Source organism: Ictidomys tridecemlineatus, chromosome 4, assembly GCF_052094955.1.
Source record: "Ictidomys tridecemlineatus isolate mIctTri1 chromosome 4, mIctTri1.hap1, whole genome shotgun sequence".
NCBI classification, from domain to species: domain Eukaryota; kingdom Metazoa; phylum Chordata; class Mammalia; order Rodentia; family Sciuridae; genus Ictidomys; species Ictidomys tridecemlineatus.
This window is the reverse complement of record NC_135480.1, coordinates 97,335,240-97,398,017: the sequence shown is the minus strand read 5'-3', so window position 1 is coordinate 97,398,017 and position 62,778 is coordinate 97,335,240. Positions and strand designations below refer to the sequence as shown.

The following is a 62,778-nucleotide window of genomic DNA, read 5'->3' as shown; positions in this document are numbered from 1 at the left end:
CAGGAGGAGGTGAATGTGGTTGGGAGACATGAGGAAGGACAGATGTAAATCCTTGCATTCTCTCTAAGTGTTGAAATATGGATAAGTAGACAGCCTGACCAGAGCACCAGGTCCCCTGTCCTCACTAGACCTGGCAAGTTCACACACGGTGCCATGGAATTTCAAGAGGCCAAAGATGCCGTATCTGGCTGAGGCTCTGGGGACCTGGCCCGACCCTCCTTTGGTTTTGTGTTCCCCAGGGTTGTCTCAGAGATTGGAGAAAAATTGAAATAATTTAGCTCATCACTGGTGGCCAAAGGGACAGGCAGATCTAGGGTGTCAGTACTAGATATAGGGTTGGATCCTAACAGGCCAGCCAGCTAGCAGGGCCTCCCCAGAATTCTAGCCCTCAGTCCCCTGCATACACGATGGGTGGGGAGTTGTCTCCAGCCCTGGGCCAGGCAGTGCTAACTTTACATTGCAGCTAAGTGCAAATCAGCCTTTGCACCAGCTCCTTTGTATTTTCCTGTAACAATGTGTCCTAGTTGCTGGTCATGAAATGAAAACAGGTTCCTAGATACCTGGGACCTTCCCATCCTATCAGGACTCATTTTTAGACTTTGCCTTTGGCATTTTTGCCAAGCTGCCAGGGTCAGGGCTAAGTAGCAGCTTTAATACAAAGGTCTTGCAGAGCCCAGCCTGGGGTGGCCCCTTCCTTCTTGTTTAAATTGCGGCCTCTTTGCTCTCTCCCCACCCCCATGTTTAACTTTTCTGCCTTCTTTGCATGATCTTGAGGATAAAGTCAAAGTCAGGCTGACATTTTGGCCTAGTCTCCCCAAGGAACATAGATCTAAGATCTTCATTTCTGGAAAGAAAGTTTATGTGCATGTTGGTTCAGAGAGATTTTAGAAAAGAAAGAAGAACATGTACGAGTGCTGTTATAATAATAACTATAGTGGTAACAAATAATAATGATGTCTGCATTTACTGAGGACCAACTACTTAGTAACTGTGCTGAGTGATTTTTTTCATGTTTTTTCTCATTACCCCATAACAATCCTGGTAAATGGGTATGACCACTATATATTTTTTTTGTAGGGGGTGGGTACCAGGGATTGAATTTAGGGGCACTCAACCACTGAGCCACAACCCTAGCCCTATTTTGCATTTTACTTAGAGAAACGGTCTCATTGAGTTGCTTAGTGCCTCAATTGTGCTGAGGCTGGCTTTGAACTCATGATCCTTCTGTCTCAGCATCCCAAACTGCTGGGATTACAGGCGTGTGCCACCACGCACAACTGACCGCTGTATTATACGCATTTAAACCAGGGCATTTGCTATAGACTGAACATCTATGACTCTTGCAAATTCCTATGTTTGAGAGGTGGGGCCACTGGGGGGTCAGAAGGTCATGAGGATGGAGCCTTCCTGAATGGGATTAGTGACCATAAAACCACACATGGAAAAGAGCCATTACAAACCAGGAAATGGGCCCTCATCAAACCCTGAAGCTACCTACACCTTCATCTAGGATTTCTCAGCCTCTAGAGCTATGAGAAACGAATGTCATTCTTAAGTCACCTGGTTTATAATAATGTGTTAAATCAGCCCAAAAGACAGACATATTATATCTATTTCCAAATGAGAAACTTAGGTTCAGAGAGTCACACTCGTCACTGAAGGCCACACAGTAGTAAATCAGGCCAAAGACCTAGTTGGCTTTACAGGCTTTAGCTCTTACTAGCTGGTGGCTCTGAGCAAGTCACTTCTCTCTGAGGCTCAGTTATCTCCCACTTATTAAAGAAACAAGGAGAAAGTTTTACTTTATAAGATACTTAGGATGGTTACATGGGACAAGAAGTGAGAGACACTATGCAAGTCTTGGTAATGATTCTCATGGAATTGGAAACATAAGACACCAGAAATGTTTTTTTACAAACAAAGATTATGTATATATTTTCTTTTTTTTTTAAGGTTTCCAAACTGAGATTATCATCTTTTTCAATGCAGGCACTTTGGATAACCTATGGGACTTTGTGTGTTTAAAAAGATGGTTTGAATAGCTGGGCACAGTGGCACACACCTGTAATCCCAGCAGCTCGGATGGCTGAGACAGGAGGATCTCGAGTTCAAAGCCAGCCTCAGCAACAGGGAGGTGCTAAGCAACTCAGTGAGACCCTGTCTCTAAATAAAAAATACAAAAAATAAGGCTGGGGATGTGCCTCAGTGATTGACTTCCCTTAAATTCAATTCCTGGTATCTCCTCCAAAAAAAAAAATGGTTTTGTGTGGCTGGAATTGTGGCTCAGTGGTAGAGTGCTTGCCTTGCATGCGAGGGGCACTGGGTTGGATCCTCAGCATCACATAAGTAAAAAACAAAATAAAGGTATTGTGTCCATCCACAACTAAAAATAAAAAAGAAGTTAAAAAAAAAAGATGGTTTAGTTTGTGCCTCCTGCCCCTCTTGGGAATTAGGTAGGAGAGGCAGGAAAACTGCACCACAAGTGGCTGTTCAGAGGGTGCTGAAAGCAGGGTCTCCTGACATCATACTGTGGTCCTCCTACATTCCTTCATGTTTATGTTGGGGACAAGGGGGCAGGGGACAATGTTTACAGCATCTGCCCCTCATTAAACATCATTTCTATCAAGCTCTCTAAGATGAGGCTGTGGGTAACTATTTGTCATGATGTATTTTTTCATCATTTAAATAAATGTTCTTAAACTTCTCAATTATGCTATTTTCTTTTTACATTTGGAATCAATGCAATTTGTCAAGTGGCAAGCCCTTATAGACCTTTGTTGGATCAAGGTACTGTGTCCAGGATGTCTAGAAGAGCTAACAAGAGGTTTATTGACAATAGCTAAGCTATGGAACCAACCTAGGTGCCCTTCAACAGATGAATGGATAAATAAATGTGGTATGAATACACACTGTGGAATATTATTCAGTGATAAAAAAGAATTACTTTATGACTTTTGCCAGTAAATGGATAGATCTGGAGACTATCATGCTAAGTGAAATAAGCCAATCAATCCCCCAAAACCAAGGCCAAAAAACCAAATGTTCTCTCTGATATTCCGATGATAATACACGATAAGGGTGGGGAGACTAGTTCATTGGATTAGACAAAGGGGAATGAAGGGAAGAGAAGGGGGATGGGAATAGGAAAGAGAGTAGAATGGATCGGACATAACTTTCCTATATTCATATATGCATACACAACCAGTGAAACTCCACATCATGTACAACCTCAAGAATGGGAAGTTATACTCCATGTATGTATGATATGTCAAAATACACTCACTGTCACATATATCTAAAAAGAACAAATTTTTTTTAAAAAAGGCTTTATTCTCTGATTTCAAGGTGGAGCTTTGGCCAAATGGATCTGGGTTCAAATCATATCTCTAACTCTTAGTAGCTACAAGTCCTGAGCAAATTGTTTAAACTCTCTGTCTCATCTATAAAATGGAATTAGAAATAAAAATGGGTGATACTTTTCAGTGCTACCATATGTTTTAATATAATGAACATAAAGGTGTCTAGCCCAATGTCTGGAATGCAGTAAGAGCTCACTAATTGTAGCTACTTTTAAAATTTGTTTCCTCCACCTGCCCCCACCTCATGGAAATGGCTCCCTGGGCAGCCTTCTGACTGGATCTTTGTAAGAAGGGAGACTGGGCCCAAGAACTCATTAGAATCCATGTCTCTTTGGAGCAGCTGTGAAAAGGGGTTTTTGCGTGTGTGTGTGTGTTTTGTGGGTTTTTTTGGTGGATGGGGGTTACCAGGGATTGAACCCAGGGGCACTCGGCTACTGAGTTACATCCCCAGTCCTGTTTTGTATCTTATTTAGAGACAGGGTCTCACTGAGTTACTTAGTGCCTTGCCATTGCTGAGGCTGGCTTTGAACTCACTATCCTCCTGCCTCAGCCTCCAGAGCCACTGGGATTTAAGGAGTGCACCGTTGCACCCAGACAAAAAGGTTTTGATGGAGGTCAAAGCACAGCCAGGTGGGGACCAGGCTGCTGGATAACATGTAGGTTAAACCCCAGGTCCTCAGACCCCTCTGTCCACCTGCTGTCTTTCATTCTTTTCCTTCTGTGAAGGGCCAAGATGAGAAACCATATTCACAAGGGTCTCAAGTTAGTTGGGGATTTAGCACTGACACACAAGAACCTGAGTCAGATCCTCAGCATCAAAAAAAAAAAAAAGAAAAGAAAAGAAAAGAAAGAAAGAGAGAAAAAGAAAAGAAAAAAGTGAGAAAACAAAGCCCAAAAGCTGGGTGCAGTCAGGCATCGTGGCACCTATCCTATAAGCCCAGCAACTGAGGAGGCTGAGACAGGAGAATCACAAGTTCAAGGCCAGCCTCAGCAATTTAGCAAGGCCCTAAGCCACTTAGTGAGATTTTTGTCTCAAAAGAAAAAGAGAGATGCAGCTCAGTGTTTAAGTATCCCTGGAATCAATCCCCAGTATTCCCCTCCCAACACAAATAAAAGATTGGTGCAGTAGCACAAACCTGTGATTCCCGTGACTTTGGGGAGTGAAGCAGGAGGATCTCAAACGTGAGAGAGACTGTCAGAAACTTAGTGAGACATTGTCCCCATTGGGGGGGGAGGGACAGGGATTTTTACAGCAGTAAAGAAACTGTGGGTTCTATCCCCAGTCACAAAAAATATGGGGGCACACTGGGGTTGTAGCTCAGTGGTTAAGTGTCTCTGAGTTCAATCCCCCCAATACCTCACACACATACGTAAAATAACCCAAGGGCCCCAAGTTCATCTCCATGCCAAGTTCAGTGTCCTCCAATCATCCTATAGTGGAACATGGGCCCAGAATGTTTGCCCAACTGCAGCTGCTTGGATTGGGAGGGAACCATAAAATAGGAGTGAAGAGAGAAACCAAGCTGTTGAGAGGATCCAGCCCATTGGAACAGAAGAGGACCTTAATGGCCTCTGCTGAGAACAGTGAGGACAATTCACAGCACACCCTCGCAGGAGGACAAAAGGATCGCAGTCCCTGTGGCAGGATCAAACACTGGCCTGCCTCCCTGGACAAGGGCTGAAGGCAAGCCCGGACAAAAAGCCCAGCCAGGATGGCAGGAGTGGTGTCTCACTTCTTTTTTAAAATTTTAGAATCACTGGAGATACCTCTCAGAAATGCAAATTCCTGAACCCCACCCTAAGCCTACCCAGTCACTGTCCCTGGGGATAGGTGGATGGTTGAAGTTCAAGAATCTTCATTTTTTTTAATAAATTTCCCCCAAACATTTTCAGGTTAAGAATGGGAGACTTTGGGATTGATCAGAGAAGGATCTAGAAAAAAAACTCTCTGTGGGTTGATTTTAAGCATTTTGCAAGTAAGGTTCCAGACATGATTGACGGAGACTTTTTGGTTTGACAAACATTTATTGAGCATTTACTATGTGCCATGAACTTATTCTACCATGAAGCAGTCTTGTGGCTTGGAAGGGCAGATGACCTCCACAGAGAGTAACCATGATGCGCAATAGGAGCAGTGCAAAGAGCCAAGCAGGTGTCTGGGAGCTGGAGCCTAGACGGAGAAACAGGATTGAGCAGGGTGGCCTTTCCATTTTTCATTTCTGAGGTCAGATATTTTCAGTGGCAGATTAGCCTTCCTTTCATTTTTCCTTAAATTGAAATGAGGGAAAGCCTCCTTTCTCTCTGCTCTTGATATTCTTCTTGAAGATGATGAAAGAAGTTTGAACCTCTCGTCTATTTCTACTTTCTCATCTGAAATGGGCTCAGTGAGGTTGTGTGTGCCAGGTCTGCAGCCAAAGTAAAGGAACTTTCTGCTTTCCTCTTCTCCAGTGAAAACAGCAGTGAGTCAAAATAAACAACCTTTGGAATCCCAAAGCTGGCTCCTCCTATATTCACTGGGTTCCCGGTGTGCAGGCTGTATGTGCACATTAAGCCCAGACCCAGCCCGGTATGATGATGTGCCCTGTAATCCTGGCAAAAAAAAAAAAAAACTTGGGAGGCTGAGGCAGGAGGGGAAATTGAGACAGAAGGATTTCAACTTCAGCCTCAGCCACTCAATGAAACCCTGTCTCAAATTTTTCAAAAGGGCTAGGGATGTAGCTCAGCGGTAAATAGTGCCCCTGGGTTCAATTCTCAGTATTAAACACACACACACACACACACACACACACACACAAATATACCTACACAAGAAGCCAGGCAGGGACCAGATCAGAATACCCTGGTGTAGAGAGGAGGCACTTGCTGCAGAGGCCAAGGTTGTGAGGGCTTTAATCAGGGCAAGTCTCTTAAGTGAGGTTGACTTTCTGTGGCTCATAGGTCTTGATCCAGCCAGCAAGCCACCTTCGCGCCCCCTTGCGGTGGTGTTTCTCTGAGCCCAGAGACCAACAGTTCCTGACCTGCATCCTCTGGGGCCAGACAGGGAGAAGGCTGGCGGGGGTCAGCCCAGGAGAACCCAGCAGGACTCTGTTAAGGCCAACTGCAGCCCCTTCCTCCAAGCCCTGCTGACCTCTAGTGGCCAAAGGGCAGAACTGTACAAGTGGATTCCTTTCAACCAGCAGGTCTCAGCTCTGGTCCAGTTAACACCTGGGAATATGGAAAGCCACCACTGTCCAGTGCCACAGGTGTTTATTCTGAATTACGTCAGAACCTCCAGTATCAGGACCTTGGCATCAGTATCTGTTTTTAAAGCTCCCAGGGAATTCACGTGCCTCCAAGATTGAGAGCCCTTGGTCAAAAGTAGGCATTTGTTCACCTCAAAGGAGGTGGAGAGTAGGTAGCTGTGATATGGTCGTGTCCCTCTTGCATCTTATATGGTTGTGTCCCTCGTGATTAATGTGACCCTGTGTGGAGCCTCTGAACAGCAATGTGGGCTTCCTGCTCACATCCAAATGTGCTCACGTGATGCCCGTGGTGCCTGACCATGTGTGAGTCCATGTGCCTGAATCTAGGCTGCGTGGGGTGAGTGAGCTGGGGTGAACCACACACTCTTGGCCCAGACTCAGGAAACAAAGGGCCCCATTAGTATCTCTTCCATCCTTAAGTTAGAGAAGACGTTTTATAGCCCTTTCACCCATCTTTGAATGAGCACCCATAGTTTGTGCTTTTGGCTACTGGGGAGTTCTTCCTATTCTCATTTTTCTCCTCTAGGATAAGTCTAGATTGAAAAAATGAAAACAATTTACCTCTCAGCTTTGGTAGCAGCCATCAGAGTGGAAAGTCTGGCCAGGAGCTGCATTCCCAAGGCCACCTGGAACAGTGAGGTCCTCTTCAGTCTCAGATCTCCACCAGGCCCTGGATGAAATGGATTGGAAGCAAGAAGAGCCAGCGCCAGCACAATTAAATTAATCTCCAGCAGCTGCATAAAATTAAAATCACCCAGTTCTCCTCTCTGGTCTCTGTCTAATGTTCCTGAAAACCATCTCCCGATCCTCAGCTTCTCCTCCTCTTTCTTCCTCAGCTTTTAGCATATTCCCTCCTGACCACTCTACCTGTCCCAAGCAGCCCTTCCTTCCACAAGGCTTGGCTGGAGGGCCATGCCCCCAGGTGTCCCTGGCCTGGTGCACCCCTGCTGGGCAGAGACAACATCAGGGGGTAGCATGCTATGGTGCCTCAATCTCCCTGGAGGTCTCAGGGGAAGTGGAGCCTTGGCCTCCCTATAGCCCATACCTGTCAGAGGAAAGGGGTCCCCATGTTACAGTGAGTACCAGAATCCAAGAAGAGGGCTCAAATTCCTATGCTTCCATTAATCAATCATCTGCTCTCTGAGTCTTAGTTTCACTTCTGTAAAGTAGAAATGAGCAGGTTGTTGTGAAGATGGAGATAATTTATAGAAAATATACATATAGATAGAAAATACAACCTGGCTCACATATCTATGATTACTGTAATTGCTAACATTTACTGAGTGCACACAACAGGATGATGTTTTCGACTTATATATTATTGTCTAATTTAATAATCATAGTTCTGCTCTGAGGAGGATCACCTTTTTCCCCCCATTTATAAATGGGAAAAATGAGGTAGAAAGGTGTTGGTGGTAGACTGGAGAAAGTGAGCTCTGGGAATCAGATGGTAAGTCCTGTGTTATGGTCTAGATATTAGGTGTTCCCCGGAAGTTCATGTGTGAGACAATGCAGGAATATTCAGAAGTGAAATGATTGGGTTATGAGTGCCTTAACCCAGTTGAATTAATCCCTTGATGGGATTAACTGGGTGGTGACTAAAGGCAGGTAGAGTATGGCTGAAGAGGTGGGCATTGGGGGTGTACCTTTGGAGTATAGATTTTGTACCTGGTGAGTGGAGTCTTGCAATCTGCTCTCTGATCATCATGTGAGCTGCTTCCCTTCATCACACTCTTCAGCCATGATGTTCTGCTTCATCTCAAATCCCAGAAATGAAACTGGCTGTCTCTAGACTAAGCCCTCTGAAACTGTGAGCCCCAAAATAAACTTTTCCTCTTCTAAAATTGTTCTTGTCCTGTATTTTATCACAGCAGGAAAAAAAAGCTGACTAATAAAGCAAAAAAGCTGAAGAAATAAATATGTATCACTGGATTGTACACACGCTGTAGTTGCTTGTCTCTGCACATGTTGGAAACACACACACACACCTTTGTGAACCTTTGCATACTGTACCTGCGTAGCTCCAGGCCCTGCACCCTTCTTCTTAGAAGAATTTCCCCAAAGAAAACACCACTTGGGAGAATCAAGGGGAAATGGATTCATCAACTGAAACTAGTGGGAGAAAACCAACAGGAAAGGAAGCAGGTACACTTGGACAGAGTTTGGAAAGAGTCCTGAGGAGCTATCTGGGTCAAATGGTGGGGAAGCCCATCCCCACACCTTGAACTTTGAAGCAGGCTCCTGAGAACAGGAGCAGACTTTCCTGTGGTAACATCCTTGTCAGGACTCACTAGTTTCTTTCTAGGGACTCTGGGCCCAGCAGAGGCCTGGGAACAGCTCTCCTGTGTTCCTGTGCTGCTCGTCACCAGCTGGGGCTGGTGGTGAGGCAGAATGACACAGTGGGACCGTGATGGATGCAGCTGCTCACTCACGGTGGCCTGGAAGCAAAAAAAGAGAAGAATGGGACAGGGTTCCCAAAACCCCTTCAAGGGCACGCCCTTGATGACCTAACTTCCTCCCACCCAGCCCCACCTTCTAAAGGATCTACCCCTCCCAATAGCACAGAGGGCTGAGGACAAAGCGCTTGACACATGAGTCTTCACAGGACTTTCCAGAGCCAAACCAGAGCAGGGATAAAAAGAAACATCAGAGCAAAGAAAAGAGGTGATCCAACAGCACCTTTCCTACACCAGCTCCTGCTGTGTGGCACTTGATTGCGCCAGCTATTGTCCTGGGCCCCAGAGAGACCAAACTGTCTAGTCTTCCAGTGACCTTTTTAATCCCCATTTTACAGATGAAGACCCTAAGTCAGAGAAAGGTCGTCCAGCAGAGTGAATTCTAACACTAAGGTTCAAAAGCAGGGAGTCTTGCTCTAGTGTTCATGATGTTAACCATTGCTTATGTTGCTTTCTGAAGAGGGTTTCCCTCAGGCTCAAGGGATCCTTTGAGAAAAAGTAAATGACAAAGCATCTTCTGGAACATGCGTTGGAATTCCACCCAGGCACACCCTCCGTTTCAGAGGCAGGCCACAGCTGGGAAATGAAGGGAGCCCCTCACAGCTCCAGAACCTGCTTAGTAAAAAACTAGGGCAGGGAGTCCCTCCTGTTTGTTTGAGTAGCCCCAGTGCAAATGCCTGGCACATCCTCAACCAGAGATAAGGAACAAGGAGATGCTTTGTCCTCTGGGGATGGCCGTCTCAGATTGGCCCTTTGAGGTGCATCTCTCATACCCTTCTGATGGTCATCTTTTCCTGCTCTGACCTTTCCCATGTCCACCCTCCACAGTGGGCGCCCAGGCCCCAATAGAAAGTTCAACGCAGGCAACACAGACACGGGAATCACTTACCAATTTCTGCTTAAAACACTAACTGAAGATGAAGCCCTGAGATGGGGTGAGCAGAGCAGGCAGCTGGGGCGAGGTGACTACTATAATGTAGATCTCAAAGCATCCTCCAAGGTCCAAGTGTTAAAGGTTTTGTACCCAAGGTGGCACTACAGGAGGTACTAGAACCTTTGAGAGGTGGGGCCTAGTGGAAAGTCCTTAGGTCATTGGGAGGCATGTTTTCAAATAGGACTGTGAGACCTCCGTCTCTTCCTCTTTCTCTTCCTCTTTCTCTCTTTTGCTTACCAGCTGGAGTGAGTGATTTCGTTCTGTCACATGCTCCCACTGTGTTGTGCTGCCTTGACATGAACTCCAAAACAGTGAGGTCAATTGCTCCAAAGCTGTAAGCCAAAATAACCCCTTTCTCTTTATAAATTGATTATCCCAGGCATTTTGTTATAGTGATAGAAAGCTGACTAACACAGTGGATAAGCTGCAATAGACCCCAAAAGCCACCCTCACCCCATCAGCAGCTCATCCCAAGGCCTTCCTGGTGAGTTGGCCTCATGCCACAGAAGTAGAGAAGAGGAAAGGTGCAAGAGAAAACAACCCCAAAAAAGAGTGGGGAGGAAGATGAGTGAAAGTCCCAGCTGATGCAAATATTGACATAACCATTATGAGGGTAAATAAAACTCCCATTTATGTTATGCAAGCACGATATTCTCTGAATACTTCTGTCTTGAGGAAGTTTTTATTTCGCCATAGAAGAAAAATGTTTTCATATTCTCTCCCGCCGCTCAGACCCAGAACCCAGCAAGGCCTTGTGCCCCCGAGAGCCATAATATTATTTGTTAACATTTTTATGATGCCAAATGGTCTGTAGGAGAACGGGCGCCATTCTTTAGCTGGGAAACCATATGGCACGATGAGTAATAAATAAGGTATTGTGATAGTTAATGAACCTAATTGCCAGCAAAGGCTTTAATACAGAGACTCTGCTGCTGAGAATTTAGCACCGCATTAGGGATGCTGCGGAGCTCCCCTGACTTCTGAGGCTTAATTTAAGTTCTATATTGCAAACTCCAGAAAATAATTCCAAACCCTCCTGCTGGAAAAGCAACCTGCTGGTAGACTGTGATTATACCGAATTACTAAAATCGCAATCAATTTTATACACACAGTTAACCCTTGCCAGGAAGTGCTCCTGAAGAGGAGTGGGATCAAGATAGTAACCCATTCTACTTGTGGCTCGGAACTAAGGACGAGAGAGCCTGGAAGGGTGAGGTGCATAAACAGAAGCCAGATGGGGTCTTGTTAAGCCAAGAGGGCAAGTAGGGGGAGATGCCCACAGAAGATTTGATCATGGTCACAGCCTGTGGACTTCTCTGATATCTGGCAGAGTCCCCTTTGTGGCGGGACAAGAAGACAGAGGGACTTGGAAAGAAGATCTATGCTCACTCACCACTCCTAAACATCAGGAATTCCTGGCAGGAAAAGAATGGAACCATTCCTGCTATTATTCCATAAGTCAAGGTTATTAACTAGAGAAGATCAAATCACGGCAGTCAAATAACCTTGCACTGTGTAAAATGTAAATGCCGAACAGCTGCCGCTGAACTTTCAGTGGTGTCTGTAAGAGTCCCTGGGTAACAGGAGCTCACCGCAGCAAGGAGGAGAAGAGCCAGGGGAAAGTCGTTTCTACCCACCTCATTTTTGGAGCTTGCAACAGGCCTTGCTCACCTTCCAGCCCTGGCCAAAATGGAGGTGGATGGTGGGCAATATAAAGGGGGGTCTCCTGGGTCATCCAAGCAGATGTGGGGGGACAGTGTGTGTGGCTGCTGACCCCAGTACACCTCTCATCCACCAACCCATGCCCGTGACAATGACCCAGATATGTGATTGGGAAGCTCAGAAAGGTCCTCTGCAGAAAAGCATCCTGAAAGAGATGGGGGCATTCAGCAGCCCCTGAGCTAAACCTTCCTACATCCAGAGACAGGTGAGTGGGGCAGGGGTAATTTAGGAAGACCATGGAAGAAGCTCAGGCTGGGAAATCAGCAAAGCCAGAAATGTGCAGAAGAGAAGTGAGGAACATCACCGAGGCCAGGGATCAGGCAGAGGCAGGAACAGAAGAGAGGTCTGCCCATGACGTAAAATCCATAAAGGGGTGACCATGTAGTCACATGGCTCCTTCCCAAGACCTGGAACAAAGCCCATGCCCTGCTGTGGACTAGGGCATATTTGACTTTATCTAGGGGTCGAGGGACAGAGATGGACAAGAGATCTTGGATAGATTCTGAGGGCCCAGCAACAGGGTTTATGGAGGAGATGCCTCAGGAGCTTTGGCATTGAGAAGCTCGGGTACACAGCAGAGTATGAGGCTTGGGAGTGAGATGGAGGGTGAAGAGCTGCTGTTGATGATGAACTTCTTGGAGGCAGGAACCCATCCCATCTCAGCAGCCAGTCTGTATACACTCAGGTCCTTGAATACATGGACATCAGAGGAATGCCTGCCACAGGTGACCAGGAGGGGAAGCATTGCCCGTCCAACTTGTCACTTGAGTAACAGCTCGTCCAGGAAGCAGTGCTGCTCAGCTGCTGCTGTGGTCCTGAAGTGGGTGCTGTTTGCTGCCTCATCTTAAGTCCTCCCACCAGAGCCCAGTGACAAGAGAAACTGAAGCCCCGGAGGTCTTCAACCCCTGCCTAGTGGGTAGGAAGAGAGGAGGAAGGGCCATGGGACCCCCAAAGGCCCTCTCTAACCCTGGTGGAGCTTCAGAACCAATAGGGAGCTCTAGAAAACACACATGCAGGCTGAGGCAGGAGAATGATGAGTTCAAGGCCAGCCTCAGCAACTTAGCAAGGCCCTAACCAACTTAGTGAGACCCTGTCCCTAAATAAAATATTTTTAAAAGCAGGGGTGCTGCGGATGTGGCACAGTGACTAAACACCCCCAGGTTCAATCCATGGTACAAATGAACAAACAAAAATCAACAACAACAAAAATCAAACCAAAAAACCCATGCCAGGACCCAATTCCCAGAGACTCCAACCCAATAGAACCAGGATGTGCCCCTGGCCTATGCAGGGGTTTAAAGCCCACAGGTGTTCCTGATGCAGAGCAGGATGGAAAAAGGTTTCCCGGGGGATCTCTACATCTTGCCCTCACTCCAGCCTCCCCACTCAGCTCCAGGATATGGAAGGAGAAATGCCTAAACTCTCCCTGGTAAGCAACCGAGAGAGCAGATTCTCCTTAAACCAAGCAAGATGCAGAAGGCTTTGAACTCCAGGTGGTTATACCTGGTCAAGGGCACAGGCAAAGTTGCTGAATTCCCACCTCTGGTGACCTTTCCAGGTAAGACAGATGCACATCTGGAGGTAGAGGGTTGAACCAAACGATCTTTAGATCATCAACTTTTCTAACTTTGTATTTTATAGGTGAGACACGTGAAGGACAGTAAAATTCTATGACTCTCAGAAGGGCAACGTGAGAACTGACCGGAACCCAGGTATCTTGGTTCTAAGTGTGCTCTCTTTGTGCCACATTTGCATCCTATTCCTTCAAGTTGCATCAGCTGGGTTTTTAGAGGATAAAACAGGAGGGAGAAAGGTTCCAGGATTAATGTTCAGACATTGAGTGAGGGAGGCAGGGGGACTCCTGAGAAGGCTTCCTGTTCTGAATATAAAGATGTTCCAAGAGCTTATCATCTGATTGGAGATAATTTTACAAAGATAATAAACCCATATATTAAATATGCAACTAAATAGGAACATAGTGAACCTGGGATGAAGGACCTACTCAGACCGTACTTCCTGGAAAGGGACTCAAAGCAATCACTGTTCATTGTGAGCTGATTATCCAGCTCTGGGCCAAAGGCTTTGTGAAAAGCAAGGTAGAAGATATAGCTAGTGCCTGCCCATGGGGAGCTGTCAGTCTGGTTAGAAGCAATACAACATGAGAGGGCCTGACCATACTTGAGCAAACAGGTCATTGAGTCTAAGCTAGACATGGGTACTGGGGTCTCATAATGGATCCTCACTTTCTCTAGATTTTGGAAATGAAAGAAGTTGGGCTAAATTGGACTAACTCTCCCTGTGGCAAAGGGGACCTGGGGAAGAGCCCAGAGGTCCTGGAATAAAAGCTACTTTCTCAAGGTCAGAGTAGGTTGAATTGAAGCTGGTTAGGAGCTCCTGAGCTGGAAAATCTGTATCACTGGGTCCTAGGGTCAACCCAAGGGTCTCAAAGATCCCAGCTCTTCCTCTCCCAATGGGAGGAACTGGGAACTCCTCACAGGTCCCAAACCCTGTCAAATTGAGCAAGTGCTGAGATGTAGAGCCACCAAGTGTGATTTAACACTGTATATAAATACACTTTACAATCACAAAGAAGGCTTTCTACTCTGAGACCACTGGAATATTTTATAGTGATGCAGATCAAGTGAAAAGAAGGAGAATAAATAAAAGGGAAGATAATTATTTGATGGAGTTCTGTTAGGATACGCCACAGCAGGGAATACTTACAAAGAATACATATTACTAGAGAGATACGGCTATTCACGCATCAAACCCAACTATAAATTGTCAGAAGCGAGAATGAAAGGAAAGGAAATGGGAGAGATTTGGGTGCCCACCATGCCATTAGCACTGGGTTCCGCTCTCCACCTTGCTCGCAGCGGCTCTGTGCGCCAGCCACAGCACAGTCCCACAGAAGGGAGACGCCGCCTAATAAATGTCTCTGGAAAATTACGACTGTACTGCTACAGTAAAAAGATGGCGCCGTTTATCTCAGCGCCATCTGCACAGGCTCATTTGTTGCTCCGCTCCTGAGGCAGCCCATACACACCCAGCAAGTTTGCAAGTCTCCAACACTTGGAGTGTTTTCTTCACAAGGATGCAGTGGGACTTGAGATGCTAATTTCTTTTTTGGCTTCCCTGGGATCAAGCTGGAGGAAACCTGCCATTGGTCGTCCTGGTGGGAATGTGCCACCCACTGTAGCTTCAGACCTGGATTCAGGGTGAGGACCAGAAACCTGGATTCCTTCCCCTGCAGGTGAAAAGGAATAGGGACATAATTCAGGGTTCATCCATTCATTCCTTCACTTGACAAAGAGAGGGAGTAGTTGCTAAGTGTCAATCATTCTGATGGAAATGAGGGATACCTGCATAACTTCACAGCTTCCTGCAGGCTCTCAAGGTGTTATCTTCCCAAAGAGGTCTTCCCTTGGGTCCCTTCATCTAAAATTGCCACACTGCCTTTTTGTGAAGGATGCTATCCTTCTCTGCCAGTAGCCCCTTAGACCATTGGCCATGTTCATGTGTCTGGACTCTCAGCATCTGTGACTCTGTGTGGAGGATCTGGTGGGCCCTACTTTTCTGGAAGTGCTTGGGAATGCAGAAGTCAACTCCCACCCTCTCTGGGCAGAGCCCTTAACCAGTGATTGATGCTTGCTAACCCAATGATTCATTGTAATGAGTTTGGTCTTATTGAAACATAAAGGATTGAGGAGGGGGCATGCAGTTATCAAACTAGAAAAGTGTAACTGCTGTATTGCACAGGGTCTGTGGGCTTTTACAGAGTTGTGCATTGGACTCATTCCAATGGTGAGGACAGAGGTGGTATTGCTAAAGGTCAGTAGCAGGGAGATCCAATGTGCAGGTGTGGGGGATGAGACCACAGTCCCTGCTCTGACCTCCCCCTGGAAGACACAGCCCTTAGCATTTCATGTAGGTCCTGCATAGCAGCAAACAGGACTATAGTCTTCCGGCATAGCTTGAGACCCCTCCATTCTCTCTTCAGAAGTTTCCCCTGTAGAGATAAAACCCTCTCTGCCCTCCTTCTTGCCTTCCCTCCTCCCTCCTCTATACCCAGCCCTAGAACCTCAACTCTGCTAGCTTTGTTGCCTTCAGGAGGAGGGAGCACTGTTCTCTGTGTTGTGTATAGAAGCCCAGGTTAGACGTTGCTGTGGGACTAATGGGGAGGGTTGATGCTGGGGGAAACAGGGACCAGGTTGTGATGCTGCTCGCTGGGCTTTATTTGGTAAGTGACCCAGAGCCAGTGACGGTGTTCCTGGGGTGAGAGACCTCAACGGAGCTGCAGGAAGGTAGAGAATGAACCAGCTGGGCCCATGCCCAAGATGCAAGTCACAAGAGGGCAGCCCTCAACAATCTGGGTGATTGTAAAGTAGGGGCGATGATAGGACCCAGGAGCTGTGGAAATGGCACCAGAGAGGAGGGAAGAGTTGGCGACTGTTTGTGAAGTTTAATTAACAGAACTTGGTGACTGAATTGACAAAAATAATGGAGAATTCCCCCACACCACTCACCCAAATCTGGAGGGAGAGCAGAGTTTTGAAGAAAGGAGAAATGAAGGACAGAAACTTAAAAAGGGGCAAAAAAGAGGGACAAGAGATACTAAAAGGATGACAGAAAGACACAGAGAATGACAGACACCAAGAGAGATGGAGAAGAAACAGTCAGAGAGTCAATGAAACTCCCTCCAGGAGAACCTTCCTTCCTTCCTTCCTTTTTTTTTTGGGGGGGGGAGGGTACCAGGATTGAACTCAGGGGCACTCACCACTGAGTCACATTCCCAGCCCCACTTTGTATTTTATTTAGAGACAGGGTCTCACTGAGTTGCTCAGTGCTTCGATTTTGCTGAGGCTGGGTTTGAATTCGAGATCCTCCTGTCTCAGCCTCCAGACCAGCTAGGATTACAGGTGTGTGCCACTGCACCCAGCCCTTCTTTCCTTCTTTTCTTTTTCTTAAAAATTCTTATTCAGAACTAATTTTAGACTTCCAGAAACATTGGCAAAATAATAGAGAATTCTCAAACAACACTCACCCAGCTTCTCCTGATCACAGCACAGTTAACCCAAACAGGACATTCATCTTGGTTATTAAACTACACGCTTTAGTAGAACGATATGAGACAAAAGTCCTCAAGTTCCTATTCCTAGGAGAAAGTTTAGACTGTTGACATGAGTGTCTGAGGGCTCAGGAGGGCTCTGTTAGCACGGGCCATATGCCAAGTGTTAGGACAATCAAGGGAAGCAAACCTCGATCAGCAGGATTTTCTTTATTCAGTATTTAGCAGCAGAGTCAGTTGGTAGAACCCTGGAGTGGCTCATTTGGGGGCAGAAAATGGCAGACTGAATCAAGGATCTGGGTTATATAGGGTCCGTTTGGGGTGGGACAGTAGGGCAATTCCTGGGGCCCATTGTATTGGAGTCCTGCTGATCCATTAGGGTGGGACAGGAATATGAATAGGAAATTTCCTGGGGCTTATTGTATTGACAGCAGGTGACCCATTGGGGCTGGAGGTCAGGTGCCAGACAGGTGGAGTTCCTTTGCTCTGGCTGAGGTCTGGGATTTTTTTTTTTTTTATTGGTTGTTCACAACATTACAAAGCTCTTGACATATCATACTTCGAACAATAGTTTCAAGTGAGTTATGAACTCCCATTTTTACCCCAAATACAGATTGCAGAATCACATAGGTTACACATTCACATTTTTACATAATGCCATACTAGTGACTGATGTATTCTGTAGATGGGATAGAAAGAGAAGATGGGGGGGAGGGGGATAGTAGAGGATAGGAAAGGTAGCAGAGGTCTGGGATTTTAAATGCTAAAGCTTAGGAAAGGGCTGGGGTCCTAGCTCAGTGATAGAGCACTTGCCTAGCATGTGCACTAGGTTCGATTCTCAGCACTGCATATGAATAAAATAAAATAAAGGTCCATTGACAACTAAAAAATAAAAATAAAAATTTTAAAAGCTTAGGGAAAAATTCCCTGGACTTATTTTCCATATCCTTCACTAAGTGCCTCACACATGGCTGTTTAATGAATGCAGTCAACAGAGCCAGGCACAGACCAGAGTCATTACAACAAACGTCCACAAGAATCAGGCCACAGTCCTTTGCTTTTTTTGTTGTCTTTGTTGTTTTATGTTTTAGGTACTGGGGATTGAACCCAGGAGCACTTTACCACTGACCTACATCCCCGGCCTTTTTTTTTTTTTTTTTTTTTTGAGACAGAGTTTGGCTAAATTGCTGAGGCTGCCTCAAACTTACAATCCTCCTGCCTTAGCCTCCCAAGTCACTGGGATTACAGGTGTGCACCACCCTGTTTAGCCTTTTGCCTTTTTGAAGCTTCTGTAGCATTCAGGATCTACAGAAGATCTTGCTGAGAGAGCTTCATCCTCCCAAAGCAGGTTCCTCTGGTAAAGCCCCTTCCCTTCCATGCCTTCTTCCCAGCCCAATCAGGGAAACCAGATCTCAATTCTGTTTCCTTTGAGTTTACAGTTCAGGGGCCCAGGAGGCAGTTTATCACTGTTGTGCAGAAAGGAAAAGAGGCTTTTTACCCAACACCGGAGGCCGGAGGCCTGAGCAGCCTTGTCTCTTTGATTTGGGAACCAGGCAGCCTAGAGAGGATGGACTGTCAACCACCAAAAGGTTCATTAACTTCTCTGGTCATGGGCCCATCCAGCATGGCGGGAAGCCAGCCAACAGAGAGCAGGTGTGGAAAATGGCCATCCAACTGGGGCTCCCCATGTCCCCTTCTCAGCTGGACTCAAAGGCCTATAAAAGAGTCCCATGGCCCAGCCGGCCTGCTTCCACAACAGTGACATGTGTGAAGGCTCCTTTAACAAGCTCCTTTTTATAGTTGTTTCATGAAGGGAGACAAATTTGACATTTTGTCCCCTCTTGACTTTACCTCTAGTGACTGGGCAGACCCTGGAGTCTATTGAAGGCCAAAGGCAACCCTTAGGGGGTGGTGCCAGAGGAAAGAAATACAGAAACTTTGATTAGCAGCAGATGGCAGGGAATAGCTATGGCATGTCCCTAACATCAAAGGACCCATGATTCCAGGCCCATAGAGATGGCCTTGTTGGAATGCCCAGGCCATCTCCAAATAAGGTATGTGCATGAATGTGTGCATGCCTGTGTGTGCACTTATGCAGAATGGGGGAAGGCTAGGAACTGGGAGCACCCATTAGTTGAGGGATATTTATATTGATTTGGATAAAATTATTTCCCACACACCAGGAGTGTTCACAGCAGGATACCCCTCATCTGGGCTCTTGAAGACCTTCCCATGGTCCTCTGGCTATTTAGAGGTAATTGATCTTTGTCTCAACTAGTGGAAAGACAAAGAACTGCTGCAAAGAAGTAGCAACCACAGAGAGGAAACAACTTTTCTCAGGATTCTTGTGTTGTCCTATTTGATTCAATTCCCCGCCGCCATAATAGAATAACTTGGTCAACTTTCATATTTTCCCTAATAACCAGGATAATAAACATCTGACTTCTGCTGGAGCAGAATAATTCAATTTAGCTGTAGTATCCAGGATTGGGCCTAGCTCATAGTAGGTGCTCATATACATATGAACTTAACAATGAACAAGTAATTGATACAGAAGAAGCCTTGGTAGTTGGATGATATTGTGGAAAGAGCTTTGAAATTGGACAGAACAAACTGCAAATTCTCGTCCCGCTTCTTCCTGTGTGTCCTTGGGCAAGATGAATGTCCTCCCTCATTCTCTGTCTCACTTACAATAACAAAGATGACTAGATACCTTCTTCAGTGCTATCATGAGAATTAAATAGATTGTCGATGTGCTAAACTGAATAGCACAATGCCTAGCATGAGGATTGTAAAATAGTAACTATTTTATGATCATTTTAAATAGCTGGAATCACTCATATTGAGATGGTTCTAGAGAACAACAGCAAGGAGGACAGACTTGGGGTTATTTGAGGACAGTCCTGACCAAAGGCAGAAGGATGAAGATCCCTGCCTTGGGGTCCTAGGGTTCTTGCTTCCCATTGTGGGTGGGGTGGGGTTGTTCCCTATAGCCTGGGCCAAGCCAGGTGCTGACACATAAAATAAGCAGACGTGTCACACAAGCTTCCAGGAGGTGTGGGCCTCTGCAGCCCATCAGTGTGCATGTGACCACCCACTCCTCTTTCCCTTTTGTTCTCTTTCTCATTCTCACACACGTCTAAGATGATCCAGTCAGGCAGGAATGATAAGAATGTTCTTAGGCACTGGGACACACTTTTCTCCCCAGGTTACCAGACAGCAATACCTTAGAGGGCAGAGAATGTGTTTTACTACTGTGGGCATTGTGCATACCATAGGTGCCTAATAAACATTTGTAGGGGTGCAAATAAGCAACCATGGTGCTTCAACACAAGGGCAGGCAAGGTGGGCCAGGCAGGGTGGGGGTCGGGGGAGGTATGGCAGGTTGGGTTGGGTCCCATCATGGTTAGAAGCATTGACCTGGGTGAGGAACCTTTCTTTCTACCTGGTTCTAATTCCATAGCCCTGAGGGTTTTTACAAGTGGACTACCTCCATGTCGCTCTCTTGCTCTCACCTTCTCCTCCTCTTCTTCTTCTTCTTCTTCTTCTTCTTCTTCTTCTTCTTCTTCTTCTTCTTCTTCTTCTTCTTCTTCTTCTTCTTCTTCTTCTGAAGAGAAGAACTCTACTGGGGATTGAACTCAGGGGTGTTTTAACACTGAGTCGCATCCCCAGCCCTTTTTAATTTTTATTTTGAGACAGAGTCTTACTAGGTTTTTAAGGTTCTCGCTAAGTTGCTGAGGCTGGCCTTGAACTTTCAATCCTCCTGCCTCAGCCTCCCAAGTCTCTGGGATTACAAGTAAGTACCATCATGCCCAGTTTGGGGTCATGGTTTCTAAGGCCATAGATTGAAATGGAGGCTTCTAATCCCAAATCTGGTGATTCTTCCCCTCCACTTCAGCTGTCTTCCCTCTGCAGAGTACCTGCAGAGATCCCCATCGATGCCCTGAAATCTGTCTCCTTGGAAGTCTTACAGAGGAGCTTGGGCTTTCTGTAAAGCAAGACCCTTGGGAAACAGGACACTTGGGCTCCACCGCCAGATGGGAAGGTCCAGGGATGGAGGCCGCCATCTCCAGCGCAGTTCACGGCCCCCTAGAGCTCCTTTTACAGGGTGTTTTATGAGAGTCTTTTCAGTGTCAGCATCAGGGTGGGGTGAGGGGCCGGCCCTGGCCCCGACGGAGGAAGGAGGAAACGGCAGCCTGCTCAGGGAGGCCCCCACCGCAGGGTAGTTTTAAATTGCTACTGTATTTAATGGTTAACCAAGCTACCTCGTTGGTTGTGGAGATGGGGAAGAGGGAGTCAGGCAAGCTCCATCCAGGAACGGAGCTGAGAGGTGTTGTATTTCTCTCCGTTTTTGGGCTCCCTGGGGATTCTGTACAGAGCATCCCCTTGGGGACTCAGCAATGGAGTTTGTGTCAGCCTCTGTGCTTGATGGGTTCAAGGTTCGTGCCTCTCGGTTAGTGGGACCCAGGAGGCTGGGGAAATGAGCTGCTTCTGCATGCATCTTGCCATTCCTGCAGGCAGGGACTGACTTTGACCTTTGTGAGTCCTGAAATAGAAGAGCTAGCAGACAGCATCCTAGAGCTCAGCAGCACATGCTGTCACAGGGCTCTTCAGGGCCTCATTCTAGCAAAGTACCTTCACCAGGGCTGCTGGAGGCAGGGGGTGGCCACAGAGGCCCTGCCAGCCTGAAGTCACAAGGAGCTTGTGTCTCCTTAAACCTGGTTGCCTGGAGGTGAAGGCAGGTATCCTGAAGTCTGGGCATATTCCAGACCATGGGCACTTACCCACTTTTCACCTTTTCCCTATAGGAACCCAGGACTACTCCTGTCTTAGAGCAATTTCACCCAACTCCTGGGTAAGGACATGGGACTGAGGAAATTCTCCATAGAGAGAATGATAGCAATGAAAGCTGTCACTTTTCAGGGCATATAAATGTTGGGCACTGTCCACATACTGCTTTGCTAAAGCATCTCAATGACCAATGACCTGGATATTACTGTTCTCAGATCCATTTTGTAGTTGGGAAAACTGAGGGATTGACTAACATGGCCAACACCATGCAGCTAGAGAGTGAATGACATGGGATTGAAACTCAGGGGCTTCAGCCTCCAGAGCGTGAACCTTGACCTCTCTCCCTTTCTACTGCAGCCTACCTGCTCCCCTTCTCCACTGCTGCCTGGGATGGCTAAGGAGCCCCCAATCCCAGGTCCTCCAATTGTGCCGCCACAATCAGCAGTGTTCATATGGCATGCAGGGGTATGTTACTTTGTAGGGAGTGGAGTGGCAGGAAGATGGCAGTGGGGACAGAGGCTTTTTAAAGTGATCAGGGCTGACCCTAGAGAATGGGACATAGCAGAAAGCAACAGGACATGCAATCAGAAGACTGACTTCCTCAGCCTCCTACTAAGTGACCAGAGGCACTTACCCTGTTAGATTCAGTTTGTTCATGTGTAATATGGGCACAATATCACTGTTGTAGGCTGAATTGTGATCCCTAAATTCATACGTTGAAGCTCTAACCTCCAGTATCTTCAGAATGTGACTGTATCAAAAATAGAGCTTTATTAGAAATAATTAAGGTAAAATGGGTTCAGATGGGCATCAGTCCCTATTCATTATGATCAATATCCTTATAAGAAGAGATTAGGACACAGACACAGAAGGAAGCAGGTGAGGACAGAGGGAGAAGACACCATCTGCAAGCCACAGAGAGAGGCCTCCAAAGAAACCAACCCTGCTAACACCTTGGTCTTGGACTTAAGCCTCTAGAACTGTAAGAAAATAAATCTCTGTTATTTAAGCCACCCAGGTTTTGTTATGGTGGCCCTCAAAAATGACTGCAAATGTCCCTATAGTGCTGCAAGGACTTAATGACAGTTAAGTGAAGGTTCTTACCATGAGGGGTCTTGAGGGGGTCTTTCTAGAGACAAAGGAGTCATCTATTTGGAACTTCCAGGCTCTTGACATGGCACAGAAAAGAATTTAAAGAGACATCAGATTTTAGCAAAGAGGAAGAGCTTTATTAGAAAGCAGAATGTGGGCTATCTTGAGTGAGAAGGAAATAAAGATTAGAAATTGGAAGGGATCCGTCCAGCCAGAGACTAGCCAGAGGAGCCACTTTTGTCCAAAGGCATCAGGAGGGGGAGATACAGGATCCTATAAGAGGAACAACCCAGAATTAGAGGTAAGAGAATTGTTTCAGATAAAACTCAGGATTCACCGGAAGCAGTGAAAAGGACTTGTTTTTCCAGGATTAGTGGGGACTGATTTGATGGTTTGGCTTCCTTCCTTCGTCCATTATTCATTCATTTCAGCCTATAGTTGTGGAGCATCCACTATGTGCAGGCACCCAGCCTGCACTGAGGGCATCAGGCCAGCTTCCAGGAGTCAGGGACTCCTGAGCTGAAGCCTCAAGGAGTGAAAGGAGTAGGTGACAACTGTGTAGTTGCTCCCTGGATTATGTCCTTTAGCCCTTGGATCCAAGAGAAGCCCCACCTAGATGTTATCTGCTAAAGCTTTCTTCAGATTCCTAGAACCCAGGTGGCCTTTGTAACATGCTTCCTTAGTAACTAACTTCAGAAGGTCCAAGCCACTGTGATATTCTGGAGAAGAGGCTGCCCATAGGAACTATTTCCTCTATCTTCTTCTAAGCTGTCCGATAAATTTGATTCTACCAGTTATGGTGGCAAAGCCTGTGATCCCCAGATACTAGGGTGGCTGAAACAGGAAGATCTCAAGTTCAAGCCTAGCTTCAGCAATTTAGGAAAACCCTGTCTCAAAAATAAATTCATAAAAATAAAAAGCACTGAGGGTGTTGCTCGGTGGTAAAGTCTACCTGGGTTCAATCCCCAGGACTGGGTAGTGTAGGGACCTGATTCCATTTTACTGAGATAGGCTAGAAAAGAAAGAAAGGTAGGTGGAAAGGAGTTAAAAGGAAGAAAAAGGAGACTGGCTTTAGTCTGAAAGCCAAAAGTGCCTCAGACCTTCTCTCCCTAAGCTTGTCACTCCCAAATTTCTGAGAAATCTACAAATCTTAAAATTACTGTAAATTCACTCAGAATCTTAAAGTTACTGGAAATTCACTTATGACCCCCTGTGCAATGTACTAACACGTGTATTTTTAAAACAGATTAAGCAAAGGGAGATACAATATTTTAAGAAACCTGTAATATAGGGTAATTCCAAATGTTATCTATTGATCAGATAATGGAAACAACATCAAAGACTCTGTGAACAGCCAGATCACCATATGTCACCTTACTATCACAAGACTGGTGCACCCCCACATACCTTTCCATGCCCACCCTCACAAAATTTCCTTTAAAAGAGGAGCCCGAGAGCCGAAAGGGCTGCTTCTTGCTAAAGATAGCCCATATTTTGCTTTCTAACTAAAGTTTTTCCTCTTTGCTAAGGCTAACGTCTGATGTCTCCTTAAATTCTTTTCTGTGACATGTCAAGAGCCTGGAAGTTCCAAATAGATGTCTCTTTTGTCTCTAGAGAGACCTCCTCAAGACCCTTCATGGTGACATTACCAACACCAGTCTTTCAAATATTGATACTTGACTCACAGCGGCCCAGACATTTGAATCTGGTAACAAGGTCAGATTAAGTTTGGATTGAGAGAAAGACCAGATGCAAACCCTCTCCAGTAAACCAAATAGGATTTCTTTATTTACAGACTAGGAAAGAAGCCAGCCATGCCAAGTTGTTGGCAGAGACACCAACAACATTCCCTGGGACGGGGGCCTGTCGTCGTGGATGAAGACCTCTGAGTGAATTCCGTATCAGATTTTATGGAAGTATGTCTTTCTTGAGCAAGGATATATGTAGAATCCTCTTTAAGAAAAATAACATTATCAATTCACAATGAGGTGCAAAGTAAATATTTATGTAAAATGAAAAAACAAATCAGAGCAAATTACACATTTTTTTTAAAAAAGCTAGAAACTTCAGCAAATATTCATTTTTCCAAGTCCTTCAAAGGGACTTGTGCAAATGAGGGGTCATGGAATTTGGATTCCCATAACTCTGCTGCTGCTTACACAAGTAAACACATATCCACACCTAGACACAAGGCTAGAGCATGCAGTATATGAACTGCACAGCATTCTTGCCAGGGATCCCTTACCTGGAGATCATCAAGTGCCTGGTCATCTTGTTGGCCATGGTGGTGCACAATATATTAAGGCATAATCAACCCCTCATCCAGAATTTCAGCACATCCTGGTTGTGCACATTCCTGAACTCTGTGCATGGAACTGGAACAATGATTTGTCCCCAGGAGGCTCTAAGTCAGGCTATCAAGACCAAGTATGGGAGCTAACCTATCCAGGCATTCCAGCCAGGAGGAATCCCTTGTGCAGACTCCTGGAGGGAAGAGGTGTCCAGGCCTTTTGGAAGAACTGCTAGTAGTTCAATGAAGCCGGGGTTTATGCCCCTGTGAAGATGTAGGAAAAAGGAAGACACAGAGAAGTAGGGGAAGGGTTAGTGAAGGATTTCATGTAGATGCTGAAGAATTTTAATCTTATCCTAGGGGTAATGGGAAGGAAGCTAGATGTGTAAAAGGCATATTCAGATTATGTTTTGGTAAGATCACTCTGATAGCAATGCAGAAGGTCAAGGTGGCTTAGTAAGGCGGGGAGAACATTCAGGAGGTTACTGCAGTAAGCCAAGTGTATTAGTCAGTGTTCTCCAGAGAAATAGAATCAATAAACATGTGTGTGTTTAGAGAGAGAGAAAGATTATAGGGAATTGTCTCACATAATTACAGAGGCTGAGATGTTCCAAGATCTACAGTGAGATCCGATGTAGGGAGATCCAATGGTGTAGATCCAGTCTGAGTCTGAAGACCTGAGACGCAGGAGAACTGTTGGTATAAGTTTCCGTCTGAAGTCTGGCAGTCTTGAGATCAGGGTATAACTGAGGTTTCAGTTCAAGTTCAATAGGCCAAAAAAAAAAAAAAAGAAGTTTGTCCCAACTCATAGCACGCAGCCAGGAGGAATTCCCTCTATTGTGAGGAAGGGTCAGGCTTTGTTCTAGTCAGGCCTTCACTAGTTGCACAAAGCCCACTCGTTCTATGGAGGGTCATCCACTCAGTCTACAGATTCAAATGCTAACCTCACCCCAAACACCCTCAAAGACACACACAGAATAATGTTGGGCCAAATATCTGGGCCCCTCATGGCCCAGTCAAGTGGAATAACAAATAAACCATCATGCAAAGGTGGTAAAGAGAACTTGAATGACAATAGTGGCCACAGCCAAACAATAACTATAGATTAGAAAATTATTTAAAAGTTAAACAGGAGTTGGCAATCAGTTAATTTTGAAAGATGAGGGAGAGTATATGGTAAGCCCTGCGTTTGGCTTTGGAGTTCACTAAGTGATAGATGGTTACTTTACTGTGATCACATCATCTGATTGTCCCTTAGCCTCACCAGTTCATGAGAATAGATGCTATGGCATTAATAGTGAAATACTGACTTCACTATCTCAGCATCCCAACCTTCAGATCCTTGCAAAGTGCTCCCCCCAAACCCCTGGTGTCATAGAGTCTTCACTTAGATTCATGAGTCAGAGTTGTCATTGACTGATATCCCTTTGCCGAAAAGCAACACTGTTCAGCTGGAGATCAGCTGAACCTGCCTTCTCATAGGCCTCAGCAGCCAAGAGGCACCTGGCCCAGGTATGCAGAAGCTGCAGGCAGTTAGATATGCCAAGTGGCCACCTGCCAGCAGATCAGCAGAGGAATAGTCCCTCTCCTCTGGCTATAAGGCTGTCAGCCACCATACAGCATATTCTCCCAGATCTTCAGCTCCACCTTAGTTCCTAGAGCTCACACCCACCACCCACTGAGATCCATGGGTCCTCAAAACCAGCTGCCTCACAGAACCCAGATCACGGTTCTCTTTTGCCCTCCAGACACAGTTGTCAGATGTCGGTGTCACTGCAGTTTTCCCTTATGGAGAGCTCTCTGCCCAGCACAGAAGCTCTTATCACGTGGCCTTTGTCTGCTGCCCCCACGCTCCTCCTCTCCACCCAGTGCACTTGGCGTGGCTTCATGTGCCTCCAGTCCTAATGGAAATACTTAGAGTCCCAGTTCCTGCTCATGAAGGATCCTCAGCCCAGGTGTATTGGTTCACGTAGATACCTGAACCCTGAGTATTGCTTAAATCCTGGTGTCTTGTTTCAGCTCTTGGTCTGGTGTTTTGCGGTTGTTTCCTTTGTTTTATTTTGCTGTGGCTCTCAAGTGCAGAGGGCTGAGCTAAACAGAGCATTCCACTCATGTTTCCTCTGAGGTGTCTGTGCATGATGTCCCTCTTATCTCTTTATTCTCCTTACTTCTGTAACCTAGAGTGACAATATATTCACCACACAAACACGAAACCATTTCAGAAGAAAAGGAGACACTTTAGTAATTATTATGTTCACAGGTGTGAACCAGGACTATCATGACCAAACAGGACACACAGTTTTATGTCCACCCAGCTTGAAAAAGCCATTCTATTTTGTTTGTGTGGTTTTGTTTACATATATTCTCATAAAATGTGTGTTTTTATTTCATGTGCACACATTTTGAATATATAGAGATGAAATTTTGATATGGCTCTATTTCTATTTATTACCTTTCCCACTAAGCTCCATCCATGTTCATCTGTTGCTTCCAAAGGTTGCATAATGTTCCACTTTAGGTAGCCATCACAAGGATTGATTGATCACACACACACACACACACACACACACACACACACACACACACAAGCAATGTCCAGGTTGCCCAGCCTCTCCCCATCAAGGTAATACCAGAGTGATTCTCCTTGCTTGGGAGCTTCTAAGACTGGAGAACTGAGAGATGCTTCAGGATCTGAGGAGTAGAACTGGTGGCTTTCACTTGAGTAATGCCAGACTGCTCTCCAATATTTGCCTAAGTCTTGGTGACTTCTGTTTAGATCTCAGCTTCAGCCTAGCTGGGACACCCAAGAGAGAAAAGGCCGAGAGGAAGTGGGTGTGTATATGTGTATGAGTGTGTATAAGTGTATGTGTTGAATGTGTACATGAGGGTGCATGAGTGTGTGAGTGCATGTGAATGTATATGTAAATGTGTGTGTAAGTGTATGTGTTTGGATGTGCATGTGAGCATGTGTGAGCATATGTGTGTAAATGTTGTGTTGGGTGTATAGGTATAAGTGTGTAAATGTGTGAGTGTACATGAGTGTGAATGGGTGTGTGTGTGAGTGTGCGTGAATGTGAATGGGTGTATGTGTGTGAGTGTGCATGAGTTCATAACTCCATAAGTGTGTGGGAGTGTGGGAATGTGTGCGTGAGTGTGTACATATGTATGTGTTTCTGAGTGTGCATACGTGTGTCTAAGAGTGTGTGTGTGAGTCTGGGTGTGTATGTATGAGTGTGGGCAAGTGTTATGTACATGTGTATCGGGATTGAACCCAGGGGTGCTTAACCACTGAGCCACATCCCCAGCCTGTTTTTATATTATATTTAGAGACAGGGTCTCACTGCATTGATCAGGGCCTCACTAAGTTGCTGAGGCTGGATTTTTGAACTCACTATCCTCCTGCCTCAGCTTCCTGAGCTGCTGTGATTACAGGTGTGTGTCACTGCACCTGGCTGTTTTTGGTGCTTTTTATGTAACAGAGGATAGTATCGCTTCTCAGCCTTGTGACTAAGACACTAGAATCTGTTTTTATGAGAATGATCCAGTGCTCAGGGTGGCATGATGATACAAATGGAAAGGCGGGTCTAGAGCCTGGAGATGGGTTTGCTTGTGGAAGGACTGATGCCCTTTCTCCTCTGGTCCACTTGTAGATCTGGTGGTGGAAAGAGGAAAGGGGTATTTTCCAATGGATCCTGTTTTCTCAATGAATTGAAAGATGAGATCATTAACCAAGAAGCAGAGTGGATCAGGTGGGGTGTATTTGAAAAAAGGAAAAAGAAGAAAAATAATAAAATAATTACTTGGAGAATGTTATGGTTTGGATGTGAGGTGTCCCCAAAATCTCATGTGTAAGACAATGCCAGAAGGTTCAGAGGAGAAATGGTTGGGTCCTAAGAGTCTTAACCCAATCAGTGAGTTAATCCCCTGATAGGGAGAGTGGTAACTGAAGTGGTGGGGTGGGGCTGGAGGAGGTGGGAATTGGGGATGGGGCTTTGGGGTATCTATTAGTATACAGCAAGTGCAGTGTCTCTCTGCTTCCTGAGCCTCAGGTGAGCTGCTTCCCTCTGCCACACTCTTCTGCCATGATGTTCAGCCTCACCTTGAGCCATGAGGAATGGAGCCAGCCTCCTGTGGACTAAGACCTCTGACACTGTGAGCCCTCAAATAAACTTTTCCTCCTCTACAGTTGTTCTGGTCAGGTCTTTAAGGCACAGCAGCAAAAAAAAAAAAAAAAAAAAAAAAAGCTGACTAAAACAGTAAGAAATCAAACTTCAAAGAGATCTGTAGGTTTGCCAGGGGATGAAGCTGAATGTGCTTCGTGGTTCGTGGCTGTGAATTTGTAGTGAACCCGGTCCGTTCCACTCGATTTCCTCAAAGACATTCACCTACTCAGAGGTGGGAGCAGAGAACAAGGATAACTAGACTCAGCTGGGGTGTGGCTTTACCAGGTGAGTATGTTACCAATTTTTGACCCCAAAATCTGGGTCCTTTTCTCTCTCTGAATTGTGGAACTGAAATAGGAACCTGGGGACATAGAGGGGAAAAAAAGAGTCTTAGAAGAGACACTGGAATGCAGGGAAAAAACCTATAAACAACTGAAATGCAAAATGAGCACCTGCATCCTGGAGCCCAGCTCCTTGCCCCCAGAAAATAGTAAGTGCAAGAAAAAAAAAACTGTTGTGAAATTGTATAACCCCACCCTGACTCAACCTCCAGTTCAGCCCCTAGCTATTAACCCTCTGTAAATATTAAAATCCCAGAGCAAGGCATGGCTTCTCACTCGACAAAGCCCACATTCTCCCTCGAACGTGACTCCTCGTTTTCTTAAATAAATTTGTGCCTCAGTATCTAGTGTGCGCCAAAATTCTTTTCCATCTGGAAAAGGACCTAGTTGTCCACCTGGGTTGAAGCCCCCCTCTCTGAGACCTCCCAGAACCCTCTTCCATGGCAGAACCAACAGCAAGTTGGAGCACTGACTGAGCCATGGAGACGTTCTTGGCAAATCAACTTCTCGCCTTTGGGGGTTAGGAGGTCATAGATGTAGGATAAAAGAAATAAAGGCTAAGGAGAGGTGAACCAAAGAGAGAGAGGCACATGTCTTATTATAATGAAGTTAGAGGTTAGGAACCTCTGGAAGTCCAAGCCTCGGGACCATTCCTTATCAGTCATTGCCAAACTCCTGGTCACATTTCCCAGACCTCTAAATCCTTTTGTCTCTCCTCTGGAATTTCTGCACTACAACCAGCCACTTCTGGGACACGTACCCTCACTTCTGTCTTCTGAAGGCCCAGTTTCCGACAGTTCTGGATGGGGTTCTCTGAGGGTCACTCCTGGCAGGTGTCTTAGATTCAACCCGTGTTAGCCAGCCCATCTGAAGAGGAACTTACGACCTTCAGGACTCCTGTCCTCCAGGACAAGCCAGCTTAGGGTGTGGTAGAAATTCAGCCAGGCCACCCAGGCAGAACAGGATCACAGGTCCCATAGAAAAGGAGCTGGATGGGGAGGGGGGAGTAATAACCCCAAGGACCAAAGCCATGGCTCTCAGCCAGCAGCATAACCTAGAAACTTGTTGGACATGTCATTTGGCAGCCCCTCCTAAGACAGAGATGTGGGTTTGATGGGATTTAGTATAAAGAACTCTGGTAACATTTTAACGTCACATTTATCATGCTCTGGTTTGGATATGAGGGGTCCTCCGAAGCTCCTGTGTTAATACAGGAATGTTCAGTGGTGAAATGATTAGATCATGAGATTTGTGACCTAATCAGTGGATTAATCCATTTGCTGGATTAAGATTTGGGATTACTGAGCGGTCACTGTAGGCAAGTGGAGCGTGGCTGGAGGAGGTGGGTCCCCGAGTGCTATCTTCTCTGTCCTGCTTCCTGGCTGTAATGAGCTGATCAGTTTTCCTCTTAGACACCCTTCCACCACGATGTTCTACTCCATGTTAAGCCCAGCTGATGAAATTGGCTGACAATGTACTGAGATTGCTGAAATCATGAGCCAAAATAAACTTTTCCTCTACGTTGTTCTTGTCAGGTATTTAGGTCAAGGCTATGAAAAGCTGACTATCACAGAGCTCTAGTGCAAAGTGGGTAAGAGTTGCCTCTAGGGTCCTAAACTCTCTCCACTGAGCACTGATAACAGCACCTCCTACAGCTGGGAACTGGCATGACGTCACTTCTCCCACATTCCACTGAGGGGAGTCACAAACCCAGCCCAGATTCAAGGGAAAGGAACTACTGAAAATGTGAATGCAATCAACATTATCTACCATTGTGTAGTTAACACTTTTTCTGTCCAGCTACAAAATAGACTTCTATATTTTCTTTTAAAAGCTGTTTATTTTGCCTTTCACATTTATATCCATTCATCTAGAATTGATGTTTGTGACTGATGTGGAGTAGGGGTCAATACTGACTTTTTCCCATGAGGATGCCCAGTGTGTTAATAAGATCACCTTTTACCTTCAAAATGCAGTACCACCCTTGTCATAAACGAAATACCTATATATACTTTTTAATTTATTTCTGGATTTTTAATTTTGTTCTATTGGCATATTTGCCTGTGCTTGCTTATATTTATGTAATAAGCCTTGATAACCAATAATATAAATCTTCCAATTGTGTTATTTTTCTCATAAGATTTTATTGGCTTTTTAAAAACATGAATACATTAAAATGTAAAAGGTAATAAAGGAATAGTAAGATTGGCATGGAAGGAAAAAAGATTGAATAAAGTTCTAATCCCCATTATCTCAGAATGTGACCTTATTTAGAAATAGGTCCTGCAGATGTAATTGAGTACCCTGTTCCAATATAAGAAGAGAAGGAGACAAAGACAGGGGACCACCGTGTGACAAAGGGGCAGAGACTGGAGTGATGCAGCTATAAGCCAAGGAATGCCAAAGACTGACACTGCCACCGGAAGCTGGGAGAAGGCAGGACAGGTTCCCCTCTCCAGGCTTCAGAGGGAGCTGGGCCCTGTTGACACTTGACTTCAGACCTCCAGCCTCCAGAACTGAGAGATAATAATTCTATTGTTTTCAGTCACTGGGTTTGTGGAATCTTGTTATAGTAGTCTAGAAAACTAATACAAAGATGTTATAACAATTTTACCTCAAAAAAAAATGAGAATTTCAACGAAATGGCTGAATTTCTAGTACTACACAACTTACAAAATCAACATAAAATGAAATTGAAAATTTGGAAAATCCTTATATCTATTAAAGAAATTGAATCAGTAATTACAAAAAAAAAAAACCTACAAAGAAGACTAGACTTAGATGATTTCACCAATGAATTTTACCAAATTGTAAGAGATCTTCCATTGTAAATTGTAAGTAATAAGGAGAACCGCTCAAGGCTAGGGTTAGGTGTTACAACATCCCATGCAAAAATGATGAGGATTCACATTCTTTTAGGGGAAACAAAGATGGTAAAGAGATGATAGATACAGCAGATAATAGAGAGAAAAGGAAGAATTAATAGGACTTGCAGATGTTTTAGACATGAGAGAAAAGACGGCATGACTCCTGAATTGTAACATTCACTAAAACAAGACCCGCAGAAAGTACCCCTTGAAGGAGGGGTTGATAGTGGGTTAAAACTGGACATGCTGGGTTTGAGGGGGACCTTCCAGGGGGCTGTTAGGCAGGCACTGAATATGTAATTCAGGAGTTCAGTCTAGATTTGGGATACACATTTCACAGTTAGGACCCACTGAGTAGCCTTTGAAGCTTAGAATAGGCGAGATTACCCTCCTGTCCAAAATCAAAGAGGAGAGGATCAAGGATAGACCCTAAGGAATATGAAAACCTAAGGGTTATCTACCAGGAAGCTATTGTAAATTGGAAGCTAAAAAATAAAACAAACAAACAAAAAATAAACAATCTCTCCACCTAACTTAAATGATTAAGGAAGTTGATTTCACATACACAGTGGTCTCAAGGTAGGGGGGCTTTAGGGTTGATTTACAGATCACAAGGACCCTGTATTAGCTTCCTAGGGCTTCCATAGCAAAGTCCCACAAACTGGATGACTTAAAACAACAGAGCTTATGATCTTTCTGCCTTGACCTCCTGATTAGGTGGGATTACAGGTGTGCACCTGGCATTTGATATCTCCTTTAGAGTCAGAGAAACCTTCCCAAGACCCTCTTGTAAAGCAGACTTTCTCTCATTTATCATTAGCAAAAATTTACCACATATCCATGCCTGATCACAGGGAAAGGGAAGAAGGTCACTCATCCTGATTAGCTTAAATCAGAGATTCTCAAATCTGAACAGGCTCCAGAATCACTCAGAGACACAGGTCAGGCTGGGGTGTAGTTCAGTAGTAGAGTGCTTGCCTACCTGGCCCAATTCCAGCACCATACGAAGCAAAACAAATCCACAAAACAAAATAAAATTCCACTTATTGCAGGGCTCCATCCCCCAAATTTCCAATTCAGTAGCTCTGGAGTGAGGCCTGAGAATTTGAATTTCTTCTTTTTTCTTCAAGTTTTATTTTATTTTTAATTGATACATAATGATTTCATGTGTTTATGGAGCATAATTTTTGTGTTTTCTTGATACATGCATACATTGTGTTACAATCACATCAACATAATTAGTATGTCTGTCACCTGAAACACTTTTCAGTTCCTTACAAAGAACCTTCAAAATCCTCTCTTCTAGCTCTTCAGAAATATACAGTACAACTAGGCACAGTGGCACATGCCTGTAATCCCAGCAACTCGGGAAGCTGAGATAGGAAAATTTCAAGTTCAAAGCCAGCCTCAGCAATTTAGTGAGACCCTGTCTTTAAATAAAAACTTAAAAAAGCAGGGCTAAAAATTTGGCTCGTGGTTAAGCACTCCTGGGTTCAATCCCTAGTACAAAAAAAAAAAAGAAATATACACCACATTACTGTTAACTATAGTCACCCTATTGTGCAATAGAATACCTGAACTTGTCCCTCCTAACTGCCACTTTGCACCTGTTAACCAACCTCTCCCCATTCTCCCTTGCCCTCCCTTCCCAGTCTCTGGTAACCACGATTCTACTCTCTACTTCTGTGAGATCAACAATTTTATCTTCCACATCTGAGTAAGATCATGAGCTATTTGTCTTTCTGTGTCTGGCTTGTTTTACCTAACATAATGTCCCCTAGGCTGGTCTAGAATTTGAATTTTTAACAAGTTTCCAAATGAGGAGAATGCTGTGGATCTTGGACCACACTCTGAGAACCAGTGGTTTAACCAACCAAGATTCATCTCAGAGCACTGGGCTGGACACTTGGGAAATACATTGCTATCAAAAAGAGGAAGCTGGACCAAAATCAGAATTCCATCAGAAAGAAGAAAGGGGAGAAAAACTGTTGGGTAGGCACCAGGAGACTCCACTCTGCTACACAGTAGACGAAGAATGGCCAAGAGGAGAGAGAGGGAGGTGTCCACAAGTCAAGAAGAAAGTCAGAATGTAGTGGTGTAGGGGGGTCCTGCAGAGGAGACTCAGGGAAAGTGTGGTCAACACTGTTGATATCACAGAGCCAGGAAGGTGACCCTGGAAGAGTGACCATTGGATTGGACAACTAGAAGGGCTTTACTGATCTTAGCAAGAGCAGTCTTACTTTAAAAATAAGATATGAGGACAATTTTACAAAATACAAAGTTATTCATCACTATCTGCAACTGACACCAAGTGCTAGAGCTAATTCTCAGAGCTGGAACTGGCTTTCCTGGAATCCAGGTGACAAGATGAATAAGAGAAGCAATGGGGCTTTTATCTACTGCTGAACGGTCAAATGAGTTTGCTTAGACAGAACTTGGCTTCCAACAAAACCACCTCCTGAGTTCTGAGTCACAGACAAGAAGTCACAAGGGCAGGGAAAGGTTTGTACATCCTCATCCATTTGCAGGTCCACATACCCATCCCCACATCTGTTCAGTCATATCCACTTACCCATCTGTCCCATTGCCTCCTCTCTGTTTGTTGTCTGACTGCACAAATGTACACAGATCTCCACAGACAAGTCAGGGTTCTGCCTCTTGCTACTGGAACACCTCTCTTGGCCTCCATTTTCACATCTGTGAATTAGAGATCATAATGGTACTTCACAGAGTTGTGAGTATTAAGTGAAACCACAAATATAAATAACAATGTGTATGTAAGATAATTGTTATTATGGCTACACACTCATTGCACTTTTTTTTTCACCACTAATGACAGATTGATTTCCAAATGTTGGATGAGTATAATTTAAAAACTATATTTAGAGATATTGACGTATATCCTCCAAAATATGCCTACACCTAGAAATATATGCCTTTGCTTCCAGCATTGCCTAGAAACATTTACACATCTAGTCTTCCTTCTTTCCTTCTTTTAACCCCACCCCTCTCTCTTTTGCACATGGTAACTGGGGATTGAACCCAGGGGCACTCTACATTAAGCTTCATCCCAGCCCTTTAAAAAAAAAAAAAAATTGAGACAGGGTTTTACTAAGTTGCCCAGGCTGGCCTCCTATGTCAGCCTCCTGAGTGGTTGGGATTGCAGGCATGTGCCCCCACACGGGCCCAGCTTGCACCATGTGTCTTTCTAGTAGCTATCTCCGTAAACAATATTTAAACACAGCGACTCCATCAGTGATATTCATGCAAACAACTTCCCTTCCGTATGTAAATAAGAGGCTCACTATTCCAGGTCCTCTGAGAATCAGATGCCAAGAGAAGATTAAATATACAAGGATTTCATTAGGGGACATGCCTAGTTAAAGGGAAATGAAACTGGACGCAGAGGTGCATGCTTGTAATACCAGCAGCTCGGAAGGTGAAGGCTGGAGGATCTCAAGTTCAAAGCCAGCCTTAGTGAGGCCCTATCTCAAAATTTAAAAAAAAAAAAAAAAAAAAAAAAAAGGGCTAGGGATGTGGCTCAGTAGTTCAGTGCTCCTGGGTTCAATCCCCAGCACCAATAAATAAATACATAAATAAATAAATAAGAGTTTTGGAGAGCTAAATGAGCAGTTTGACCTCAATTAAAGGCTGATGTGAGTAAAGGGGGTCAGGAAGGAAGGTGTGTGTGTTGGGGGCGGGGGAGTACTTCTTAGACTGCTGTGCAGCTTAAGGAAGGTTTGGTAAGGGCTATAGGAATCCTGCAGCTGATCAGCCATCAAAGGAGTCCCCATCTCCCAATAAGGGGCCTTTCTTAGCACCCTCGCCCTCTGGCTGGTCAGTTGGCGCAAAGCTGCCATGGATTTCAGAACAGCTCTGCAATCCTTGGTCAGTTAGGCTGGTTGAAGTTGGGGGTCCAGGGAAGGCACATTCCTCCTGGCCAGCATCGGAGGTATCATCTATTTTTGCATTTGATCCAAACACTACAGATTAAATAATAGAAAAATCAGTTCAATCTCAGAGAATTTACTTGGGGACCAGATTGTCTGCATGGTCCTCTCTGCCATTGTGACTGTTTTAGATGCTGAGATTGTCCCTGAGACTGGTATCTTAGCCAGGACAGTGGCTGCCCCTGAGCCTAGCAGGCAGCCCAGGCTAAGCCTCTTTCTGCTGCTCACTGGCTACTTTCAGGGAAGACTCCCTTGCTCCGTCTGCCAGGACCCAAGTTCAGGCACAGAGTGAAGGGGAAGCATCTGCTCTGGGATTTCCCACCTTGTCTCCCTCTCCCAGGGTCCATGACCTCCTTCATGGCAGGGCTGCTGGTTCAGCCCTGATGAGAGGACAAGGAATTGACAAGGGTCAACCAGACCAGTGGCTTTGGTGAATCACCCTGTGCTCCAAAGTTGAGTTGCACTGAAGGAATCGTAGGGAGCCACAATGGTCCAAGCCCAGTACTGTACAGATGAAAGTCTTATTTATGTGAAAGATATATCTGCAGAGGGAGCCATAAATTGCAAAGCAAAGTATGAAGGTTTGCAGCAAATGCTGTAAAGTTTTATATTCCCGAAAACTGGGGATAAAAGATATAATCATTTAAAGCAGAGTGGATAAAAGGGGCTTCCTCATGATTGTAAAACAGCCTTATAATAGTTAATTGCTAGTTTCTTATTACAACAGAGAGAGTCAAAATAGCCTTTAAAATACCCAACTTTGGAAAGTAAGAGGAGAAACGAGGCCGGGTGGGAGTGACCTGTTAGAAAGATTTGAATCCTGTTTCCAAGCATCCTCAGAAGAGGGATTGCTGTCATTCCTATGACCTGTCATTCCCTGGTTTTGCCATCAGGATGAGTAGATGAGATGCTTTAGCTCCCTGGTCTGTAGCATCTGCACGGTGAAAGCATGCAAGATCATCCTCAGCCCATACATTCCAACTCTCTGTCACCATGATTCCCTGGGTGTCCATATTCCAAGCACTGTGCTAAAAGGGTGGATAAGGAAGAAGATGAGAAGATTAGGTGCTATGGTTTAGATATGAGGTGTCCCCCAAAATCTCATAAGTGACACCATGCAAGAATTTCAGAGGCAAAATGTTTGGGTTACAAGAGTCTTAACCTAATCAGTGGATTAATCCACCAATATGGATTAAGTGGGTGGCAACTGTAGGCAGGTAGGTGTGGCTGGTGGAGGTAGATCACTGAGGGCATGTCTTTGGGATTTATATTTTGTCCCTGGTGAGCAAGCCCTCTCTCTCTGCTTCTTGGTGCCATGTCCTGAGCTCCTTTCCTCTGCCACACGATTCTGCCATGATGTTCTGCCTCACCTTGCCCAGAACAATGGAGTCAGCCATCCATGGACTGAATTCTATGAAACTGTGAGCCCCAAGTAAACTTTTCCTCCTTTAAGTTGTTCTTGTCAGGTCTTTTGGTCATGGTAACAAAAAAAAAAAGTTGACTAAGACAGTAGGGAATCCATGGAGTAGGTCATAGAGCAGAAGATGTGTGACTAGGATGGGCACCTGGAGAAGGGGACCCTAAGGCTTCACAGAGGAGACCGAAATCGGCATTGGATCTTGTAGGCTGAATAGCACAACTCCAGGAGAGTCACTGACATCAAAGTCCCTGTGAACAGTGCCCCCAGGACTGTGCAGTACGGTAGCCCTGTAAATCTGGGGTCCCAGATGCATGCAGGGGATGGTGAGGCTGACCCACACCCCTGCGTACATCACAGGAGGTCTTCAGGAGAGGAATTCTTACTTCACCCTGATTTGTCATCATCTTTGACATCAGGTCCTTAGGGGGCTGCCGCTCAGACATGGCCTCACCCCAGGGAGATTTCTATTCCACTCTCAAATTCTTGGAAACCCCCAAAAGCTTTCAAGAAGCTCAGGAGAAACGAAAATCCATTTTCCCCTTTAGGAAAACATCCATTTTCTCTTTACTCTGCAAGGGGGATTATGAATTTCTTCTCTATAAAAAGGAATATTAATGAAAAATGGTCAATGGAAAAAAGAGATTCCTTGTCAACTATCAGCCCATGGGGCATATCCCCCCTGCTTGCAGCATCCCCTCCACACTGGTCTCCCCCCACCATCCTACATGTAAGGTCATCTCCTGAGTGTGAAGGGAGGTGCCAGAACCTCTTCCTTCTGCTGATGGCGTTGGGGTGACCCCTCAGCCACCTAGCGCTGCTACTTCCTGCTCCAGAATCAGTCCATCCTTCTTCCTTGGGGAGGGGAAGGAGAGGCCAGGCCAGGTCTCCTCATAGCTCTGCTGAGACACATGACCTTTGACCTGCGACCTCACAGGAAATCTTCCTGACTTCTGAGGTGAACCTCAGGAGAAAGACCTGACCCCACCCTGGACAAAGGGCTGGACTGAGGCCTCCCCTCCCCCAGTCTGAGCTCTCTTGCCAGGTCGGAAAATCTGGAGCCTGGGCTTGGGTCGCAGATCTCAGCCGCCAAAGGAGCCAGGGGGGCCCTGGGGAGGTAGGGTAAACATACACCCTGTTTGCTGGGACAGCCCCACTTTATGGCCGCTCATCTGTGTGCAATTATTACTAGCACCTCTATTCCCAGGACAGAAATGCTCCAGGTCGGATGATAAGTTTTATGGTCATCATAACAGAAAAGGGACTCCAGGGAGCCCACACTATCATCCCTTCATGAATCCAGCTGGTTTAGAGCCTCACCCTGTGCCAGGCACAATGTCTAGCTCTATGACAGTGCTGAGGGAAACCCAATGAGGTCCCTGCTGAGGGAGCTCACGCTCTGGACAGACAAAGCCCCAGACTGTCCATCTACAGCCTGAGGTGGAAGTTCCAGGGAAAAGAGATTTGTTCTCTTAAGAATTCAGAGAAGGTTCACAGAGGAGGTGATTTTGGGGCCTCCTCAAGGCCACCCTACCCCATGCCCTTTGGGCTGCCCAAATCTCTTTCCTGCCTCTATTCCCTGCTCCCCACCCTGACTCTCAGTGGTGGGGAGGATTTCAGATATCTTCTCCCCTCTGCCTGGTCCTCAATCTCTTTTCTGTATCACAGGTCACTCGACTGGTTTACTAAATGCAAAGCATGATCCGCGTGTCGGGACTGTGTGAGTGGTGGATAGGATGAGAAATACCTGCCTTCAGCCATTTACGGGCTGGGAGCCAGGATAAGTGCTAAATGAATCACAGGAAATGCATGGATCACAATTATTATTAGGGTAAGGGAGTCAAGGAGGAGTGTGTACCTGGTGAGCCTGCACCAGGAAATGTTCTACCACCTTAGAAGACTTCTTAGAGTGACCCATCATGGGAACTGTGACAATGACAAAGACACAAAGTAGGTAAATTTGAGCTTCATTTGAAAGGACCAGAAAAAATGGATCCTGGGGTGAAAAGGGCAAGGAGTGGGTACGTCAACCAAGAGAATAGGTTGCAGCACAGAGCAGGAGCTTGGTCCCCTGATGGAGTGTCACATAGGTAGAAAGGTGGGATTCCTTGGATCCGGAGCTGGGAAGGTCCTGCCGAGGATACCTCCCATGTCCTACTTCCATGTACAGCCCTGCACTAGGAAGATGGATCTGAAGGGGCTGTTTGGTGTCTAACACTTCTAGGGAAATGACTCTATACCCCATTCTAACACCTCTTATCTCAAGAAGCCCTTACCAATGTCTAAACACTTCTTCCCCCAGGAGGATAAGTGATCCTGGGAGATGGAGGAGGCAATGGAAAGACAGGCTGTCTTGGGCCTGGTCCCCTACCTCTTGTCAGGCTGGGGTCCTGGACCAATTGCTTCATGATTCTACCTTCCTGTTCTATGTAGCTCAATATTCATCAGCATAAGCTGTTGCACATACCAGTATTGCCTAATAGAAAGTATTATTTATTTACAGGATTAATTCAGTGGGTCCGTGATGGACCATACCACAACTTGCTGTGTTGGATACATTTAAGTGTATGCATAAGAGCAATAATGGAAACACAGTTAAAATTTATCTATGATTTACTTTGTGCCTGACCCTTTGCTTGCATTGGCTCTCTCAATCCTCAAAACAATCCTAAAAGGCAGGTGTTGTTATTATGTTGATTTTACAGATGAGGAAACTGGGGCACACAGAAGCTAAGCAACTTGCTCAAGATCTCTCACATTAGTGGACAGAATGATGCCCCTGTCAAAGATGCCGACCTCTTGGCCTCCAGAAGTTGTGAGTATGTCTTGCTGCAAGGTAAAAGAGACTTGGAAGATGTGATGAACTGAAGGATCAGGAGAGGAGGTGATGAGCTGAGATGATCCAGGTTATCATCAGAGAGATCTGTATAAAGGAAAGAGGGTCCAGGAGAGCCAGAGAATATGTGAAGGCAGAGGAAAGAGCTGAAGATATCTCACTCCTGACTTTGTAGACAGGAAGGGTCCATGAGCCAAGGAAAGAAGGTGACCTCTAGAATCTGCAAAAGACAGAGAGATGGATTCTCTCCTAGAGCTTCCTGAAAGAGCAGTCTTGCTTGTCCCTTGCGGACTTCTGACCTCCAGAACTATATCATAGCAAACTTGTGTTTTATGTTGGTGATTTGTTGTAGCTGGAGTAGGAAATCCACAGCTGGCACATTGACAGCAGCAAGTTTACAGACATTATCCCAGATGGGTAAAGAAATCATGTCATTAAAACTATCTAGGACCAGCACCATCCCTTCAGTCCTTGCCCTGAGCCCCCATGATTGCGGTTCTCCCAGACACCTGCCTTTCCTCTCTAACCACTGACCCCACCCTCCCCTGCTCCTACTCTCAGCACCTCCCTCTGACCTTGCTTTTCCTAGGAACACAAAGAAGCCTCTCAGGGCCTTAGAAACATGGTCAGAAGAGACAGACAGAACCCCCCATGGGCCTGTTACACATGTGAACATGGGGTTAAACAGCCTTCGTCACCATCATCAGCAGTATCTTCATCACACGAACAGAAAGGGGAAAAGCTAGAACAACCAGTGTGTGGCTACTGTGCTGTCCAGGTCTGAGCATGTATGCAGCAGGCTCAGGTGCCAGAGATCAGCGTGGACATGGGCATGTGAAGGGAGGAGGTAGCAGGGCCACCTTTGCCAGAGCTTAAGAGAAGGATACAAATCGATCTGGAACATCATTCTTAGTGCTGGCCCAAAGGAAAAGTCTGTCTTAAAGGAAAGAGATTCCAGAGGCTGCTGGAGAGGGATGCAGGCCTTTATTTGGGAAGGGTAACAGGGAAGAGGGCAATAAAATGTTTGGTACAGGCTCTTCCATAGAACTTCTGGACTTTGCTGCCACCTTGTGGACATAATCTAGAAGGCAGAACCGTGGCTGCCCTTGGTGGAAGATTGACATTTTGCTGGAGGGCTTTAGCACGGATACTCTTTTATGAGTATTAGTCAGGAGTTCTCCCAGGCACATGCAAGCAAATTCCTGGGATCCTATGATCCTGACTGTTATATTCATGATGTGTCTTTCTGCCAAGTTCTCTTTGCAGACCCAGGGACACACTGGGTGGCACTGCGTAGGACAGACAAACAGAATCAGGATGGGCCCTCAAAGCGTTCCGGTATCTCACACATTTTCCCCAGAGCAGGGACTCAAAACTGAGGCTTTACAAGGAACTCTGTGCAAAGCAGTTCTGAATGTGCAGCGATGAGGGAGACAGGTAGCAATGGGAGAGAAAGGAGCACCAAGGTACAGGACACAGAAGTCTGAATTCAGCCTGGTGGGGACAGGAGCCTTAACCCCTAAAATGGGGAGAAGGAGAACGGCCTCTGGTCCTCTGTCTCCTAGGAGCAGTTCTCACCCACTCATAACATGATATGAGGGTTCAGGAAGGACTCACAGGTCACTAGACTATACCCCACCTGTGATCTCCCCAGGCTTCTCTCTAACTAGAGCAAGGTGCCCCCCGCCCAACACACACCTGTGAGTCAAGCACTGGCATGATCCCATTTCTACAGATGAGAAGTTGAAGCACAGGAGGAAACATGCCAGTCAGAGGCTGACAGCTGACCTGTAATGGGCCAAGTTCACACTTGGGGTCTCTCGCTCAACATCGCACTCCTATACTCCTATATTGTCCCCAATATGTATGTTTCAGAAAGGAATGGGAGTGGGCAGGCCTCAGGCACCCTAGCTCTGGGCTCCTCCCTCAGAGCTCTGATAGAAGTCCCAGGCAGACTTCCTCTTCTCTCTGGTCTGCCCTTCCCAAGCAAGAGAAATAAAGGTCTCTCTTCAAAGGCTTCTAGGGAACGAGATTCCATCCTTCCCTTTCAGGTTCCCAATCTGGTTTGTGTCTGGAATGGCATTACCAGAAAGTTCCATAGTCTAACCTCCACTCTTCCAGATAGAAGAGAGAGAGAGGATGTGGAAAGGGCTTCTATTTCAGGGAGAGATGTTCTTGGTCCCCTAAAACCAGGGTTTAATTCTCTAACCATGACAGTCAGGACTGGCCAATCAGAGGCCTCAATGGGATAGCTTAAATTATAGAGGACCAAGTTGGGGGGGGGCGGGGGGCGGCCACCACCAACAAAACAACTCCCAACACTAAAACCCCCAACACTGCAGCTGATCACTAACCATCTGCTGTTTGTGTGCATTGGTCGGGCTCCCTCGACCTCTTACTGGTCAGGGTGCGCAGTGTGGCCCAGCCAACGAGGTGGTGTCAAGTCAGGGCATGGACTAGACCCTTCTCGACTTCGTCCTCCCCCCTCCCTTCCACCCCTCCACTCCCCTCCAATCAGGGGAGGAGCTGCTCTCTCTTGCCCACCACCCCTCCCCAAGCACTCAGGAGGGGGAGAGAGGGAGCGATTAGCATGGGGCATTGTCCCCGGATAATGGGCCCCAGCTGCCTCATGAAAGAGGAGACAAAGCGCCTGGCGGCTCCACACGCATTATCCCCTCGTTAAATCTCTGTTATTAGATTAGATTCAAAATGTATTGATTCAGAGGCTGGGGGGCGGTGGGGGAAGGAGGAGAATCTGGCTTCTGAATGCTGAACCACATTTCCACCTCCTTCACCCAGCCAGGAAACTTTTTCTCCTCCATGTTCTCTCCAAGAAATCTTCCCTAATAAGCCCCTATCCACCCTCCCCCTGCCCTAGCTCAGCCATGCTGCTGGTCTCTCCTGAACGTCCTTGCAGTGCCCACTCCTGGGAGGGGACCCTTGAGACCCTTGGGCCTAGGTTGTGAGCTTTGGGGAGTAAGGCTACCTTCCTGCTCCCTAGGTGGTGGCAGCAGGCTCCAAGGCTGTCAGCAGCACCAGGCAGGAGCTCGCAGAGGGCTGGAGGGTTCCTGCTGGACACACTGGCCTCTGGGGGAATCTTTTTAGTATACATGAGGGTTTTGGGAAACAGGGTGGATGAGAAAAGGAGATGAAAACCGGAGTATTTTGGAAGTGAATAGAGCTGCACAGAGAAGTGGAGATGAGAGAGAACTGCACTTATAAAGATGTGAGTGCTTCAGGTTTTCTCTCCACTTAGGACAGAATGAGAGGCAACTAGCCCAAGTGATCCGAGGCGGGAGGAAGCAGGTTTCAGGAGGTACACCAAGCAGAAGGGAAATTCCTAGTGTTTCATTCAGCTAACAAAGCCAAGGTCTCCTTGGGAGAAGATCAAGATCCGTATTGATGGGCAGGAATCAGTTCACGGGGGCTCGTTCTGGCCCTGGGCCTCAGTTTCCCATCCTTGGGCAGCACTGCCCAGATGCCAGATCGATGAGTTGATTGGATGTGGCTAGTGGAGCAGAAGATGTTACAGGAGGCAGCTCGTTCTCCAAGTGGTTAATTGGTTGCCTCCATGCTGGGCTCTGTCGCCCCATTGATTATGGGTGAAGGGTGAGGAGGGGGAGATGGAGAATCGATAGGTTGATTAGTGTCTCACTAGCTCTCTGGTTGGACACTTTGTCAATAGTCACACACTTACTGGCCAGTGGTGCATTGACAGTACCAGACTGTCTGCCTCTCTATCCCTGTGGCCTGAGACATGAGGATCACCAAACAGCATAACTGGCCCAAGCAAGTCCTGGTAGAGTGGGGCAGCTTTTGATTCTAAGACCAGGCTTCACCGTATGGGCTTCAGAGCCATCCTGAGTGGGGAGAGATGAACAGTCCCCATCAGTAGCCCAGTCTTGCTCAGTCAGAGGTAACAGTGTTGAGTAAGGGCCAGTTCCCAGTGCCACGATCTCCTGCTCTATGCTGAAAGACCCTGAGTTCTACCCATCAACAAAACAAAAATAAATCTAAACTCTGAGTAATCTCAAAAGCAGATATGTTGGGTGAGGGTGGCAGATGAGACCCCCCACATTGCCAGTTCATCTTAGGATCAAATCGCCAGTCAGTATTTAATGAGTTCTTTCTGAATGCTGGGGGCTGGGGTGAGAAGAAGCTAAACCAGATAACCCCCTCCCTCAGCCTCTAGGCTGTTTTAGACATGGAGAACTCAGAAGTCCACAGTTATGTCCTCTACTTAGCCTCTAGTATGATTTATCACCTATTTGCAAAGTTTGGGGTTAGGGGGATGTATTACTTCAGGTGTCCCACATTGAGCCTTTTATAATTGGCTGGCCTGGAACAATGGGGAAGACAGTGGAAATGTCAGAATTCATCCCAGGTATTTCTTTTGGGTCCTTTCCTTTTAACTCCTCTCCATTATAGTTTCTCTGACAGAGAGCTCAGGACAGACGAGAGGGTAAATTTACGGTATTTCTGTGCCCAGGGAGAGGCAGAGAAAGTATTCTCCATACACTGCATACACTAAGACAGGTCACTGTTGGTAGAGTCTAGCATTCCTCTTCTCTGAAAGCTTGTTAGGTGGATGGAGTTATGGAGATAGGGTGCTTCTTGGCATGTTTTAAACCCTGATGTCTGGAAGAGGGGGCCAGGATATGAGGAGTCAGACCAAAGACCATTGTTACTAACTCTGCTTCCCTCATGGTCCTGCGTTCTGGTGGACGTGCCAGGGGAGGCTGCTGAGAGTTCCCTATGGAGATAGGTAAACCCAGGCCTTGGTTTTCTTACTGTTTTCCAAGTACAAAAACCAATTGGTGCTGACCATGGTGCTGAAGATCTTGTCGCCATTGCAGGATCCTCTTTCTGAGAGACAGCTTGCTCCCAGCTTCACTGAGAGACCATGGACCAAATTAATAAGAAGAACGTGTGGTCCCTTTCAGCATCTCACAGCCACAAAACTGATCTTCCCTTCTTCCCTCTCCATTGCTAAGTGTTCACAGACCTTCACACCATCAATCCCACCCCCTATTGTTTCATATTCGTGGTAGCTACCATTTCACCCTACAGGACCCTCATCCAGAAAGCATCAAACAACTTAAACTACAACTAATTCCAGAACCCCATTCCTACTAGTAACTTTAAACCTCTTCTTCCACTCATCCAATCTTTCCCCAAAGCTGTTGACAATGATCAAGAAGAGAGTTTAAGGGTTTATAGCATTTTATTGCCCCCCCCACTAGCTGCTGGAGCATGAATATTAGGGAAGTGGACCACAGGTGACAGTGAAGAAGGAGACATTAGGGCAGGATAAACATATGCAGAATCATCAGGCCCCAGTAGCAGAGAGTTAATTTTGCTTTCAATCTAAAAACAAGGTTGGTGGAAATAAGCGGAATTCTAGGGAAGTGCCAAAGGGAAACTGAGACTTGAGGCCTAGATAAGGAGAGTGAAGTTATGGAATGCGTGGGTCTCTCCCAGTCTAAGATAGCAGGATGTAAAGCCATAACAGGCAGCTGTGGATGGGGGTTCGCTGTAAGGATCTTAAACACTAAATTTGGGGGCAAAGAGTTCAGACCATAGTTCAGGATAGCTTAGATGAACTGGCATTGGAAATGAGGTATGGGACTGCATCTGTGTCTTGGGAATGTCCCTGACATCCCCTGGGCCCTGAAGGAACTAAGTGGAAATCCTGTGTCCCCATCTTAACCAACCCTATACCCCTTACCCTGCTGGGCTGTGCCCCCTCAAGAATAATGCCAGATGGACCAGAGTGTGACCAGGGTGATGCTATAGGCCAGCACTGCCAGCAGGTAGATGCGGAAGAGCAGCTTGTCCAGCACAGAGCCCACCCGAAGCCAGTCCCGGGCCACCTCGCGGATCTCATCCCTCTTCTCCAGGTAGTGTCGGATGGAGGACAGCTCTTGCAGCAGCCCACGCACTGCCAGTGAGGCTTCCCGTGGTGGTGGGGGAGGGCCGCCTCTGCCCCTCAGGGTCTTTTCCAAGTCCTGGGGTCCTCCCAAATGGCTACAGTAGTTTCCCATGGCTGGAAGAAGGACAAAAAATTGGCAGAAGAGAGGACTGTTGGATGGTCCAAATACTGTCCCTTATCTTTCTACAGCCTGTGGAAATTTTTCTATGAACAATTTTAGATATAAAAAGTATTGAGAATAACTTACACATCTGCATACTCACCATCCAACTTAAACTAATTTTTAAAAACCAACATGATGGAGGACTCCTGTGCTTCCTCCTCAGTCACATTCTGTAACCCTTTCTCAAGTCACCAGTTTCATGGAATCAGTGTTTATCCTTCCTGTGCATTTTTTAAAAAAACATCCTGTAGGTTTTCCCCAGCAATCTGACATCCATTATTTCATTTGAACCTCACAGCATCCCCATGAGAGAGGCAGAGTAAGAGTGATTACTATCCCTGCTTTTCTATGACAATGCCGAGCTCAGAGAAGTTAAGTGATTAATGCAACTGGAGCATCATTTAATGGTGAGACCACTAAGGCCAGGTGCCTGGACTCCCAATCCACTGCTCTCTCTCTGCTTCATTATATTACCTAAGAAAGGAGTGGCTACCAGGAGTCCCTGTCCTCCTCTCCATGACTCCATGTCCTTCTGGACTAGCAAATGCAAAAAACTTAATAGATAACTACCTTAACCAAGGGAAGTTGAGCATTAGGCTGGTGGGTTAGTTCACCAGCTCATGATGAAATGGTGTTGGATACACTACAAGTCTCACATAGAAGGCTTGAACACAGGAAGAAGGATGAATAGGAGCTGAGCAAAGAGAGCCCGGGTTCAAATCACATTTCTTCTAGACCCTGGCTCTGTGATATAGAAGGAACTATTTAACCTTTCCATGCCTCTGTTATCTCATTCAATCCTACTGGGTCATCATGAGTATTACTTGGGATAATGTGCACAGAGTGCTTCATATATTCTTGGCACAGAGTGCTCAGCAAATCAACCAACCAAACACGACCATCACCAACAAAAAACAGCAGCTACAACAGGTCCTCAGGAGGTGTGAGCTCCATATTTAGTGTCTTTCTACTTCATAGATGATTGAAATTCTGAGGACCTGGCTTTTGAGCTATTTAGAATGAGAAAGTTTAGGAAGTACCAGCTTCAGTATTTGACCATATGAGGCAAGGAGGCCAATAACTACCTGCAGGGCACCCATCTGACCTTTCCTCTAGGCCCATCTTAGAGGCCATTTGCTCAGCTTCTGACATGCTCAGACTCCAGGCCTCCTACCCTCTTCATGCACACCTGAGCCAATGAGAAGTGTAAAAGTGAAGCACAAGTCTGCACTGACATCTTTGCTGGCATGGTGCAGGAATGCACCTAATTCCCAGACCTTGCCCAGGATCCTCCAGAAACTCCCTACCATGTTCCTACACCCAGTCCAGAAAAGGCCTCTCTCCTCCTTCCCTCTCACCTGAGCAGTTGTTGGTCTTGGTGGCCTGGGTGGTGGCTGGGGGCCTACAGGAGGCTGACTGCTCCCTTAGGCAAAGTAGCCAGGTGATCCTTTCCAGAACTAAGTGCTGCAGCCAGGCAGGCACAGGCTGCTGCAGGTCTTGCTTGTGCACCAGCCGCACAATGAGGATGGTCTCGGCCAAGCTTATCACCAGCAGAGCCATGCACACCACGAAGTAGACACCTATGTGCCCCAGGGCAGAGGGAAGAGACATACAGAGGAGGTAGGAGGGGGCCAGGTTCACCAGACTGAGCTCCTCTCCCAGGAGGGACCTTACCAATGAGGGGAGTGCCGATGGCAGTGGCAGGCAGCGTGTCAGACACAATGATCAGGAAAACCGAGTAGCCCAGGAGGAGTGTGATCTTGAAGGAGACCCTCTCGCCACTGTCTGGGGGCAGGTAGAAGCCCACGATGTCCATGACCATTAGGAAGATACTGGGAAGCAGCAGGCTGACTGCATAGAAGAGGGGCCGCCGGCGGATGACCACCTGGGACCAGGAGAGAAGCTTGGGAGAAGCCTGAGGCAGATGGGCTCTGCACGCAGGAGCTATCACCTCTAGCCCACACCCCCTGGCTTCCTGGAACTTCCAGCCTGGATGGCTCACTGGAGGAAATGGACAGTGCCCACATCCTGCCTGTCAATCTAGGCTTGCAACTGTTCAGGTGTGTAAGGGACGATTAGTTGAGTTTCCCTGTCTACTTCATGGAAGTTCCAGGGGATGTCGGACCTTGGAGCTGGGAAAAAGGCTAGGGAAGTTTTTTCCAATATGCCTCCATAAGCCCCCCTGGTATGAAGGACTAGTAGTTTCTGTCACCATTTTACCCACATCTGCTCCCACTCACGTAGAACTTCATTTCTGCGTAACAGTCACTGCTTTCCATAGTGAACTTCCGGAACTGAGGCAACACCCCCAGCAACTCCCACTCGCCCTGGTTCATGAAGATGCTCTTGTCAGACTTCACTTTTTCTGGCAAGCGCCACAGGGAGATGTTGATGTCATTGACTGAGAAAGAAGAAATGAGGCTAGTTATGGAATCTAGTGTTTGGAGCCTGCCAGACCCTTAGAAAGTGGCGCACGGGGTGGGCAGTAGCCAGGGAATGCTGATGTCAGGTGAGTGGGACCTCATGCCTTGCTCTAACCTCCAGCCTCAGTTTTCTAAGCTGTAAAATGTGCCTTTCTCAGGCCTGCAGTGTGGGCAGAGAAAGCCTTGAGTGAAAACACAGCACAGCACAAAGAGCCATATAAGCCATTCATCAGAAAGCCCAGACAGAATGGCAGTCATCAAGAATAGAAACAACAATAAATGCTGGAGAGGATGTGGGGAAAAGAAACACATTTATACTGTTGTGGGATTATAAATTAGCACCACTATGTAAATCCATATGGATGTTCTTGAAAAGACAAGGCATGGCATAAAGAAAAATAAAATTAAGTCATTTGGAAGGAAATGAATGGAATTAGAGACCACCACATTGAGCAAAATAAGTCAAACTCAGAAAGTCAAAGGTCATATGTTTTAAAGGAAAAGAAAGGTGGAGGCAGATCCTATGAAAATCAAAGAGAGATCAGTACAGGAAAGGGACCAGGGATGGGAAGTGAGGAGAGAGGGGAGAAGTGCTGGGAGTGATATTGGCCGAATTGTATCGCTATATTTTGTGCATTAATGGACAAAAAAAAAATGTGGTATGTATATACACAATGGAGTTTAATTCAGCCATAAAGAAAAACAAAATTGTCATTTGCAAGAAAATTAATGGAACTTGAAAACATTGTTAAGCGAAATAAGTCAAACTCAAAAGTTTGACTTATTTTTTCTCTCATATGTAGAAGCTAGAGAGAAGAAAGGAAAAGAAAAGTGGGGTAGATCTTAAGAAAATCAGAGGGAAATCAGTAGACTAGAGATAAGAAACCAGGGAAGGGAGGTCTGGAGGGAAAGAGGAAATACTGAGGAATGATATTAGCCAAAACAACAATTTTAAAAATGTGGAAAAGAAAAAAGAAAAAGAAAGTTCACATATAGGCCAGGCGTGGTGGTGCATGCCTGTTAACCCAGCAACTCAGGAGGCAGAGGCAGGAGATGGCAAGTTCAAGGCCAGCCTCAGCAATATAGCAAAATAAAATTTTAAAAAGGAACTGGGAGTGTAGTTCAGTGGTAGAGCACTTGCCAAGCGCAAGGCCCTGAGTCCAATCTCTAGCACCACAATACATGCATACATAAAATTATCCATTTATGAAATGAAATATAATACAGATTTATCATCTTTGCCTTCAGAGCAACCTGTCTTTAAAGTTGAACTAGAAAAATGAGAAAACTCCTCACTTCAGGCACAGCAGTTCTACTTCTCTATATCTATACTAAAGAAAAGATATGCATATGTGCATTAGAAAGGACCAGAGTATCCACTGTAGCAAAATACAGAAAAGATCTAAATGTCCATCAATAAGAAAATGCTTAATAAATTATGATAGATCCAAATCATTCTGTGGCAGTTAAAATTCATGAGGATCATCTTGAACTTGCCATCTTGCAATAACATGTAAAAACATCCAGAAGCTATCACTGAGTAAAAAGAATCAAGTACGAGTATATGATAGTATATGCAATATTTCCGTAGATATGTATGTGTAAGTATAAATACATAGAGAAGAACCTGAAAGAATATACTTTATGAAGTTTATACTGATAAAAAATAGTTAACCTCTTAAAATATTTTTTTAGTTGCAGGTGGACACAATACCTTTATTTTATTTATTTGTGGGTGCTGCTGAGGATCGAACCCGGTGCCTCATATATGCGAGGAGAGTTCTCTAACACTGAGCCACAACCCCAGCTCAACAGTTAACTCTTATTGCATGGAATTTGGGGGGAAGAGTTTGAGATTGAAGGTAGAGGGCAAAGGAGATTTTGGCTTTCTCTGTAGTTTGGGGGTTTTTTTCAAGGATGTTATTTCACTGCCATAATTTAATATAATGAATAAATCAAAATAGAAACAAAGGCTGCCTTTTTGCAGTCAGTTGGATAAGGTTCATTCCCTAGCTTCTTGGAGGCACCTGACACTCATACATTTAATAATTTGCCAGATGTCTTCCTGTGTGCCAGGCCCTGTGCTAGAAATCTAAAGGTGGAACACAAATCATGTCCCTGCCTTCTCTACATTTGTATCTATTTCAGAAGTGGACACCAAATAAGTACTGACAGGGTCATACAGGTGGTGAGAAAAACAGGGTGTTTTACAGTTGCAGGACAGTGATGGGCTCCTCTGGGGGGGTATGGCGGGGAGGGTTTCCCAGGTTGCTAATACTTATGTGGTGATCAGAAAGTTGAACAGAGGGGGCTGGGGATGTGGCTCAAATGGTAGCGCGATTGCCTAGCATGAGGAGGCACTGGGTTCGATTCTTGGCTCCACATAAAAATAAAATAAAGGTATTGTGTCCACCTAAAACTAAAAAATAAATACTTTTAAAAAAAAAGTTGAGCAGAGAGGTTGGCCAGCCTGGGTATGGATTTAGGGCAAGAGGGGGAGCAGTGGGGGAAGTAGCCTAGGAGGGGAAAGAGCATGGGTGAAATGGAAGAACAGGGGCTGTGGGCCCAAAGAGGAAGGCAGCTGGTCTGGAGCAGAGCTCCGAGAGCATGCACCAGATGAAGCTGGAGAGGTGGACTGTGGGCAGGACTAGGTCAAGGATTTGGAATGTGTTCCAGGACTGCTGGGAAGCCATCAGGGTTTTAAGTGACACAATCAGATTTGCATTTTAATAAGAGTTCACTGGCTGCTGTGAGGAGCATGAATTGGAAGGGGACAAGAACAAATGGTGAAATCTGGGCAGGAGATGAGGGTGGCTTGGCTGGGGGTGAAGAGAAGTGAGTGGGTCTGAGAGACCTTAGTGCCAGATCCTATTTGTGATATTTGGAAAAGAACTATCCCTTAATAAGCATGTGAAGTTGGTTCATGCTGTCTCATGAAATCCTTACCATTACTGGGGAAGGCAGTGAGGACAGTGATATTGACCCCATTTGGAGGATGAGGAAATAGAGCCTCAATGACATTAAGAAGATTAGCAGTTGAGACTCAGGATGTAGCTCAGTGGTAAAGCTTAGTACCTGTGCGGCACTGCATTCAATCCCCAGGACCCCCACCAAAAAACAAAAAAAGGAAGGAAGGAAGGAAGGAAGGAAGGAAGGGAAAGGAAAGAAAAGAAAAGAGATAAGTAAAGGGAGTGATAAGGGAGAATGCTTCCTAAGTGCTCCTTGCCCAGGTGTCCTTGCTCCCACCTCTGTCCCCACCTCCCAAGGCCCACATACTCACTGGTGTGAAGCCAGCTGGTGAAGGTCAGCGAGCAGTTCTGCACATCAAAGGGGAAATTATAGATGTCGAGGCTGCAGGCGGTCACCACCTGGAGGGGCTTGTAGTTCTGGACCTCACCCTGATGCTGAACATACACGTATGGGATATTTGGAGACTTCCCCACGTCCACACTGGTCAGGGAAGAGAGATCAGTGTGGAGGCTCAAGAGGCAGATCCAGCCCTGGGAGTATGAAGATCTCTGAGCCCAGGAGGGAAAGAAACTCAGGGAGGGTACAGGCAGCAGGACAATCCAGAGGGTTTTGGCTGGCTGCAGCTTTCCAATGTTCTTATCTATCTTAGGCTTCCTAACCCACCATTGTCAGGTTACCTTCCAAGTAAGAAAGGGCACTTCTCCTTTACTCCTCTGGCAACTTAGCCACAAAAGGCAGGGAAGCGACCCAGGAACCTCAAAGCCTTGGGCTATAGAGAGCTTGTCCAGTTGCCCCCATGCACACATACACACACACACACACACACACACACACACACACAAGTGCATGCACATGTACACCCAGGCTGGGTAGAGCTTGGCTCCCAGAACCTCTAGGACTGAGATTACAGGCAAGAATGGAAGCTTATGTTCTATTTGACTCTGATTTCTCTTTACTTCCCATTTTTTAGAAGTCCTTGAAAATGAATATACTCTCCAGCAGAAAAAGAACTAGAGAAATCATGGGTAAGAATTCGGGGAACCCAGAAAAATCCAACAAGATTTCATTCACTCTTTTGGCTGATGCTGAACCCTAAGTCTCTCCCAAGTGACCATAGTGGCAGGAAGTGGGCTGAGCCCAGGGTCTGAGCCTTCAATCTTCTGTGGGGAAGGCTAAGAGATAAGAAGAGGAAGCCTATTTCACTATTGAAAGTGAAAATTCAACAGGAAGCAGATTTCCCAGAAAGCCTCCAGCCTGAGCTGTGCAGGGCATTGAGTGGTGGGTTCGTGGTCAAGCGCCCCCCTTGAGAAAATATCAGTGCCCTGTGGAGCTGGGCAATGCGGTAAGTACTGGGTGGACCTCCTTGCCACCTTCCCCTTTCTGTCCATCTCTCCTCCACACATTTTCCCTGCTGTGCAATTCAGAAGTTCAGTTGGTGAACCCTAAATGAACCTGCCGGAGGGGGGAGAAGTTCTATTGGCTGAAGCCAAGTGACACTGTTTGGCTGCTAGAAATAAAGACGGATGGGACCCGCTTCAAGCTGAAGGCACAGACGTGGCCTGGGAGGTCTGAGCGTGATCCTTAGCTCCAAATCCCCTCTGTGGCCAGGCACGGTGGCAGCCATCAGTGCTCCATTCCTTTCAGAAACATAACTGTCCTCTTTAAAAATGCAGCTGTCCCCATTAGGCTATTATAACTCAGTGTGAATTCATTCACTGGCTTCTTTCCCTGAGATGAGGGCCCTTGGACTAATGAAGTACAGAGTTTCAACATCAGGCACAAAAAAAAAGATGAATTTTAAAAAGAAAAGGAAAGAGAGAAAAGAGAACTTGAGCTCTGGCTAACTTTATGTACAGTGGGTAAGTCTGGCTGGAAGATCTCGAAGGCCATGGCAGCCATCTTGTCCCTCAGCCACCTGGCTTCTCCAGCCACCCCACAGCCCGGACTCGGGTGACAGTACTCACAACTCGTTGATGAGAATGTCTGGGACCCAGACGCTGTCGGTGGGGACGGACAACTTGGTGATGTTGTCGAAGTCCTCAGGGTTCCACTGGAGAAACTCATCAGTCCAGAACTAGGGGAGGAGGGACAATGGTCACCAGAGCCCCCTCCATCTCCAGGGAGGGTTGCTGAAAACCAGGCTGGCTTCACTCCTCAGGCCCAGACCTAGATGGGCATCGGCTCAGGAAAATCTGGGTGTCAGTGGCACCCAAAGCACTCAGCAGTAATGGAGAGCCCCTCACCTGGGTCTTCACACTCTCCCTACATGCATAACAACACGGACTGAGGCAGCCCCTCCCTGGGAAGGCCTGCCACCATTTCCAATGTCAAAGGACTCCTAACCACCAATTTCAAACTTCAGGATCTTTTTATGTTTGTTTTTTCAACTTCAGGATCTTGAACAAATAACTTCTTGGGTCTTGGTTTACATCCCAGTGGAGCAGGAGGCTGAGGCAGGAGGACCTCAAGTTCAAAGTCAGGCTCAGCAACAGCAAGGGACTAAACAACTCAGTGAGATCCTGTCTCTAAATAAATATAAAAAAAGGAATGGGGATGTGGCTCAATGGTTGAGTGCCCCTGAGTTCCATCCCTGGTATAAAAAAAAAAAAAAAAAAAGAGGAATGGGAATAAACACATCCACCTCAAAGCAGAGGTGGATATTATTAGGCTTGTTTGTTTGTTGTCTGAGGAGGGGTGCCTGGGTTTGAACTCAGGAGCACTAGGGCACTAAGCCACATCTCCAGCCCTATTTTGTATTTTATTTAGAGACAGTGTCTCGCTGAGTTGCTTAGTGCTTCACTTTTTCTGCAGCTGGCTTTGAACTTGGAATCCTCCTATCTCAGCCTCCCAAGCCACTGGGATTACAGGTGTGCACCACTGCGCCCAGCTATTGTTAAGTTTTGGTCAATGTGTGCTCCACTCTTCCTATGCCAGAAAGACCAGTCCAGTCTGATCATAGCACTCTTTTGCCCCATTGCTCTTACAGTAAAGTTAAATCTCAAGGACCATGTGAATTCTACACTCCTTCCACATGGAATTAAACACTGTTGAAACTTCCACATCTCTGCATCCCATATTCCTTCTCTCATGCTTCCTGTCTTCTTTGCAAAGGTACCTTGTACTCATTCTTCCAGACTTAACAAGGTATCTATGCCCCCTTCTCTAGGAGCCCTGTTGTGTTAGGTGTACTCCCTCTGTGCTCTCACATTCTGGCCATGATGAGCAGCTGTTGTGTTACATGCCAGGGGTCTGTCCACTTGTCTGTGGCAGACTTGGCTTCCACTGGTCTGTGAGCTCATCATGCATGTGGCCTGAGTCTAGACTGTATTTCCAACTCCAGTCCCTTAGCATTGTTGCTGATACATAGCAGACTGACCTTCCCTCACTGCAGACTGCAACCAACTGGAGCAGACAAGTGACCCTAGAGGTAAAGAGGTGGGACTGAGGCTGATGTTCCAGGGAAAGGAGGTCCAGGATGCCTAGCCACGTTCAGGGTCCTTCCTTTGAGGAAAAGTGTTCTGTATCAAGGAATCCTTCTATGAGGCAGTAATGGAGCAGTATCTCAGAGATCAACTTTCTAACTTCTTCCTCAACCTTACTCCCTGTCCCATGAGCTACTGTTGCTGCTGGTGGAACATGTCCATGAGAGTGGGCAAGGATTTCACAGAGACCCATGTATACCAGTTGTGTCTGCAGAGCCTCTCTGCTTGACCTCTGTGAATAGTCCTCATCTTCCTGCCCTTCTCTTCAGCCATTTTAGTTTCCCCTTCTGCTCTGACTTCTTCCCCACATCCCCAGCATCCACCAGAGCAAGCCCTGCCTGTAGGCAGCCACCTCTCCTGTTTCCAGCTCAGAGCTACGGCTTAGGCAAGACCTCAGAGATATCCACCTACCAGTGCTGGGTCCATGCCCATCAGAAACTGGATAAGAAGGGACAGCCAAGACTGTGAGGGCTAAATGGATAAACTGTTTCAGTCACCCAATTAACTAAATTGAAGGCAGAACTTTCTAGTAATTAGAACTGCTTGAAAGTGAAGTGGCTGCCTTATGAGTTCCCAGGTACTGGAGGTCCTTCAACAGGGATTGGACAAGCACTTGTCTGGGATGCTGTGAAGAACTTCAGAAACCAGAGGGCTTTGAGGGATTTCCTCTCCATTTCATTTTTCGTGTGTGTGGTTGGGGAGGGGTAGTTGGGGATTGAACCAAGGGGTGCTCAAACACTGAACCATATCCCCTGGCCTTTTTAAAAAAATTTTGAGACAGGATCCTGTTAAGTTGCTGAAGGCATTGTTAAGTGGCTAATGCTGGCTTTGAACTTGCAATCCTCCTGCCTCAGCCTCCCAAGTCGCCGGGATTGGTGTGCACCACAGTGCCCGGCCTCCACTGATCATTAAGCTTCCTTTTACTCCCTCTACTGAGAGAGGAAGACTCAAGACTCCTGAATCTCATGCTGAGCATGCCTTTGAACCCTTCCCCACACCTTTCCTCACCAAGACCACTGAGATTCCTGACTCCTTTGAACAGAGAAGGCCTTCCTAGAAGTCCCTGTCCTAGCAAGTGGGCGTGGGCAAGGGACGGCTCTGCTCACCTGCCGGTACCAGATGTAGGTGGTCAGTACCTGGTTCTTCTCATCCTGGGAAAGGAAAGGGAGCTCAGACTGGTGGCCCTGCATGCACCACCCCAAAACAGAGCTGCTTCCTTGTTCCCCTATTCCCCTGGGAAGGAGAGTGAGCAAAAGGGGCCCAAGGACAAGCTGGAGCTGCTTGGCCAGCCAGGACAAGTTGGTGTTTTATTAGGGCAAGCTACAAGGAAATATGACTTCCTTTCAACTTCAAAGATGTATGTGTGTGTGTGTGTGTGTGTGTGTGTGTGTGTGTGTGTGTGTGTGTATTCACACACACTTATAGTATATATGTCATATATATGCTATATGTGGGGCTGGGGATGTGGCTCAAGCGGTAGTGCGCTCGCCTGGCATGCGTGCGGCCGGGGTTCGATCCTCAGCACCACATACAAACAAAGATGTTGTGTCCCCCGAGAACTAAAAAAATAAATATTAAAAATTCTCTTTCTCTCTCTCCTCTCTCACTCTCTCTTTAAAAAAAAAAAATATATATATATATATATATATATATATATATATGCTATATGTTATACAAAGGGTACAAATACACTACATAAATTAGAGACTACACAATAGGTATAAATATACTTTCTGTTATCTTCTATTATATTACATGAAACATAATAGATGATAATAATAGAAGGTATACAAAGTATATATGCCCAAAACCACATGAAGTGAAAAGTCTATCACTCTCCTTCCCTTCATCTAATCCCAGTTTTCCTTCCTGAAGCACATGGTAAGCAGTTTTCTGTGCTTCTTTCCAGAGATGTTCTGAGGGCATCCTGCATCAAGGGGCACAGGGTGACTGTAGTAGACTGTGTAGTCGGGTTCTGCCTCCCCCACCCCAACACAGACACCACATTTCTACAGTTGCCTTCTCGTTTATAACTCTGCACAATGTCTGACCTCTGCTGGGCAGGACACCCCACCCTGCTATAGTAATTGATGAAGAAACTCATTACTTAATTGATTTGTTGGTTGACAATAGATCTATTATCAACATTTAGTGACACCTGCCATGTACCAGGACCTGTGTAAGGCACTAAAGGCATAGAGATGAATAAGAAAGTCTTCACCCCACATGGCTGACATAGGGAGGTGATGACCAGGTTACTGCATGGACAACCATAGGCAGGAAGTGACCACTGGCTGTAGATGGCCCAGGCTCATGGTTTGGGCAGCTGTACAGATTCTGCTGCAGTCCATCCTCAGCTGTGGTGCCAGACCTCAGGTTCTAGGGCTCTATCCTGCCCAGCAGGTGACTTGGCCTCAATTTTAAGGATCCATTTCTGCATTGAGGGGAGGGCTTGAAGTCTGGGGCCACACTCACCACGTTGAGGATGGCGTAGACGATGACATCAATGGAGATGGTGGTGGGCCTCCTCCAGTCCCGCACTGGCCGCACGCCCTTCCTGTAGTTGGCCAGGAGGTGGTCGGACAGCCTCAGCAGGGCAGGCCTGGTGGAGTTCTGGGCCTGGGAGATCCCCCTCTGCCTGGCTGGAAAGGAGAACAGTTCAAAGTGGAAACCAGAGCCCTGAAACGTTCCCTGGTTCTCTTGCTCTGTCTGGTTTGTAAGCTCTTGGAAGGAGTGTGTCCCCACCTCATGATATTCCCAGATCTCCACAACAGACTGAAATTCCCACCTTTAGAGCATTTTGTTTGTAGATATTCTTGCCAAAATCGCAATGGTCAGTCTCCTAGGACAGCCTGAGCACTCATTTACAGGAGGGCAGGGAGCTGGCTTGCTAGGGAAGGTGAAGAAGAGGCTGGAGCAGCTAAAGGGAAGTGGGCTGTGGGAGCACGTGCTATGAACAGGCAAGAGGACCACAAGAAAGGGTCTCAGGATCCACTGGTCTGCCGCAGGGTTTCCTCAGCCAAGTTCAGATTGCAGCATGCACATAGCTCACTGCCTCCGTTGTGACCCTGGGCTGCAATGTCGAAGAAGGAAAGGTGGGCATCCTATGAAAGCTGGCGTCCCCTCTCCCTCCTGCCAAAAGCCACACACATGATCCAAGATAGCCACTCATGATGCCAGGTCCTTTTCCTAGCATGATCTGGTGGGCAAACTGGATGGGATAGGAAGGAGGTGAGGGTGAGGTATGGAGATACCCAGGAGGAACCAAATTGCTCCCAGAGCTGGAGGTGGCAGGGGGCTGGGGGGATGGAAAAGCCCAGTGCCTCGGACCTGGCTCTATTCCATGGGGTTTCATGTGCATCCCAGCTTCCTTCCGGGAAATAGTAGGAACAGTTCCTAAGGAGAGACATGAAATATGGGGTGGGGAGGACACAGCCCAGAGCAGGGTTCAGGTGACAAGGAAGAGATGGAACTGCAGAGTCCACAGGGCTTTTTCCAGACCAGGTGCAGCAAACCTGGCTTCCAATATACAGCATAGCCTCCTCTCATCCTGTCTCTCCCTGCAGGTCTGCAGCATATCAGTCTTGTGGTCCCCTCCTGGGTCTCACCCACCTACCCGAAAAGCTTTCAGCCTCCCTCAGAAGGACAGAGAGAGAGGGAAAGCAAGAGACTTATTATTTTGTGAGACTCCTTTGCAATAATATCCAATAATACAGTCTTCATTTCAATCTCTGAATGGCAGCCCATTTCACAGACAAGAACACCTGAAGCTCAGAACAGTGAGAACTGTGTCCTGAATGTGAAGGAACTGAGTCTCACACCCAGACCACTGTGTCTCTTCAGGACACCCGTGTCAGTCCAGATCCCATCTACTGGGACTCTTGTTGTGTGGAGAGCCCCAGACTCATCCCAGGGGCCCTTGGAGGAAGGGGCCACTGCAGGAAGGAGGTTGTGTAACCCAGTCCAGGAAGCCCTGGACCAGCCATCACCTATGGATTACATTTACTTCATCCTCTGAGCTTCCCCCAATGACAGCTCATGGCAGAAAATCATCTTGCCCACAGCCCTTTATACCTGTCCAGCCCCCGGGTGGCATCCACACACACCATGCCCCAGTGAGGCTGGTCCAACCCACTTCTGTAGGAGGAGAAAATTTCCTGGTCTGCAGCAGAAGGAAACAGTTTTTTTTTGTGACTAAAATGCCCTGTTTTCAAGGGAGTTAGAAGGGAATGGAGAGAAGTTTGTTATCACTGGAAGTTAGCCCTGAAAGGGAACTGTAGGATAGAGACCCAGAAAACCCATGCCACAAAATCCAGAGAAGATGAAGGAAGATTTCTAGATTAGCTCTGGTTCCCACTCTGCTGCTGACAAGCTGTGTGACCTTGAGTGAATTACTCCTGCCCTCTGGACCTCACTTTCAACAGGAAAAAGTGAACCAAATAAGCTATAAGTTCCTTTGCAGCTGCCACTTGATGAGTTTAGGGGCAGGGCAAAGAGGAGAGGAGCCTCTCTCCTGGCGCCTGTCTGCATATTTCTGCTAAACAAGCTACTGCTCTGCTCCCCTCTCAGAAGCCCTGCTGTCACCAAGCTCAACTTCCCCAACTCTAGCTTGACCATGATGCCTCAAAATGCTCTCATGCTCACATGTGGTAAGACAGCTGACTTTCCTGCAGCAAGACTGCTCCAGACTCTCCTTCCCTCAACCCTCCAAGGCGTCCCCTACTCCAGGGCCATAGATGGCCAGTCCAGTCTTGCGTGTGTCCCCGGAGCCCCTTACCTTCTCCCTGTGCCAGGAGCATGGGCAGCAGCCAGGCAAGCAGCGCCTGCAGGATCCACTGCTTCATGGTGAGCTTCCCACACATGGGAGGGCCTCAGAGTAGACACTCAAGGCGAGCCCTACCAGAGGCCAGCCTGTTCACCTCCTGCCAAACTTGTGTCCCAGCCGTCCTGCTTCGCAGCGGCTGCCTGCACCTTCTCAGGCTGCAGCTAGCCACCAGAGTTGGGGAGATGCCAAGTTTTCCTGCAATCAGTCCTTTAGCTGGATCAGGTTTCTGGGCGGGAGGGAAGGGGGCGGGACCACCAAAGGGGAGCCCGCCCTGGCTGATGTCATGTGGCAGGAGCTCAGGCACCCATTCAGCCAGGTGGCTTGGCCATGTTTCCCTAAGAAGTAACTTGGGGACAGGGACTGACAGAACCCATGGAGAAAGGGTACAGCCTGACAGCTGAGGGGTGCACTGGGCTGCTGTTTCATTTATGTCCCTTGCCAAGTATGCTTCAGTGGCACTGAACTGGGTCCGTGGGGTGGCTCAGACCAGAGCAGGAGTTGCCATTCTCTTGATCTCCAGAGGGACATAATTCACTTAGCCAAGCAGGTGACAGGCACCTCTGCAGACTAAGGATCTGGAGTCACCACAATTCTGCCCTTTTTTTTCTCATCTAAATATTCATATCTAAATAGTAAAGAGTATGCATTTTTATAGCTTACATATTTATTTTTACACACTTTACTAGAAGTAGTAAATATATGTAGAGAAAAATGTAATAGTAATACATGCTCATTATAGAAAATTAGGAAGTGCAATTAAAATCATCCACAGGCTTCCCACCCAGAGACAGTCACTGATAATATTTTGGTCTATATTCTTCTAAAATTTCCTTCCATGAAATGTGTACAATTAAGTAAATGTGCAATGTCTATAATTTAGTCTCCCTCCCTCTTTCTCATTTCCTATCTTTTCATAGGCATTCTCAATACCTTCCTCTAAATGTGGTTTTCTTGAAAGAAGTATTGCTTTTCTCTCTGTAAGTTAAATATGTGAGTAGCTACCCCTCAGATACTCAACTGTGTGTTCTAAAATTTGTCTCAAAAAGAATTGCTGTGAATTTCTATTTGGAGGAGTCCCATACCAATTCATCATATAGGCTAGTTGGACTTTCCACCTCACTTTTGTGGAAAGCAAGATACACTTGTATTAATCACAGCAAGCTTCAACAACAAAACATTTTCTTTTCTTTTTCTTGTTTTTAAGATTTGTTTCTTTTTAGATATACATGACAGTAGAACATATTTTGACATAGTATACATACATGTATTATAACTTATTAGGACCCTACCCTTGTGGTTGTACATGATGTGGAGGTCCATGAGGTATATTCATATATGAACATATGAAAGTTATGTCAGGGGTTTTGTGTGTGTGTGTGTGGTGCTGGGGATTGAACCAAGGGCCTTGTGCATGGGAGGCAAGCACTCTACCAACTGAGCTGTATCCCTAGCCCTGGATTTGTTCTACTGTCTTTCTTATTTATATCTTTCGCCCTTCCCTTCATTCCCCTTTCTCTATTCCAATGAACTCCTATTCTTCCCTTGCCCCCGCCACAACACACACTTCTTTTGTATTGGCATCTGTGTATCAGAGAAGATTCTACCTTTGGTTTGGGGGAGTTGGCTTATTTCACTTAGCATGATAGTCTCCAGATCCACCCATTTACCAGCAAAAATCATAAAGTCATTCTTTAAAAGCAAAACATTTTCATTCTTTTTAATTCCATTTCCAGCTGAATATAAGTATAAAATAGGCTGAGGTCACTGTAGGAATGATTTTATATGCACTATGAAGTCTGTAGTATAATCGTTTCTTCCTTTTCTTTCCTTCTCTCCTTTCTCTTCCTTCCCGCCTGCCTTTTCTTTAAGATGGGGTCTTAGTAGGTTGTCAAGGTTGACCTTGAACTTGTGATCCTCCTGCCTCTGCCTTCCGAGCTGCTGGAATTACAGGTATGTACCACTGCACCAGGTTACCTTTCTTGATAGGGTCCCTTCATAGAGCCATTAGCCAGGGTTTGGTTCTAGAAGATTTAATCAAGCTCAGGGGGCTCAGGCTACCCTTCCCTTAAGTCATGCCCTTCAAAGCAGTAAAAATTTTGACGACAGGGCATAGACTAGGAGGAGTGGTAAAATCAGGGACCTTAGACTGTAGACAATGTATACAGTCAGGTGTTCCCAGAATGAATGTGTTCAGACTATATTTTGTGGTACTAAGGATGAAACCAGGGGCTTCATCATGCCAGGCCAGCACCCTGCCACTAGGCCACCTCCCCAGTCCAGACTTTGCACTTGACAGAAGGAAAGGCAAGCCAAGGAGAAGCAGGCTGCCTCCAGGCTGCTGAGGGCTTGAGTCCAGCAGAGCACTGTGGATTCCTCAGTGCATCCTTGAGCCCAGCAAAGACTCTTAGGCCCCTGCTCACTTCTAATTAGGACCACTGGCAGAAAGCTGCTGCTG

The 62,778-nt window shown here is 46.3% G+C and overlaps 1 protein-coding gene across 1 annotated transcript; it reads right to left on the bottom strand.

The window, feature by feature from the left end:
* Positions 1-45,733: 45,733 nt before the first annotated feature.
* Htr3a (5-hydroxytryptamine receptor 3A) lies at positions 45,734-60,667 on the bottom strand. The gene is made up of 9 exons (XM_078047042.1): positions 60,276-60,667; positions 57,974-58,140; positions 56,605-56,649; positions 53,981-54,090; positions 52,327-52,496; positions 48,864-49,024; positions 48,298-48,508; positions 47,982-48,203; positions 45,734-46,574 (listed from the first exon to the last, which is right to left on the bottom strand). The coding sequence occupies exons 1-9, from the start codon at positions 60,358-60,360 to the stop codon at positions 46,276-46,278; spliced, it is 1,470 nt and encodes a 489-aa protein (XP_077903168.1). The 5' UTR covers positions 60,361-60,667; the 3' UTR covers positions 45,734-46,275.
* Between the last annotated feature and the right edge of the window lie 2,111 nt (positions 60,668-62,778).

Bases quoted from the DNA above. Each gene is read 5' to 3' on its own strand.
- Htr3a (XM_078047042.1), bottom strand. From the start codon at position 60,360: ATGTGTGGGAAGCTCACCATGAAGCAGTGGATCCTGCAGGCGCTGCTT. The intron at 52,497-53,980 runs GTGAGTACTGTC...TTCCCTGACCAG, and splicing joins GACATTCTCATCAACGAGTT to TGTGGACGTGGGGAAGTCTC. The intron at 48,509-48,863 runs GTGAGTGGGAGC...TCCTGGTCCCAG, and splicing joins ACGCAGAAATGAAGTTCTAC to GTGGTCATCCGCCGGCGGCC.